The sequence below is a fragment of the Giraffa tippelskirchi genome, chromosome 10 (genome assembly GCF_054371585.1).
Source record: "Giraffa tippelskirchi isolate mGirTip1 chromosome 10, T2T-mGirTip1v1.2.pri, whole genome shotgun sequence".
NCBI lineage: Eukaryota > Metazoa > Chordata > Mammalia > Artiodactyla > Giraffidae > Giraffa > Giraffa tippelskirchi.
Window position 1 is genome coordinate 10760056 of NC_137284.1, and position 69917 is coordinate 10829972.

At 44.8% G+C, this 69917-nt stretch overlaps 3 protein-coding genes, 1 non-coding gene and 1 pseudogene across 9 annotated transcripts; 2 read left to right on the forward strand and 3 right to left on the reverse strand.

Annotated features, from left to right (window-relative positions):
- Positions 1–14964: 14964 nt before the first annotated feature.
- SDHAF2 (succinate dehydrogenase complex assembly factor 2) lies at positions 14965–24201 on the reverse strand. 2 transcript variants are annotated; one of them, XM_081536714.1, is made up of 5 exons: positions 24149–24201; positions 20249–20312; positions 19134–19357; positions 18944–19053; positions 14965–15705 (listed from the first exon to the last, which is right to left on the reverse strand). In XM_081536714.1, exons 2-5 carry the CDS (start codon positions 20300–20302, stop codon positions 15575–15577), a joined length of 519 nt encoding a protein of 172 aa, XP_081392840.1. In that variant the 5' UTR covers positions 20303–20312; positions 24149–24201; the 3' UTR covers positions 14965–15574. The 2 variants fall into 2 exon arrangements, with proteins under 2 accessions (XP_081392840.1, XP_081392842.1); XM_081536716.1 differs by lacking the exon at positions 20249–20312.
- Positions 24202–24331: 130 nt separating this feature from the next.
- Positions 24332–46585, forward strand: CPSF7 (cleavage and polyadenylation specific factor 7). Of its 4 annotated transcripts, none has more exons than XM_081536711.1 (10): positions 24332–24487; positions 25036–25144; positions 31243–31461; positions 32290–32393; positions 32765–32937; positions 35818–36232; positions 36748–36866; positions 39041–39209; positions 39850–40017; positions 44619–46585. In XM_081536711.1, exons 2-9 carry the CDS (start codon positions 25091–25093, stop codon positions 40010–40012), a joined length of 1416 nt encoding a protein of 471 aa, XP_081392837.1. In that variant the 5' UTR covers positions 24332–24487; positions 25036–25090; the 3' UTR covers positions 40013–40017; positions 44619–46585. The 4 variants fall into 4 exon arrangements, with proteins under 4 accessions (XP_081392837.1, XP_081392839.1, XP_081392836.1 ...); XM_081536713.1 differs by having other exon boundaries at positions 32765–32910; XM_081536710.1 differs by having other exon boundaries at positions 24332–24414.
- Positions 46586–47195: 610 nt separating this feature from the next.
- TRNAE-UUC (transfer RNA glutamic acid (anticodon UUC)) lies at positions 47196–47268 on the forward strand. Its single transcript has one exon. It is a non-coding gene; the product is annotated as a tRNA-Glu (tRNA).
- Positions 47269–50337: 3069 nt separating this feature from the next.
- Positions 50338–54743, reverse strand: TMEM216 (transmembrane protein 216). Of its 2 annotated transcripts, none has more exons than XM_081536717.1 (5): positions 54682–54743; positions 53875–53976; positions 53272–53364; positions 51213–51414; positions 50338–50920 (listed from the first exon to the last, which is right to left on the reverse strand). In XM_081536717.1, exons 1-5 carry the CDS (start codon positions 54716–54718, stop codon positions 50905–50907), a joined length of 450 nt encoding a protein of 149 aa, XP_081392843.1. In that variant the 5' UTR covers positions 54719–54743; the 3' UTR covers positions 50338–50904. The 2 variants fall into 2 exon arrangements, with proteins under 2 accessions (XP_081392843.1, XP_081392844.1); XM_081536718.1 differs by having other exon boundaries at positions 54668–54743.
- A 3171-nt stretch (positions 54744–57914) lies between these two features.
- Positions 57915–58238, reverse strand: LOC145522387 (protein Mdm4 pseudogene; annotated as a pseudogene).
- Positions 58239–69917: the final 11679 nt, after the last annotated feature.

Below are 69917 nucleotides of genomic sequence, written 5' to 3' on the forward strand. Positions count from 1 at the left end.
TCAATAAAGCTAGAAAAGGAGAAACAATAAATAAAATTTAAGATTTTATTTCAATTTTATGGGCAGGAAGTAGACTGAGAAATTCCTACAATCCTCAAAGAGGGTAGGTAGAGCCCAAAACCTCTGCTTCAGATGCAATTAGGAAAGATAATGGGAAAGAAAGAGGCTCCAGTGACCAAGCCAAGTGCCCCAGAGAGCCGGTGAAGGGGGCTCCTTATAGGAGAGCAGCCACGGGGTCTCCTCTGCCCCAGGGGAGGGAGATGCCATGGTGTCTGCCCAGCAGGCTTCCAGACCATGGCTGCTGGTGCCTGCCATCCTCCTCTTCCCAACAGCATCCTTTTTTAATCATTTGATTTATTGATTTATTAAATTTTTAATCGAAGGATAACTGCTTTACAGAATTTTGTGGTTTTCTGTCATACGTCAACAAGAATCAGCCACAGGTACACCATGTCCCCTCCTTCCCGAGCCTCCCTCCCGTCTCCCTCCCGCATCTTTTAAAAAATACTTTATTTATTTCCTTGTGGCATGAGGGATCTTCAGTTGTGGCATACAGGATCTAGTTCCCTGACAACCCGGACCCCCTGCATTGGGAGTACGGAGTCTTAGCCACTGCACCACCAGGGAAGTCTCCTCTCCCCAACGGCATCTTTACTGGGGTTATCCTGCCGCTGCTCCATGTTTGTATTCTGAGCATGCAGGGGGAGCAGGTAAATTGTCTTTTAAGTTCATGTATCTCTGGATCAAGAGGGGCCACATCTAGGCCCATAAAGAGACCTCAGGGCATCCAAGAGACCCTGGGCTAGAGGCAGGGATTGGGTTTTGTGTCTTGGAAAGGGGGTTCGTGCGTGTTGTGTGTAGGAAGAAGAGTGAATCAAATGCAGTATTTGGAGATCAGAAGGACAGACTGGGATAGACTTCTAGGGCTCAGCTGGATCTGATTCTCCTCCCAGCTCCCTGGGAGAACAACCCTTTCCAGGCTCTTTGCAGACAGCAGAGCCACATGACAATTTCCAGCCCACGGGCTGTGAGAAGTGACACGTGTCACTTCTGGGTTGAGAGGATGGGCGTCTTCCCCACTCTCTCAACTCCTTCAGTGGCAGCTGTGGAGACCACACACTGAGATGACAGAGCCTGGATGGCTGGGTCACCACACAAAGGAGCTGTGCTGAAGAGATGCCCAGTTCACATTGGACTTGGTACAAGGGAGGAGTAAACCTTGCTTTATGAAGCCACTGAGATGTGGGGGTTTTATTGCTTATCATTGTCTAGCCTAACCTGGCAAGTACATTTCTATTAGGAAAATCATAGCTGTAGCATGCCTAGACGGAGAAGGCAATGGCAACCCACTCCGGTATTCTTGCCTGGAGAATCCTAGGGACGGCGGAGCCTGGTGGGCTGCCGTCTATGGGGTCGCACAGAGTCGGACACGACTGCAGCGACTTAGCAGCAGCAGCAGCATGCCTAGAATTGTCTCTGTGTGTGTTCAGTCGCTCAGTCCTGTCCGACTCTTTTCGACCCCATGGACTGTAGCCCACCAGGCTCCTCTGTCCATGGAATTTTCCAGGCAAGAATACTAGAGCAGGTTGCCATTTCCTACTCCAGGGAATCTTCCCGATCCAGGGATCGAACCCATGACTCTTATGACTCCTGCATTGTCAGGCGGATTCTTTACCACTGGGATCTTGTTTGATCCCTGGTTGGGGAGCTAGATTCCACAGGCCGCAACTAAGACCCGGAGCAGCCAAATTAAATAAATCAATATTTAAGAGAACTTCATAAAACATTCAAACATTCTCCATTAACTTGTTGAGTCTCGTGAATGGGCTCCATCAGCCACACTCTTGAATGGTCTTGCATCCAGTAGAGAGAGCTCCACGAAGAGCCTCCACCTTCATTTATCTGAACATTAGTCATTAGTCATTCGATGAGCATTAATGAGCACCAGTGACTTGCCAGTCCTTGTGTTAAAATAGGGGAAAGAATGGAATGTGATATAGGGTCCCTTCCTCCACGGAACTTGTAGAAGGGGAGGGTTACACATAAACAATCTCTCCATGCTCGCTGGGGACCATGGAGGGTAGCAGAATGAGCAAGAGTATTGGAGGCTGACCTGGTTGGGTTCAAATCCCAGTTGAATCCATGTAATACACTTGCTTAGAACACTGCCTGGCAGGTGGCAAGTTCTACACACATACACACTCATGTACTTACCCCAGGCCTGGCTGACTGCAAAGCCTGCAAGCTAATCCACCTTAATTTATAATCTTTTTGGCTGCGCCACACGGCTTACAAAATCTTAGTACCCTAACCAGAGATTGAACCTGGGGCCACAGCAGTGAAAGCACCAAGTCCTAACCACTGGACCACCAGGGAATTCCCAAGCATTATGATTTTTAAACATGATTGTGTCATTTTATTTCAGAAATAAGCACACAAGTTTGATCATGACGTGAAAAATCGTCTATCCTCCCTTCCAAGTGTCATCTCTAACCCCTCCCACCATGTGCCCGCTGCTCCTGCCTCACAGGGGAAGCCACGTCAGGACTCTGCAAACGTGCCCTGCACTCTCGCCCTCCTTCTGCCTGGAAAGCCTTTCCCCTGGCTCCGTGCACAGATCTGAGTAAGTCTGTTCCCTGATTGTAGCTCTCTGATGGTTCTTGGAGGAAATGCCTCGAGGAAATCACTCTCAAGCTGAATCAGAGGGCTTGTTTTCACAGATGAAGGCCATTTTATTAAGTGGGATCTCGTGTTTTACCACAACTGGAAAGCGAGGCAGATAACTCAGGGCGGGGCTCGGTGCGTGGGGGGAGCAGAGTGCAGCGGCTGGGAGAGGAAGAGATGAGAGCACTGTGCCGCTGGGCCCGTGGCAGAGGCCTCCGGTGGCAGTGAGTAGGAGGATACAGGCAGAGAGCCCCAAAGAGCAGAAGGTTCCTGAAGCAGGCAGCCTCCCTGAAGTTTTACTGGGGGTGTAGACAAACAGTTTTTGTAAAGTATTTACTTATTCATTTGACTGTGCCAGGTCTTAGTTGCAGCCTTTGGGTATTTTAATTGCAGCATGAGGGATCTGAGGAGGGCATGGCAACCCAATCTAGGATTCTTGCCTGGAGAATCCCCATGGACAGAGGAGCCTGGCGGGCTACAGTCCATGGGGTCTCAAAGAGTCGGACACGAGTGAACGACTCAGCACAGCACAGCACAGGACACGTGGGATCTAGTTCTCTGACCAGGGATCGAACCCTGGGCCCCCTGCATTAGGAACATGGAGTCTTAGCCGTCGGACCACCTAGGAAGTCCCTAAACAAGTTTTTAAGAACTTATATCCTTAAGTGGCCGAGTCGTGGGAACAGCACACATAAGTGGCCCACCAAAGAAAGCCCTTTCTTGGTGTTTCCTTGATGGGTCAGATGGTAAAGACTCTGCCTGCAATGCATGAGACCCGGGTTTGATACCTGGGTTGGGAAGATCCCTTGGAGAAGGCAATGGCTACCCACTCCAGTATTCTTGCTTGGAGAATTCCATGGACAGGGAGGCCTGGTGTGCTGCAGTCCTCGGTCGCAAAGAGTCAGACACGACTGAGCAACTAACACCTTCATATTCACTAGGAACAGGCAACACCGCAGCAGGTGAGAGGGCAGCTGGAACCAAGCTGCCGGCTTCTGTCCCACCTTCCCACTCACCAGCTGACTGGCCAGTGGCACGACTCTTCTGCACCATTTCCCAGTTAAAGTGGGATGGCCAGAGTGCCTCTACCTTTCTTAATGAGAAATAAATGAGCTAAATTAGAAATTTGCTTCTCATGGTAAGCACGTCTATTATTAGTCTCAGGACAAAGCTAAAAGAAGTGTGGTCTGTCTTCCTGACACTGACCGGGACACCGACCACATGTCAGCTCGTTTCTCCTGCCACGTGGCCAATGCACAGTGTGGGTGGGGGGATCCCATGGCAAACGTTACTCTTGAACGTTGAAAACCACTTTTTTTTATGGGACAAACCAATAGAAAAGTATGTCAGAGAAGCCAGCTGAATTCTTTCAATCTCTCCACCTACACACATATGGCTGTTGGCATTCTCAGCACTGGATAATATCACAGCTTAAAAAGAAAACTGACTTAATGGAGAATTCGACCTCCATTTTATTTATTTATTTTGGCCACACCACGTGGCATGCAGGACCTAAGTTCCCCTGACCAGGAATCAAACCTGTGCTTCCTGCAATGGCAGTGTGGATTCTTAATCACTGGACCACCAGGGAAGTCCCTCATCTTCATTCTAGACCTGAATGGTATTAAATTAAGTATTCTTGGATGGCAGATGAGTCCTAACCAGTTCCATTTTTTCTTAGTGAGGAACTTATTTTTACATATGAACTTTTGTAACTCACTTAGACTACTTTTATTTGCACTTAATTTTCATTTAAACATTTTATTTAAAAAATTAAAATTTAATAAGATTGTTGTTGCTTTTTGTTTTTACAGTCACAGATGTGATTTTTGATGAAGATGCCAAAGCAATCCAATGGGAAATCTTTTTAATAAACGATGTTGGAACAACTGGAAGAAAAAGAAACTGAAACTTTATCTCAACCACATCTAAAAATTCATTCGAGATATAAAGATATGTTCATGACTTAGTGACAAGCAAAGACTTCTTAAACGAGCCACAGAAAGCAATAACCATAAAAGAAAAAGCTGATAAGCTGGACATCATCAAAGTTTAAAACTTTAACTCTTCAAAAGCCTCTCTTAAGAAAATGAACAGAGGAGCCAGACTTGGGTAAAAAGATTTGTAAACAAATATCTGGCAAAGGACCAGTATGCAGCACATACAAAGAACTCCTACAATTCAATAACAAAATGACAACAAAATTTAAAAATGAACTAAATCATTGAGCAGATACTCCACAAAAGAAGATAGATGAATATAGCCAATAAGCATGTGAAAAAAAAAAAATCAACATCATTCATTGTCAAGGAAATGCAAACTAAAACCACAGTGAGGCAACAGGACATACCTACCAGGATGGCTAGAATTTAAGGCACAGACAACACAAAATGCTGGCAAGCCTCTGGGACAGCTGCATGTCTCACATGTTTTTGGTGGGAGTGTAAAATAGTACATCTACTTTGGAAAGAGTCCTGGCAGTCACTTTTAAACTAGTTATACACCTTCCTATGACCTGGCAATTCTATTTCTAGATGTTCACCAAGAGAAATAAGAACATGTGTTCAGAGAAAGACTTGTGTATGGCATCTTCATTCATAATAGCCCCAAACTGGAAACAGCTTGGGTATTCATGTGCGTGCGTGCTCGGTCACGACTGACTCTGCAACCCCACGGACTGTAGCCCGCCAGGCTCCTTTGTCCATGGGATTCTCCAGGCAAGAATACTGCAGTAGGTTGCCATTTCCTACTCCAGGGATCTTCCTGACCCACAAACAGACTGCGGTTGAGTCAGATGATGGAATACAAATGGTCAATAATAAACAGAGACAAATACTGATGTATGTGATGACACGGACGAACCTCAAAAACATTGTGCTGAATGAAAGCAGGCAGGTGCAAGAGTCCATACTGTGTGATTCCATCTATATGAAATTCTACGGCAGACAGAACTAATCTATGGCAGAGGAAAAAGTCAGAGATATGGTTGCCTGGGCTGTGGGGAGGTGTGTTGTGGGGACTGACTGGGGTGCAGCATGAGGGAAATTTCTCGGGTGATGGTAATTTTTGCATCTTGATGGGAGGTTGTTGTAAGCATTTGTCAAAACTCAGCAAACGTACAATTAAGATTTGTGCATTTCATTGTATGTACATTTTACAGCAAAAGAAAAAAATGTAAATATAAAGTATCAAAGTCTAGTTAACAATATGCATTCTGAAGCATTTAAGGGAAATGTTCTGATGTGTATAATTTTCTTTGAAATGCATCAAAATCTGGATGGATTTTTAAAAATATTTATTTGGTTGTGCCAGGTCTTAGTTGTGGCATGCAAGATCTTTTTAGTTGCAGCACGTGGGATCTAGTTCCCTGACTAGGGATTGAACCCATGCCCCCTAAAGTAGAAGCATAGAGTCTTCGCCACTGGACCACCAGAGACATGCTCTAAAACGCTTTGGACATTGCTGTATGTTTGAAATTTTTAAAAAAATAATTGTTAGAAAAATTCAGTAACATCTCATTTTTTTTTTATAATTACCTTTTTAATTTTGGCAAGTGACACTATCGATGTGATTTTTTTCCACTTACAGTGATGATGTCGTTTCCTTTTAAAATTAATTTGTTTAAATAAAAAGGAACTCAAGAGAGATAAGTAAGGAGATATTAGTATAGATGGTACATCGACATAGACGGCAGAGCTCACGATGACAATGAGTGAACAAGGTAAGTCTAGGACAAAGGGGTGCTGGGAGATACGCAAGTTCCGGGGAGACCGCAACTTAAATCCTGTTTTGCTGCTTCCCAGCTCTGTGGCTGTGGGCAAGCCTCTCTGAGTTTGTTTCTTCACGTAGAAGTGGGATGACGCAATCTCCTCTGAAGGGAGGCTTGTTGTGAGATGACCCAGGGAAAGCCTGGCTTGGGAGACCACAGTAAGCGCCACTCCACTGCCTGCATCTGGGGAGGGTGGAGAACACTGCTACCTGGGGAAACAGTCTGAAGGATACAACTAAGGCCGGGAGTATACATGCTTGTTGGGGATGAGTGGTGGGGAGAGATTCTAAGAAAGTCCACCACACTGAACGAGGAGCAAGAAAGCAGAGTGAGGGACTTCACTGGTGGTCCAATGGTTAAGACTCTGTGCTTCCACTGCAGGGGGCACAGGTTCAGGGAACTAAGATTCTGCGTGCCAAGTGGCATGGTGAAAAAAAGAGAAGGAAAAAAAAGAAAGAGAGCCAGCGAATATGGAGCACTCACACAGACACGATTCCCAGGTACTTCTACTTCCTTAGGGGAAATCTGAGGCCCACCTTCAGCAGGGGAGGGTGGACCCCAGCGGCCTGGATTCCAGGGTCCTCTGGTGCATCTATTTCCTGGAGCATGTCTGGCTTTGGGAGTTTGCTTCTTTTAGCATCCCAGGTCCTCTAGAGAGGCCTGGGCAGAGAACCAAGAACTCTCTCTACTTTTCACAGTAAAGAGACAGATCTAATTCACTAAAACCCTTCTCCCCAGTCAGAGGGCATCCAGCCACCTGGAAGGAAGGGGACCCACCCTTCAAGCACACTGAACCATTGGATCTAGACAGCGGGGGAAATCTCAGGACAGCAGGAAGCTCATGAAACCTCTGACCGACTCCTGCACACCCACAGCTCTCACTGTTGGGAAAGTCTGCTTTGAGCTCTGCACTCAGATCGACACATCAGTTTTTACTCATTTCTTAGTTAGGAATACCTTCTACATGCCAAGTGATGTGCCAGGTACTACAGATCTCAGGTGAACAAAAAGAGATCTAGTCCTTGTCCTCATGGAATTTGAAGTCCAGCAGGGCTGTTGTTGTTCAGTCGCTCAGTCATGTCCAACTCCTTGTGACCCCACGGACTGCAGCATGTAAATTTCCTTGCCCATCACCAACTCCCGGAGCTTGCTCAAACTCATGTCCATTGAGTCGGTGATGCCATCCAACCATCTCATCCTCTGTCAGCCCCTTCTCCTCTTGCCTTCAATCTTTCCCAGCATCAGGCTCTTTTCCAGTGAGTCGACTCTTTGCATCAGGTGGCCAAAGTATTGGAGTTTCAGCTTCACTATCAGTCCTTCCAACGAATATTCAGGGTGATTTCCTTTAGGATTGACTGGTTTGATCTCCTTGCTGTCCAAGAGACTGTCGAGAGTCTTCTCCAGCACCACAGTTCAAAAGCATCAATTCTTTGGTGCTCGGCATTCTTTATGGTCCAACTCTCACATCCGTACAAGGCTACTGGGAAGACCATAGCTTTAACTATACAGACCTCTGTCCAGTGGGGAGATAGTCATTAATCAAAGAATGATGGATTTAAAATGGATAGGTCAGGGAGGGCTTCTCTGAGGGAGTGCCCCTGAGCAGAGATCTAAAAGAGGATAGGAGTGAAGAGGGAAAGGGAGGAAAGAGAATTCTGAGCAGAAGGAGCCACATGTACAAAGGCCCTGTGGTGGGAATGGTCATGGAGAGGATGAGAGGCTGAAGAAGCCTCGGAAGGGCCGGAGCAAAGAAACTGACAGCTGGGCCAAGACGAGGTTTAATATGTGGGCATCCCATACAGGACACTTACGGATCATGTTAAATATTTTCCTTAAAAATTTTTAAATTTATTTTTGGCTGCATTAGATCTTTGCTGTGCATGGGCTTTCTCTAGTTGTGGCAAGTGGGGGCTACTCTCTAGTTGCAGTGCATGGGCTTCTCACTGCAGTGGCTTCTCTTGTTTTCTGATCATGGCTTAGGGCAGTTGGGCTTCAGCAGCTGCAGCCTATGGGCTCAGTAGTTGTGGTGCATGGGCTTAGTTGCCCTGTGGTACATGAGATCTTCCCAGACCAGGGATTGAATCCATGTCCCCTGCATTGGCAGGTAGATTCCTAACCACTGGACCACCAGGGAAGTCCCAGAATTTTTTTTTTTTTTCCCTAGAAGGTTTGAATACCTTGTATTTTATCTATTTATTTATTTTTAAGGGTTTTTTTTTTTTTCACGTGAGCCTTTTTTTCCCAATTTTATCATTTTTGGCTGTGCTGGGTCTTTGTTGCTGCATGGGCTTTTCTCTAATTGCAGAGAGCAGGGCCTACTCTCTAGCTGTGGTGTGCAGGCTTCTCATTGTGGTAGCTTCTCTTGTTGCAGAACATGGGCTCTAGGGTGCATGGGCTTCAGTAGTTGCAGCTCCCGGGCTCTAGAGTACCAGCTTAATAGTTGCGGTGTACCAGCTTAGTTGCTCCAAGGCATGTGGGATCCTCCTGGATCAGGGATCAAGCTCACAGCTCCTGCACTGGCAGGTGGATTCTTTACCACTGAGCCACCAGGAAAGTGTCAGGATTTTCATTTTTATTTAAGAGCAATTGAAGGGTTTTCAGGAGGGGGGAAGCCATGGCTGGTACAGTGCATTGGAAGACACTGATTTCAGGGCTGCAGGTAGAGAACAGATCTGAAGGGGGTTCAGATGGCCATAGCCATTGTCCAGCTGAAGGATGCAAATGGCTTTGACCATGGTGATGATGCTGGAGACAGAAATAAAGTGGATGGTTTCAAGAGCTATTTTGGAGGTAAGTCCACCAGCCTTGGGATGTAATGGATGGAGAGGGAGGGGTTCAGCACAGTTCCTAGCTTGAACAACTGGATAGAGGCTGATGCCCTTCACTGAGAGACTACAGAGGAAGACTAGGGAGGTTTTGGGGGGTGGGTGAGGTAGGGGGAATAGCCTCGTTCCCTTTTGGATGTGCGGAGTTTGCAGGACCTTTGAGATACACTGGAGGAGCCAAGCTGGCAGTCAGATGTGCCGGCTGGAGCTCAAAGGAAAGTATGGTTTGAAACATAGATTTGAGAATTGTCCACATTCAGGCAGTAATGGGGGGGTTTCCCTGGTGGCTCAATGGTAACAACAACAAGGTGGTAATGATACCCTGGTGTGGGTGAGATCACAAGAGGGAGTACTGAGAGAAAAAGAACGACTCAGGACAGCATCGGTGGGGCTTCAAATTTAATGACTGCAGGGGAGGCGGCGGGTGGGGGGCGGCGATGTGCCTCCAAATAGGTAGAGGTGTGACTGGAAAGGCAGAAGGAAACTCAAGGAAATGTTGAATCATGAAAAGCAAGGGAGGTTTCTATCATTGGTCAGAGGGGACAGTAAAGCTTTGAATAATGATCACTGGATTTAGCAACTTCGAGGTCCTTGTGACCTTGGTGAGAGATGGTTTCATCATCTCTGAAATGAGGTGGGAAGCTAGAGACGTGAAGACAAGGAAAGGATGGGAGACAAGGAAGTGGAGATGAGTGTAGTCATCTCTTGGGAGAAGCTGACTTCTGAAAAGAAGGAAAAGGTTTCATGTGCCGGTAGCCACACTCACCCCATCTTTTCCTAGACCTAATTCTTGAGCCTAATTGTTTTGCTGGTTCCCCTCCATGCCTCTCCCTTTCTCCTCAACATCTATCTTGAAGCTATTTGGAACAATTAAGTAGGAGGCTTCCCTGGTGGCTCAGAATGTAAAGAATCTGCTTCCAATGCGGGAGATCCAGGCTCTGATCCCTGGGTCAGGAAGATCCCCTGGAGAAGGGTATGGCAACCCACTCCAGTACTCTTGCCTGGAGAATCCCATGGACAAGGGGGCCTGGCGGGCTACAGTCCATGGGGTCGCAAAGAGTCGGACATGACTGGGTGACCGACACACACACACACACAATTAGGAGGCACACCTTTAATCTGATCCTTCCTGAGACACTTAATCCAAGGGAAAGTTTTACTGGGCCTTTGTTGCCCAAAGCTTTGCCTACATCTTATCTTTGTCTTGTCTATTTAGAGTATAGATTTTTAACCCTGGAAGGCCCAAGATTTCTGGGCCTGGTGAATTTTTCCTTTCATACCTGGTGAATTTCAGACACCAGGTAGTTCTTTGCTGAGCTCATCTCTTCCTTATAAATCCTCACCAATTGTAGCCAATAGGTGACTACAACCAACAGGGGTGACTGGTTTTCTGCCTTCCAGCCTCTTCCTTGTGGGCTGTCAGCCTGGAAAACACAGGGGCTTCCTCCCAAGTCAGAGCAGGCAGTAGTTTTACCCACGTTTTGCTAGTGCAGAACACAGAACTCCTACGTTTCAAGGGTCCTACCTCAGTTTCTTTGATTGCTTCTGCTCAAGCGCTGAGCCAATGTCACCACAGGCAAGTAACACAATTCCTCTGGGCCTGTATCTTCATTAGCAAAATGAAGACAACAGTACAACCTACTTCATAGGGCTGCTACAGGAACTGAGTGAGTCAATGCAGGTACTGTGTTAGCTCAGTGTGTGAGCACTCAGTACATGCTGACTCTTCAGATGGTTGAGGAGGAATTACATGTGTTAGTATGAGACTGATACTATGCTTATAAGTCTGATATACTAAGCAGCCATCTTTTAAAAAGTACTAAAGTGAGACGGCCACCTGCTCAGGAGACAGGATACTCACTCATACAGGCCAGTCAGTGATTTTTCTTCTCTGTAAGCACATCTATATGTGGAGCCCAGTTACCATCTGTATCAGTTACCAACAGTTATAATAATGCTGCATCACAAATCACCCCAAAACTTGGTGGCTTAAAGTAATAAGCATTTATTTACCTTAAGGGCCTCTGGGTTTGCAATCTGGACTGGGCTTGGCTGGGTTAGGGTTGGGGCCACTTGCCTATCAGCTGACTTTGGCTGAAGGGACAAGTATAACTTGGACACATGTCTCTCACCCTCTGGAAAGTTCACCTGGGAAGGCTTCCAGGTGGTGGCGAAGCAGTGCAAGAGCTCAGGCAAGCCCAATCGTGCAAGTGCTTTTCAATACCCTGCTTACTTTGTAACGCAGGTAGCAGGTGGCTTTGGAGCACAGGCACAGGAGGCCCATTGTCCAGCTTACAAATCCAGCTGCCCCAACTTCTGGCCTGTGATTTGGGGCAAGCAGCTTAATCTCACCAGGCCTCACTTTCCTCACCTGGACAAAGGAAATGATAGTTGTGCCCACCTTGGATCCCTGTTGTGAGGCCTGAGTGACGTCACTGAGGAAAGCTGCGAAGAGTGCTGGGCACACCATCAGCCAACACCACTGGCTGTGATGACGTCACTCGGGTGCCAGGCACTGTGCCGAGCACTTCCCACGCGTGACTTCTTTAGTCTTTGCGCCCACACATGAGGTGGCTCTTTGACCTTTCCTTTTACAGATGAAACACAGAGTGTGGAAAAGGTTAAAGGGCATGCCCAAGGTCACCCAGCTGTCCAATGGGAGAGCCAGGATTCTACCTTAGGTCTGTCTCCCTAAACTGCTCTTCTCTATTTCTCCAACCCGTGTCCCAGGGCGTCACCAAATGTGAACATTCCACAATACAGAAACTAACTGAAACCCACTGGGAAACTATGTTCATCTTAACGTCATCATTTGCGTTTTAATGCTACACGCTGTGATGTGTAGTTATGCAAAGTGAGTTTACGTTGTCCTTTTAAAGAGAATAGTTTCATCCTTGGCAGGGATATCTGGATTCGGGTGAGACCTGGGACCCAGCCGAAGACTTTACCTCTCAGGCTACAAGGAGGCAGATCGCCTCCTTACAGATCTCCTCTTTGGATGCCTGATGTTATTTACCTTCGATAGCTTCAACTTTTCCACCGTCTGCCCTGAAATGTCTGGCACCTGACATGTTTTTTTTTTCTTCAGATATTTGCTTTTTAAAGGCAGAGGAGCACTCCTTGCCTCGGGCCACTGTCCCACGGATGCCATGTCGCCTGACGGGGGTGGGGGAGATCCTAATGCCGGTCCTCACTTCCAGAGGGTTCACCGGGAAACCAAACAAGGTGGCTTAACTGGGAGCTCATGAGCACTCTCGGCTTGACAGCTGCAGGATGGCAAGTCCTCTACCCTCAGATACAACCGGCTGTACTAACAACAAGTTACCAGACAAGTCTCCCAGCCCTGCTTGCTGTTTACGGCTGTGTGAGCTTCCCCATCACGGAAACTCCCTGTCTAGCAGATGGACGGAAAGATAAAAGTAAACTCTTAACTAGCCCAGTGGAATCTTTCCCTAGGGCTGTTTAAAAATATGAGTGAGGTTTGTGCCAGCTGCCGCCCTGGCTGGAGCTGAGGAGATGGGGCACGTGACCTCCAGACGACGGCCTGTGCTGGTCAGAGGTGGCTCTGTAATGACCCCAACAGATATGCCCCATCTAAGGTCCAGAGTTGGGCAAAGGGGATTTGGCTTATGGATTTTGAAGACTTAAAATGATTAAGAGAATAAACGCTGGGGAGAGGACAGCTTTTACTGCCCGCATTTGATGTCTGATGTGGGAGCCCGTGTGACAGGTCTCACAAGACCACTTCAGGTGGCGTGGGGCAGGGCCAGATGCCCGTCTGCACACGCGCTGAATGAGGTCAGCGAGCAGTGAGGTGTCAAACGGAGAGGAACGAGTCCAGATTCTGGTTCCTCACGGATCTTTGGGGGGCTGCTGGCCCTTGCCGTATGTTTATTAATTTTTAAAAAATGTCCCGTGGCTGGCCTAGTTTCACTTAATGCTTAATAAAGGGAAAAACTGTTTACATAGCACCCCTGGGTCTGACATTGAGCAGCTGAAGTTAGGAAGCTCCTTCACTTTCAGAGATGACACAGACCAGCAGCCTGGGAAGAAAACAGCTTCTTTAGAAGTATGCCCTCCCCAGGTGAAAGTGGCAGCTGAACCCTTATATTAAATAAGACAAAAATCAGGTGAGGAGAGATCAAACCCCTGGGGAAAAAAAAGCCCAAATTGCATACTTGGCTGCTGAGATTTGCTGTCTGGGAGTCCAGGATAGATGGGTCACTGCCCAACTGTCGAGTGCGCTTCTGACAGTCCAGACATGTCTCTACATTAACATTCTCCTCACGGTACATCAAACAAGGCCTGAGAGATTGGCCCGAGTCTGCAGTGAGCTCCCTGGGCCATCAAAATTGACTTCTGCCCTCCATCTCTCACTCCCATTCCTTGCTTAGATGATCATGCTACAAATTTTTCCTTCAAAGGCCTCGACACCAGGGTCTGTTTTCTCTCCAGTCTTCGCTGGCTGGTTAAGACACCCTGTGGTTCTTTAACAGGCCTGGCTTTCCTACCGGCAGAGGACTGGGCCCTGCATGAAGCTCTGGTGACCTTGCTGACGTGCCAGGCCTTTTGCGTTAAGATGCAAGTTCTCAGACTGAAGCCATGACCAAATGTTGACACCTAACATCTACCAAGAGCTTACTGTGTGATAAGGACGATGCAAGTCTGGCGACACGAGCTTTATCTCTTCATGTCTGGTCTTCACAAATAGTTAAGACATAGAAAGTCATCATCCCTGTTTTATAGGTGAGGAAATTGAGGCTCACCCCCATTCACTTACCCAGTAAGTAAGCAGTGGAGCCAGGATGTGACTTGTACCTACTGCCGGCCCTGCTTCTTCCCTTACAAGAACTACCTAGGATGACAGAGTGCTTATTTTGGGAAGCACGTGGCAGCTTCCTGATCCCTACATGACACACAGGTCATGGCTCAGAACTGTCAAGTCTCTTCACTAAAACTTCTTAAAGTGAAGATTTCTACAGTTTCCACCAGTAAGGCAGCGTGTTCTGGCAGAAAGTTCATGAGCTTTGGAGACAGACTGAACTAAGCAAGATTTTGGCTTTCTGACTAACTAGCGACTCGAACTGGGACAGACCACTCTTTCAGAGCCCACTTTCTCATCTGTAAAATAGGCCTGACAGCGCTTGTCTACAAGAGAGCTGGGAAGCTCTACTGAGACCCTGTAAGTAATGAAAGGCTGGTTCTCTCTTCTCCTCTTGTCAGCCAAGGACCCTGAAGGGCAGGCAGGACCACATAGAGGTTCCGTGGGAACCCCACAGCTCCACGATGCTGGAAACAGGTACTTCCTGCCTGTGTGTATCTCTGGTGTTCACCAATCACCTGCCTAGCAAGTCTGGCCTGTTTCCTCTGATTCACACCTGTGTCCTGGCCCAATCTGGGTGACATCTGTTCTGTCTGGATGACAGCTCCGAGGGCAAAATTCCTCCAGCGAAACAAAACCACCCTCCTAGCAACCAGAAGTCTTTTGGTTCTGGAGCCAAACACATTCTGCTAATTCATCCTAACATATTATTTCTTACACATTATCAGTTTATCAACTAAACCAATTGTGGAGACTGCAGAAATACAGAAAACGTTTGCTATAATTGGTACATGGAGATTGTGACCTTGTAAAACTCTATAAACATATGCCTGCATGAGAACACACAAAATTAAAATAATTGCGTGAGGGCTGAGGAGTTGTGATTTTCCTTTTTAAAATCTTCTTTAATATACACAATTATCATTCAGTTTATAAAATGAGCATTCTAGAGAAAATCTGCTGAGGATGCTGACTCTTAAGCAGCACGCCCACACCGTTCCTGCCCGCTGCCCTCATTCTGCCTGCTGGGCCTTTGAAGGGTTCCACTCAGGGGGCTTGGATCAGCTTCCCCTGGCAGAAAGAACCAACCCAGGCTGGAAGGGGGAATTTCACGGGGACAAAGCCCTGGCTCACCCAGGCAGCCTTCCACACAGCACAGGCAGCTGGCTGCCTCTTCACACTGAGCACACTTCTGGCTGAAGCAGCAAGCTGGCACAATGCTTCCTCCTATGGAGCCAGAGAGAGAGTCAGGCCCGAGCGACAATAACATGGACAAACTGCTTCTGAGGCTTAGACAGGAGCCAAAGGGTCTTAGCATGAGGCACACTGAACATATACATGTCCTTGGAGAGAGGCGGGTCCATCACTGCAGGCAGGACGAGAGGTCTGGGTGGGCTGAGCATCTAAGGAGAAGCAGGACATCAAGGCTAGTACCCATCCCAGGCAATGAGCATCCACGGAGCCCCTGAGGCCAGGCAGGTGGCAGCACGTAGCTCAATGTGGCTTTTCGAAGAGGTACTCAAGATCCGGGGCCCGCAGTCGCTGCTCTTTGTTTTTGTTCTTAGCAAAGTCTCTCAGCAGGGCCATGACTTCGTTTTCAAATACTTCTGGGGCTGGTTTTGCTTCTGTAAGGATGGGCAAAAAGAATTACGTTGGTCAGTCAACTGTCAGATATATAAGGATCTTTTTTTTTAAAAAAAATATTTATTTATTTATTTGACCGCACGGGGTCTTAGTTGCAGCACACAGGATCTCTGATCTTTGTTTCGGCAGGTGGGATCCAGTCCCCTGACGAGGGATCGAATCCATGAGCCCTGCATGGGGAGCACAGAGACTCAGTCACTGGACCACGAGGAAAATCCTGATGGTAAAGGACCTTAAAACTTGAAACTCTGGCTTGGCCTAAAACCACAGTGGGTACACAGAGCAGCTGCATTCTTTCTCTGGATATACACGCAGCCCGCACCACAGGCTGGCAACCTACAGCAGCCGGCATTTCTAAAGAGTGTTATTGGGACAGCTGCTCTCACTTGTTTACATATTGTCCGCGGCTGCTTTTGTGCTACGATGGCAGGGCTGAGCAGTTGCCACAGAGACCATATGGCCGCAAGATGACAGCATTTATTATCTGGCCCAGCATTTATTATTTGGACAAGCACAGCTGACCCCTGGCCTGTCCAGCCTTGGCTGTTCTGTTTTGGTTTGCATTCGGTACTTCAGTTGTTTTTGGAATACTGTTTTTCCTTCTAGTCTATTAATTTCCTGAGGCCAAAGTCCTTGGATGCCAAGTGACAGCAACTGATAACTCCAGTAAACTTAAAACATAAAAGAATTCACTGGAAGGCTTAACAGAGGCCCATAAAACTGACACGAACCTGGAGAACCAGATTTGGATGGAGAGGCAACAGAGGCACGGAGAGCAGAGAGGAGAGGATGCCAGCCTCAGGGCAGCAGGAGAGAGTCTGGCAGATGCTGCACACCTCCGACCTTTCTTTCCACCCCCGAGTCTCTCACTTAAGCAAAGCCTCCCAAACAAAGCCTCCCATTGGGAAAGCGTGGGTACTAAGCTTTGGAATTACCCTCCTAGCAACACTAAACACAACGTTAGGAGAGGGCATTCCTCAAAAGTCTGATTTTCCCTCATTTGGCATACAGCCTGGTGTCTGGCGGGCCTGGCGTCTGTTGTTTTGTGTGACAATCAGAGTAAGATCCAGGAGATTTCAGTTTCCCTCTAGAATGTTGAAAACTGGACAGAACACCCAACTCATCCCAACAAGAAAAAGTCAGATGAACTAGAAACATCGTAACTTTTTTGAAGTCATTAGAGAGCTGAGGTCACAGGTACCCAAAGAAAATAAAATCTAAGCAAGGAGAGGCCCTTCAAAGAAGAAAATGGACATGAACACACATGCTCACTTGAGACAGGGCACAGGAAGAAGGGACACTGGGCACCATACAGACAGGCAAGACTTTAGCTAAAATTGTTCATCAACTGCTGAAAGCCAAGTGTAGGTGAGCATGAGTATAAAATCTCTGGGAGCCACAGACACAGGGGGACTCTGCCCCAGTGGGCAGGCTCTTCTCAACAACCCCTCACTGAGTATGCTCACAATGAAGACAGGGTCCGGAGCAGAAGGCTGCAGAAAGCCTCCCTCAGTCATGGAGGCCAGGAGTAGGGGAGCAGAAAAACACTGCCCCCACCCCTCAAAGGCATAAACCCCAGCCTAGTCCTTCTTCTCTACAGAACAAAAGCTTCAAGGGTCTGGGAATAGGTCAGTGAGTCCTGTCTCCTACAAGGCACATGTGAGGACCTGCTTGGGCTACTGGAAGAATACACGGAAAAAATCCTCTACCCCTGTGGGACCAGCAGGATCACTGAAAAAGACCCTCCACCATGACTCACGGTCACAGAACCGGAAGCTGCACCGGGACAACAGAGAACACCCTCCCGATCTCCCGTCCCCAAACTAACAAGCACCATCTGGAAACCAATAGGTTTCTACTGCTGGGGGAGGGCAACAGCATGGACAGCCCTTTTGAGGCACAGAAATACAGGAAAGTGAACATGGTAACACGGGCTTCCCTGGTGGCTCAGTGGTAAAGAATCCATCTGCCAATGCAGAAGACGTGGGTTCAATACCTGGGTCAGAAAGATGCCTGGAGAAGGAAATGGCAACCTACTCCAGTATTCTTGCCTGGGAAATCTCATGGACAGAGGAGTCTGGTGGGTTACAGCCCACTAGGTCTCAAAGAGTCAGACATGACCGAACACACGTGTGTGCATATATACTGTAAACCCTAGGGCAATCACTAAAAAATTATAAAGAGATATAAGAAACCAATGGTGGAGATAAAATGAAATTTTAAATACTCAAAAGATCCACAGAAGTAGAAGGAGAAGAGAACAAAAAATAGACAGTAGAAATAAAAAACAACAACAAAAAAGATGGTAAGTTTTAATTCAATCACATTGGTAGTTATATGTAAATGGCCAAAACACACCAATGAAAAGACATACTATAAGATCAGATTAAAAAGAATGACAATATAAGCTATCTATAAGAAGCTCAACTTAAATATAAAGACAAAGATACATTAAAAGACTTCCAGGTTGGCCCCGAGTATTTCCCACTCCCCTGTGTACAAGCCCTGTGGAAACTAAGTGGAATTATGGTGTATAATTTCTTGAGAAGGATCCATAAAAAATGGAGTGTGCTCTCTTACTGTTTTTCCCTGGCTGAAATATCGACATGACAGATAGAGCCTCGGCAGCCATCTTGAGGTCATGAGGTAGCCAACTCGGGAGAGGGTGAAGGAACAACAAGTCAAGAAGAATCTGGCCTTAATGACTCTGAAACCCCTCTGTGTGCTCTGGAGGGCCTAACTCTGAACTTCTGTTATGAGAAAGAAAAACATAGTTCTGTCTTCCTTAAGCCATTGTTGTTCTGGGGTTCTTTTACTCACAGCCAAAGCTAACCCTAACTATACACAGTGAGAATTCATTCCTCACAAAACTGGTACCAGAGAGAGGCTCCCAAGGACTTCATGCCAGGCAGCCAGAGCTGTCTTGTTCCACTCCATTTCTGCCCTGGTTTTTCTTCAACTTTCCCTTAGATGCTAGGAGTTCCCCATACAATTTCACTAAATTCCCTTTTTGCTTAAGTTAGACGGAATCAGTTTCTATTGCTTGCAAACAAAGGACCTTAACTCATAAGACAAATTTTGCACATTTTGGAAAAATCTGAAGAGAGGTTGGGTTGAGCGTCTACAAAAGAAAAACAAATCGTCCATGATACCTTTCCAGACTCAGATCAGCCCACATCATCCTGTTTTTCACCTTATGCTGCTTATCATGCCCAGTACCTGTAGCCCAGTAGTAAATATCCCAGTCGTTACTGGGTTCATTAATCAGGCGATCGTAGAGGTTCAGCTGTTTCTCTGTCATGTGTTGCAGATGTTCCTTAGCGAAGAGGCTAGAGTCAAGAAAGAGAAAGAAGTTGACAAGGCTGTCTCTAGCCAGAGAGAAGCAACCCCCATTCTCCTCCTCCCCTACCTAAGTAGGATGCAGTTTTCCAGCATTCCCCTCTTTCTGCTCTCATAGAGCAGCCGGGCTCGTTTGGTTTCTATGGATTCATCAGTTCGCTCCTGCCATGGAGGCAAAGGGATTTCAATCATATCCTTCTGGGAATCTGTCGGGCTGTCACCTCTATAGCAGCGCCTGCATGATGTCACGCTGAGTGAAGGAGACACTAGGTGCCGCCTTGACAGAGCAAGCATCTGAAACAAAAAAGCCACAGACGTCTTTGTTTTCTCTTTCTGGCCAAGGCGTGCAGGATCTTAAGATCCCCAACTAGAGACTGAACCCAGGTCCGTCACCGTGAAAGCCCAAGTCTTAACCACTGGACTACCAAGGGACTGCCTCCCATAAGCACCTTTTTAACAAGGATGACCATTCTTGTCATTCACTCAGCACATAAACTAGGTACAAAATGCATCTGATCTCCTTTAGACCTTAAGAAGTTACGTTGATTTTATAATAACTATAGATGGAGTTTAATCTTTAAAAATTGTGAACTACTATGTTATACATCTGAAACTTATAAAATATTGTAAATCAACTACACCTCAATTAAAAAAAAAAAGAAATTATGCTGATACTGTCCCCACTTTACAGCTTAGGAAGCTGAGACTCAGGGAGGTTAAATGACTCACCAAGATTACCCAAATATTAAGAGTAATTCCTGAGGGTTGGAACCCAACTCTGACTGTAAACATGTTCTTAACCAGTGCCTTTCCAGAAAGTCTCCAATGGAAATATTTTCTTCTTCCCTTGCATTCCCTTAAAATTCTCACAATATGGTTTGCATTCTAATCACCTGCCTGTGTTAAATCTGAGTATACAGTGATGGCAGTGCCCCTAACTCCCCAAAGATTCCCAATCTGGAGAAGGGCAAAAACTATCAAGATGCAATGAGAAGGTGGTGACATCAGCAAGATGGTGTTAACAGGAAGTCTCACACTTTCCTTCTCCTGTGAAGACACCAACTCCCAACACAACGCATGGACCAGTTTCGTGAGAAATCCAGAAACCGGCTAAGAGGCTCCTGAACCCCAGGTGAGCACAAAAACAGCTGCATCACAGCTAGAAAATTCAAGGGCCTCATTCACCATAGTCCCTGCTCCTGGGTCAGCCCAGTGCAACTGGAGAAAATTCTCAGCCATCGGCGTCTCCCTGGGGACGGAAAGAAAAGACTGAAACATTAGTCCAACATGTGACCTTTCACGGGGAGGCCTGATTGACTAGTTTCTGTCTTGTTTGAACTGAAGTGTGACAGAAAAGGTGGCAGGTTGGGGCTGCTGAGAAATAGGTGAGGGTTTGGACTAGCACACCCTTACTTGCCATCATCCACGCCTGTGGCTCAGCACAAAACTAGCAGAAGAAAACCCCCAACTCCTGGCTTTTCCCTGGGGAGGAAGAGTTGGAATGTGTGTCCAGCGTTTCAGCTTTTTGGGTAGCTGCCTGAAAGAAAGCTTTCTTTTGCCTGTCTCAGAGCACTAACAGGACCCAGTATACTCTAGATATCTGGGGGTGTCTGAAAACAAAAAGAGCTGGGTGGCTTGCTGCTGCTCTGAGGACCCATGGTACAGCAGACAGAGGCCAACAGAAAGAAAAATGAGCATCCATCCCAAACTCCTGCTTTCCAAGGAGCTGTACAAGGGACTAATTTCCGTCCTGGCTAACATGCAGCACTCATGGGACCTGGGATACTCTAGAAGCCTGGAATGGGCTGAGAAGAAGAGCTGAGAGGCTTGCAGCAGCTCCAGAGAATCTGCAGTACCATAAATAGACACAAGAGGGAGCAAGAGATTATAAGCACCTGAAAAAAGAAACCGGCAAATCCCTCTGGTTGGGAATTTACATGCACAAGTCTAGAGAAGATATTTCTATACAAAAGGTTGAAGAGGCCCCCAGATTCTCTGGCAGGATTGATGGGAAAAGATCTTTCCTTGTACAAACAAAAGACTGGGAAGTGGTTATTTTTTCAAATGCATGGATCTAGCACAAAGTTCCAAGGTACATGAGAAATAGCAAAACAAGGCCTAATCAAAGACACAAAATAAACTTCCAGCAACCGACCCTGGAAACAGAGGTATATGAATTACCTGACAAATAATTCAAAAAAAGTTGTCATCAAGATGTTCAGTGAGTTGAGGAAAACAATGCATAACCAAAAGGAGAATACTGATGGAAAAATATTTTTTAAAAAACCTGGAACTAAGGAATAACAATTTTGAAAAATTCACCACAGAGGTTAAACAGCATACTTGATCAACCAGAAAAAAATCAGTGAACTCAAAGACAGTTTACTTAAGACCACCCATTCAGAGGAGGAAAATGAAAAACAAATGAGTGAGATAAGCTTAAGGGACTTGTGAGACATCACCAACTTGACCAATATAAATACTATGGGAGTCCCAGAAGGAGAAAGAGAAAGGGGCAGGAAGATTATTTGAAGGAAAAATGGCTCAAAACTTCCCAAATTTGGGGAAAGAAATGGACATCCAAAATGAAGAAGCAGATGACACCACCCTAATGACAAAAAGTGAAGAGGAACTAAAGAGCCTCTTGATGAGAGCGAAAGAGGAGAGTGAAAAAGCTGGTTTAAAGCTCAATATTCAAAAAACTAAGATCATGGCATCTGGTCCCAGCACTTCATAGCAAACAGATGAGGAAACAATGGAAACAGTGACAGACTTTTTTGGGGGCTCCAAAATCACTGCAGATGGTGACTGCAGCCATGAAATTAAAAGACACTTGCTCCTTAGAAGAAAAGCTATGACAAACCTAGACAGCATATTAAAAAGTAGAGACATTACTTTGCCAACAAAGGTCCGTATAATCAAAGCTATGGTTCTTCCAGTAGTCATGTATGAATGTGAGAGTTGGACCATAAAGAAAGCTGAGCGCCAAAGAATTGATGTTTTTGAACTGTGGTGATGGAGAAGACTCTTGACAGTCCCTTGGACAGCAAGGAAATCAAACCAGTCCATCATAAAGGAAATCAATCCTGAATACTCATGGAAGGACTGATGCTGAAGCCGAAGCTCATGTGATGTGAAGAACTGACTTATTAGAAAAGACCCCGATGCTGGGAAACTTTGAAGGCAGGAGAAGGGGCGACAGAGGGTGAGATGGTTGGATGGCATCACCAAGTCGATGGACATGACTTTGAGCAAGCTCCGGGAGTTGGCGATGGACAGGGAAGCCTGGCTTGCTGCAGTCCATGGGGTCGCAAAGAGATGGACACTGAGCAACTGAACAAACAAAAGGGAGCCAAAGGACAGTAGACAACAACACAAAAGCATATGAAAGCATAAAGCTCACTGGTAAAGGTACATTATGACAAACACAGGCTACTGTAACACTGTAATGATGGTAGGTAAATCACTTTTAATTCTGACTTAAAAGTTAAAAGATAAAGACATAAAAAAAAGCTATAAAATACATTAATGGATACACAATAAAATATGTCATTGTGATATCAGTAACATAAGGTGGGAGGAGTAAAAGAGAAGTTTTCGGATGAGACTGAAGTTATTATCAGCTTAAAATACATTATAAAATGCTTAATGCAAGCCCTATGGTAACCACAAAGGAAATATTTATAGAAATGTTTCTATTGTATAGAAATACAATAGAAAATGAAAAAGGAATCAAAGCTTGTCTATAGAAAAAAGTCAGCAAAACACAAAAGATGACAGCAAGAGAGGAAAAGGACACAAAGCTACAAGACAGAAAACAATCAACAGAATGGCAACTCTAAGTCCCTGTCTATCAGTAATATTTTAAATGTAAACAGATTAAACTCTCCAATCAAAAGACACAAAGAGACTGAAGGGATTTTTAAAAACCCACAAAATCTAACTCTGTGCCTTACAAGAAACTCATTTTAGATGTAAGGGAACATGTAAGCTGAAAGTATGAAACATATTCGACTGCAAATCGAAACCAAAAGAGCACAGATGGCCCTACTTTTATCAGACAAAATAAACTTTAAGTCAAAAACTATCAAGAGATTTTAAAAGGCCATGAAATAATAATGAAAGGGTCAACTCACCAAGAGAGTACAACAATTATGCATACAACCAACATCTGAACACCCAAATATATGAAGCAAATATTGACAGAACTGAATGGAGAAATCGCAACACAATAATAGTTGGGGATTTCAAAAGCCACTTTCAATATGCATAGTACATCCAGACAGAAGATCAATAAGGAAGTAAAGGACAGGAACAACATTGCAAGCCAAATGGGCCAAACATACATTCCACCCAACAGCAGCAGAATACACATTATTTTCAAGCACTCTAAGAACATTCTCCAGGACAGAGAGCATGTTAGGTTACAGAACGAGTTTTAACAAAAAAGATCGAAACCATACAAGGCATCTTTTCTGACCACAACAGAATAAAACTAGAAATCAAGAGCAGAAGGAAAACTGGAAAATTCACAAATAAGTGGAAATTGAACAACACTCTCACTCTTGAACTGGGTCAAAGGAGAAATCAAAAGGGAATTAGAAAATATCTGGAGACAAAAACACATCATAAAATCATGCAACTGGCAAAAAGCAGTACTAGGAGAAAATTTTACAGTGTTAACAGCCTATATGCAAAACGAAAAACGATCTTATGAAACGACGTGAAATCACGACAGACTCTCAGGAAGACTTAAAAAGAACAGAGAGGCTTAAGAACAGAGACAAAAGGCGCCCAAAGGCTGTCTGGCCAGTTCCACCAGGCAAATAGGTGAAATCTGAATTGGGTCTCTCACGAAGACTGATAGTTCAGCGATATTACGAGACAAGTACACTGCGGGCTCAAGCCAGGGTGGACGTAACCTGAATCTCCTAAGTTGCAAGATCAACCTCTCCTTGGGTCTGCCCTTGCCTGGGCTATATAAGACAGGTGGATGCTTCTCTCGGTCCCCACAACTTCAGAGGAAGACGAGACACACTTCCCACTGTGGCCTGCCCAGGAGTCTAGAACCCCCATTCTCCTCACCCGCGCAAGAGCTGGGAAGACAGCGACCATCGCCATTTTTCCCGACCCGCATCAAAGGCCTACAGCACGGGCCCTTCCGGATACTTCCGAACACCAGTGCCGCAGACCGCGGCGCCGAAGACTTGAGCAGGAAGATGCGTCCTAGCGTACGGCGGAAGTGGCTGTGCGTGTGACGCCGGCGGCGGGGGGGGCGGGACCTGGGGCCGAGAGCGGTTCGCGCGCTTCGGGCCTAGTCCAGACTCGCCGCCGCCGCCGCCATATTCCCGGTAACGGGGGCGCGCGGCCGGGGGCCGGCTGGGCCGGAAGAGGGCTCGGGGACGGCGCTGAGGCGGGGAGGGGGTCGGTTGAGTTTGGGGCAACTGCAGTTGGCGGGCGGCGGGAGGCGCGGGCCTTTGAGGGAGGGGGCCGAGGGCGTCGGGCCGGGTCTGTGGGGAGGGAGCGGGGCGGGCCTAGCCGGGGGCGAGGACTAGGCCTGGGTGGGGAGCGGAGGTGGCTGGAGCTCCGGGAGCCGCAGGGACTTCTAGCCCGGGCTGCTTGGGGCCTCGGCAGGTGCGGCGGGCTGGGCCTGCGGGCTTCGCCGCGGTCGTTCTTCGCAGCGCCATTCGAGGGCCCGTAGGAGCAGAGGCCTGGACTTTCTCGTCGCGCCACGGGCAGCTGCGGCGCAGCTCCGGTCGGGCCCGAGGGTGATGGGCAGCGAGCCCCGCGAGCCCCGGTGGCCTAGGAGAGCGAGGGGCGGCGCGAGGCCGGGGGCGGGGCGGAGCGGGTGGGGCCGAGCTCGGACTGACTGGATGCTGCGTCTCTGGAGACGGGAGGTTGGCAACCAGTGCCCTCCTTCCAGCCTGGGACCATTATGCCTTGTAACTCTTGCTTCTTTCCGGATACCGCAGTGGCATCTTTCTTGCCTTGTCCATTCTCCGGGCGCGAGATCTTCCTTCCGAAGCCATGTCAGAAGGAGTTGACTTGATTGATATATACGCTGACGAAGAATTCAATCAGGTGAGGAGTCCTCCGGAGCAGTGGGATTTTCCTGTATCAGCCGAGGAATCACTTGCAGCAAACTTGCAGGGGTCACAAGCTCTGTCAGTGGTTGAAGATTTGCTTGGCTTGAACACACGTCTGTCAGATCTGAAATCTTCCCTCTAGCACAGACTTCCAAGACTTCTGCCTATTCCGCTTTATGTCATCTAAAGCCTCCAGGCTTAATTTTAAAAGCTTTGATTTAACAGCAAATAAAAATTAGGTTTAATAGAGGGGTGTATCAACCTGTGGAACTTGCTCCTCCAGGAAGCCAAAGTTGAACGTCAGTCTCCTGGAAGACTAGCCACACTTAAAAATCAGAATTAGGTGTTCTGTAGCATTCACGAAGACAGTGTTGATACCTGTTCCTTTGAGAGTCTCTCAAATTGCAGCTGGAGAAATGTAGTACCTCTTCCCTTCATAAGGCAGTGCAAGTATGAAAGATAACTTTAACATTTAATGTCAGTTGTTTTCAGTCTTCCTTCTTTCAGAAGTCGCTTGACTCTGCTCTTGAGAAGTCCATAGGCTCTTTAATGTTAGTTTTTTAGTAATAAACTTTATTGATGATGTAATTGGTGGGAGGAGGTAAAGGTATTGGACAAACCAGTTCAGAAGCAAATAGAGACCCACTCATGTACTCTGAGTTCAGTTTCTTGATCTCTTTATGATATGTCAAGAAAACTACACAGTAATCTCCCTTGAAACAATTATCTCATATACAGGTCAGTTCTGAGCTCTTGAGATAAGATCTCAAGAATGTTCCAAAGTTTGTATTTAAAACTTAATATCCTGCCTGGATTATTTTCAGCACTATTCTACTTGAGTAAACTGGTTTTTCCCATTTTCATCTTTCAATGGCTGTATGTAAGGACCTATAAAGAGCATTTAAAAAACAAAACCAGGCTAGAGAAGGAAAGTGCTCTGATTGGACCCTGACTTTTTTTTTTAACTTTTTATTTTGTACTGGGGTATAGCCTATTAACAGTATTGTGATAGGGAAGGGACTCAGCCACACATGTATCTGTTCTCCGCCAAACTTCACTCATATTCAGGCTGCCATCAAACATTGAGCAGAGTCCATGCGCTATACAGGATGGACCCTGACTTTGATCTGAAGCAGCAGACAGGGTTTATATATGCCGTTATGTGCCGTTTCTTTCAGTTTGCAAAAGTTGATCATTTTCCTGTCTTCTCAGGCAAACTGCAGTTGTCTACATGTGGCTGCTGATTAACTTAAGTACATGAAAATCTTTCTTTAAGTTTCAAACAAGTCAATTATTTATGGATAAAAAGAAAGACTTAGTATATTTAGTTAACAAACCATTTGCTTTCCTGAATTTTTCATAATACTTTGAATCAAGACTTTTGCTACTTTTTATGTCATTCTTGTAAATATAAGATAGCAAGAAAAAAAGGCTCCATTAATTCTTTTCTATTATTAATTTTAAAAACCTCGTTTCCCCTTAATTTCATTATCTGTGGGTTGATGACAATGCTGCTGATGATTCACTCTGGGAAATGGGTAGAACAGGGTCCTTGACCACAGGTGTAGCCACATGTGGTCTGAGAAGTGAGATTTCATAATTTCTTAAGCAGTATAGCTTGTTGATCATAGACAAGACATAGGTCTCATCCACTGAGTTGTTAGTCTCAACAGTTTGGTCTCTGGTCTCTTCAATTAAACAGGACTTTTTTGTGTGAAATCAAGTAGATATTTCTACCAAAACGACAATTTGGTACTTGGTTAAGTTGAAGAAAGTATATATTTTAAATGTCTTATGTCCTGAAGAAGGTCAAGAAAGGGTGCTTTTTCCCCCCACAAATGAGTTAATTTTTAGCAAAGCTGGTTTTAGTAGAATTTGGAAGCTGCTGGAGAAGTGGTAAAAGCTCTGTTTGACTGGGATTGTTAGAAGTAAGCTTAGATTGAAGGCCGCCAGTACAGATTGTGTTTTAGAATGTTATAGGAATGTTACTAATTCACCCCAACTTACCCTGCACAAGAATCTTGTCATGTGTACTTTGCTCCCCAGGGGACATAAGCACTGTTCCTAGATGGAACCTGTGGTGCTGACTCCAGATCTGTTCCAGTATGTGCCGCAAAAGCCTCTTTTGCAGGGGGACCCTCGGAGTTCATAGGGGCTCTCTTGGGCTGAGGAGAACAACTCGAAAAGTGACTGAAAGCTGCCATCCCTGCTGAGTGTCTTGTCTCTTCTGTTTCTTGCGCTAAGACAGGCACTTTGCACAGTATGCTCAGTTTCCTCCTTACTTTCATCAGCAAATAGTTACTGAGCTACTTCTGTTTGCTAGGCATTGTATTAGAACTAGTGAGATAAAAGGGGGAAGATGGATTTGTGTGCTTAAAAGAGGTTCCGTTCCTGGTGATTGACAGCAGTGGACAGTGATGGGGAAGGAAAGGGAGGTGAGAATTATGGAAATAGTCATTACAAAGCCAAAAGTGTTGGGCTTTGGTTACAGTTATAAGAAAATTATGTCACTTAGGGTGCTTTGAGAAAAAGCTTTATTACTGTGTCTTCCCTGGTGGCTCAAACAGTAAAGAATCTGCCTGCAATGCAGGAGACCCGAGTTCAATCCCTGGGTCAGGAGATCCCCCGGAGAAGGGAATGGAAACCCACTCCAGTATTCTTGCCTGGAGAATCCCATGCACAGAGGCGCCTGGCAGGCTAGAGTTCATGGTGTCACGAAAGAGTCGGACACAACTCAGTGACTAACGCTTTAGATACCAGGAAAGTGCTGGCAAGTAGGAACATTGAGCATTCAGGTGGGGAAGTTCTTATTTAAATTCAAAATCATGCAAGTTCTCTTTTGTAAACCAAGAAGCTTCCTGAGACAATCATAGCTGTTCCTCTGCTATAAAATGCAAACTTCTCCCTGGTATTAATTCAGTATTAAACATCTTTTTTAATCTCCTTGAAATGAAATCATTGACATCAATGCCTGTAAAATGCTGTATTTTTCACTTAATTTGTAGAATTAGATTTTGCTTTAACTGCATAAATTATTAGTTCATTTGGTAATCAGAAAAACCTCAGGTCCTTACTTGTTTTCCTGTCTTAGTCCCTTGATGTTGCTAGCAGATTTAGATGCAAATACAACTTAATACATTATTTCTTCAACAAAATCTTCAGTAGAATCCTCAGTAGGTCTGCCTTATGCATCAGAACAGTTCCTACAAAATTCTTTAAACTGAGGTTCTATGGCCCAGAGAGACCATTTGAATCTTGTGACAATTTTGCATTCCTTGAATCCTTTTGTATTTCTTGAAGTGGTAAAATAATCCATATACCGAGACTGTCATATTCTCTAAGGAACCCTGAGAGAGTAGATTGTTCACTGAGGCTTATGGTATGGGAGATTTCCTCGTGATACCTTTGATCTCTGAGCTGCCCAAGTCTGCATGTTCACTACTCAGTTATCAGCAATAGTCTTTGTATTACAACGTTGCAACATGCATCTCTGAATCACAGATGCTTCATGGAAGGATTGCCAGTTTGGTTCCACTGACCATTCAGAATCATGAGTTTACTTATTTAAGTTCTGTTTCACAATCCTTGATCAATTAAGAAAAGTTACCCTGGTTTGAAGTCGTGTTGTTTCAGGATTAGAGCACTGAAGAGGATCAAGTGGTTTCTGAGTCTTCCCTCCGCCTTGACCCATAAGAGCGAATCACGTGTAGCGCGTGAATGCATGATTTGTCCAGAGTTAGGATTGTCTGAGACTTAGATTGTCAAATATTTTACACACAAAATATTGAGTTACTAGCTGTGACTTTCTTCACCTTTTAAATTTATTATCCACCCTGTACTCTCCAGTGTTAGCAGCTCTCCATCATACTCATCCTTTTTTATGCAAGATCCTTCTTTATAGATTTGACTACCTAAGATAGTCTTCTTGTGTTTATTTACCTCCCTGATTCTTTTTCATGCTTTTTAAGTTGTCTCTAAAAAGTGTACTCTCTTTTCTCTTCCTGAGATTTTTACAAGGTTCAAACTCTTTTCCTTTGGGCTTCTTAGAGTATTTGTAACATTTGAAGTTATTTACATTATCTTGCTGTGCATGTTCTTCCCTTTTACTTCAGATAAACTGAGAAACTGAAAGATTGTTTCCAAAAGTTTCTAATGGTATGTAGGTCTAAGAATGTATTTTGTAGTGAGTCCTCTAGTTGCACTCCAGAATCAGGAATTCTTGTGATGGGGTTGAAGGGAGAAAGTTAGTGGAGCTTCCGCACCTTAGGTACATTAGGGGAAATGATTCTCCTTCAGGGAACTGAGCAAGTTGCCAAATCAGGTTCTTTTTTATTCCCTTTGTATAAATCTTTCTTTATTCCCATTTTTAAAAGACAGCAATGACATGAATGAGCTCTAGTGTCCCTAAAACACTCCAAATGTCTCCTTGTATCTGTTTTTTGGCAGTTTCATCTTTAGCACTGTTTGGATGTTTTAGACTGTTACCTGGGGGAAAAAAAACAAAACTTGTCTGATCCTTAAAAAGATCCTCTCTAAGATAACAACACTGAAAACTCTGAAATATTAAGTTCCCTCAATAGTAGTTCTTATGATTTTAGGAGTTTTGATATGTGTTAGCTTGGTTTGCTATAACAAAATACTAAAAATGGGGTGACTTATAAACAACAAATTTATTTCTCACAGTTCTAGAGGCTAGAAGACAGAGATCAGGTTTGTGTTCTGGTGAGCAGCCTCTGCCAACTTGTATCCTCACAAGACGGAGAGCAGAGCAAGCAAGCTCAAATTCTTACAAGGGCACTAATATATTTCATAGGCTCCACCCTCAAGACCAATTACTTCTCAAAGGCCCCACCTCCTAATACCATCACATTGGGGAGCAGTGTTTCAATGCGAGTGTGCTCGGTTGTTTCTGACTCTTTGTGACCCTATGGACTCCTCTGTTCATGGGACTCTCTAGGCAAGAATACTGGAGTGGGTTGCCATGCCATCCTCCAGGGGATCTTCCCGACCCAGGGATTGAACCTGTCTGTGTCTCCTGCATTGGCAGGTAGATTCTTTACTACTGTGCTACCTGGGAAGCCCTTCAAGGAGGTGTTGGGGGGGCACATTCAGTCTATAACAGTAATGTATAACACAGACAAAAAGTGTATCTCACCTATCTTTCAGAATGCACGTTCATATTCTAAATGGTTAGTATAATACACCTTATGGGTGCTTGTTCTATTTCCTGAGCTTTATGTTTTAGAGAACTTTGACTGCTTTTGTATATCATTAGACATCTCTGGTATTGTTCAGAGATGTTTCTTATATAAATGTCACGGTAATGTGTTAGATCTGCACGTCATGCACTGAAACGTATAAAGGAAAATCCCCCAGTTATTCACTTCCTTTTTATTTTATTTATTTTTTGATGGTTAATAGAAAGATGGGATTATATACTGTGAGCTTTAGAGCATTATTAAGTAGAATAGTAAGTTTTGTGTAACTCTTGATTTTGGAAATAGTATAAGATGTTGAAAATTCCATCAGTGTCAATGTGGTCTTGAGAAGCTGGCTTCCTTGATAGTAATAGCAGATGTATTTCTGTGCATTCTTGCTGTGCTGTGCTCAGTCTCTCAGTTGTGCCTGACTCTTTCCAACCCCGTGGACTGCAGTCCACCAGGCTCTTCTGTCGTTGGGGATTCTCTAGGCAAGAATAGTGGAATGGGTTGCCACGCCCTCCTCCAGGGGATATTCCCAACCCAGGGATCGAACCCAGCTCTCCCATGTGTTGCAGGCGGATTCTTTACTGACTGAGCCACCAGGGAAGCCCTGTGCATTCTTAGTGTGCTTGTTTAATCATCATGTACATTTTGAGTCTCACAGTGGATTAAAGCTAGAAACACTACAGACTCCTAACAGGGTCTTAAGAGAAACACCTACATAAACAATTTTTAAAATTGTTTTACATGGGGAAGTTTTTTGAGTATGACAGGAAGTTTTTGTGTGTTTTACAAAGTATTTGACTGTGGATTGTAAGTAAATTAGAGTGAAATAGAATGAACAAAATGAAAGGTTTTCAAATCCACCTTTTGCCAATGCCTCGTCTCTTAGGACCCAGAGTTCAACAACACAGATCAGATTGACCTGTATGATGACGTGTTGACAGCCACTTCACAGCCCTCAGATGACAGAAGCAGCAGCACTGAGCCGCCGCCTCCTGTTCGCCAGGAGCCATCTCCCAAGCCCAATAACAAGACCCCTGCAATTCTGTACACCTACAGTGGCCTGCGCAATAGGCGAGCTGCTGTCTATGTGGGCAGTTTCTCCTGGGTGAGTGTGGGTAACCACAAAGGCTTGGGTGGGCCGGAGGGAGAGCACTGGGAGGTGATGGCATTTTCAGAATCCACTGTTGCACTGCTTTGTGCTCTGATGGGGTTGGATTTCTTTTTCCTGGGATCAGGTTGGATTGATCTCTGAAAGAGAACTATCCTGAGGACGTACTGGTGCCGAAGAAAGCAATGATTAAGTGGGTAGTTGCTTTTTCTGCCATCTTGTTACCGCCCCTGACCCTGGGGCTTTATGTCTACCAGGGTCATCTGTGGGATGAGATTTCAGAGTGAACACCTTGAACTCTTGGTGGTCATTAGATGGTCCTGTGATAATGATGGGTGAGAGGGAGCAAAGACCTTGATAGCTGTAGTACACTCGGGGTAGGTGGTGATTGTTGTTCTGCAACAGTTATTGTGTGACATGTTTTGGGGCTGGTGATGGGAGGTGGTTTTTTCCAAGTTAAGAATTGTATGTACCGAGGGGAAAGTTGTTGACAGTGATCAATTCTGGCCTGTCAGATCTCCAACTAAAAGCTGCTAGTAATCAGTGTTTGAACTGATGATCCACATGGCAGTCAGAGTTAAAATAGATTTTAATTTTCTTAGTCTCAGATACGGGGATTGGGGCAGAGGTGGGTGGTTTGCAGTTCTGTCTGGGTGAGGACAATATTAAAATCTGCTCTCATTGACATCCTGATGGCCTTCTGGGTTTCCTGTGGGGGGTCATGGTTATGACTAGACTCCTGGGTTTGGGGGAAGGGTTTGGGACATTCTGAGGGAGGGGGTATAGCTCTTGACATTTCTTCCTTTTCCATCTTGCCGGCCCCAGTGGACCACAGACCAGCAGCTGATCCAGGTTATTCGCTCTATAGGAGTCTATGATGTGGTGGAGTTGAAATTTGCAGAGAATCGAGCAAATGGCCAGTCCAAAGGGTGAGGTCTGGATTTGAGAAGCCCCTTTTAGTTTGTAACCATTGAGATAACAGATCTGTACTGTTATTTTGGCCCTATATCTTAATCCCTCCCACCCTGGCCCAGTTTACTGCCTTGTTTTTGATAAACCACCTTTAGAATGGGGACCTCACTGCGAGGTAGGAGAACATCCATCCTTTGAAGGGCAAAGAAAGCTGGTTTCTAATTTGAAATAAATAGGAAAATTTTAGGCTGACATTTTTTGTTGTTGATAGTTTTGTATATGTAATATAAGCAGGGTATCCTTTGCTTTACCAAAAGTGGAAGAGAATTTCTGTGTTTCTCTCGATTGTCTAATAGATCTCACACATTTAAAATTTTTCTTCCTCAAGGTATGCTGAGGTGGTGGTAGCCTCTGAAAACTCTGTCCACAAATTGTTGGAACTTCTGCCAGGAAAAGTTCTTAATGGAGAAAAAGTGGATGTGAGGCCGGCCACCCGGCAGAACCTGTCACAGTTTGAGGCACAGGCTCGGAAACGTGAGTGCGTCCGAGTCCCAAGAGGGGGTACGTGGAGACCATCTGTATGAAGGGGGGGTATTTTGTGGGTTTGTTTTCTGTGCTGTAGGCTTGGCCTACATTGTGGAGGAGTTTAGGGAGGGTGGTAGTGATTATGGGTGGCATCATGGCAGTAGGTGAGCTAAGAATGAGACTTACGTGCCAGGAGTCAGGTAGTCCAGGTTATACATTTCTGCTGCTAACTCATTATGTGACCTTGGGCAAGTCACTTTACTGTTTAAGGCCTACTTCCCCATTTGAACTGGACACAGTGTATAAAGTTCCTGTCACCTCTGAATTATGTGTTTCTATTTAAAAAATCAGTATATAGCAAATGGACTTACTTGTAAGACATATCTCTCTATCGAATACTAAGCAACCACAGTAAAATACAAATATGGTGCATAAATATGGCTGTAATCTTGTTATAAACATACATTGGAAGGGTACTCTTTAAGGAATCGACCAAAAGAAATGCTGGAGAGTAAAAATTTAACAATGTTTCTCCAGCATTGACCAGGGGGGTTGGGTACCCTTTTGATTACCTGCTATTTTAGTTTGCTTGGCAAGTGTTTCCTGTTAGTAGAGGATGTTGCATCATGCCACATTAGCCTGATGATGGTATGCCTTAAGCTCACTTTACTCCCTTTATTCTAACCCTGTTCTTACCAAGCCATCTTCTACTAATACTAATACTAATACTGATACTGATACTAATTTGGTTTCCCAGCTAGGGTCTCCTGCTGGGGAGAGAATGCACTGACCAGCTGACATGAGTATTCCAGTCTGCTTGGCAGTTGTATTTCTCATTGTAAATTTAAAAATTGGCATTCTGGTTTAAGAATCAGTCTCTTGTGAGTTTGAATAGTGTGAATCAATCTCCTAGGGTCCAATCACCCCTGGGCCACTGTTAAAACCAGTGTCTGAACCTGTGAAACCTGGGAACCAGCTTTGGATTGTCATGACTTCACAAGGTGCAGCTACCCTGCAAGGCCCTGCTTGAAACAGCCAACTGCCATTACTTGCCTTTTAACTACAGTGGGGGTGATGGCAAAGTTTTGTTACCTACTTTCTGTAACTGCGTAAGTCTTTCTCTCAAAATAGTGCCTTGTGTTGATTGAGTAGTCTACTGGGACCTTGGATAGATAGATTGAAGGTGGAAATATGGTCACTTAACTCTTGCATAGGAACAACTATGTTCTTATAACTAGATTGAGAGCCTAGATGAAAGTGTTGTGAGCTCCTGTTGATCTGTGTTAGAAGACACTACTTTTCTTCCTTGAAAATGTGAATTTTCAGAGTCCATTCTGTTTCAGAGTCTTTGTATGATTCAGCCCCCTTCTGACTTCCGTAAGATGTATAATTTTACATTTGTGTTGAACACCTAATTGTTTTAGTACCACTGGGCTGTTTACTCCTGGGTTTTACCTTTCTTTGCTGGAATGATGGTGGTGATGGAGTCTTGTTTTTCTGCTCTGTCATGTTGATATAGTTGGACCCTGTTAATTCACTCAGTACAGCTGGTTGACATAGTCTGCTTAAAAATGGTTGCTACTGTTGGGATTTGTAGCCATAGCTACAAAGAAAAAAAACTCTTGCTGTTGTGGGAACAGTACCTGGGAAGGTAGCTAACTTTCAGGGGATTACACTTGCTAGTATTCTTTCTTCAGTTTGAGAGAACTCAGGGAAGAAGCATGGTGCCATGTGTGTGAGACATGAAAAGCACGAGAATGCTGTGGTAGGCACTGGTGATATACTACTTAGAGAAACCAACGTGGTTGCCAAAGGGATTAATTCCACTTAATGCTTTCATCAGGAGTTAGGGTTTACTAACAAGTTTTTGTTTAAGGAGCACTCTTCTTTTCTGCTCTCCACACTTGTCTTCTGATGGCATCTTTTTACATCCAAGACTCCCAAGGCCATGTGATCACATTCTTCCGTTGGATTTCACATTAACCAGGCTTAGAGTGGACTATTAAATTGGAAAAAGGGAACAAGTTTAACCCAAGTGACTCGACGGTATCAGAGCCATGTTTCCAGCTGTATGCAGAAATGTTTTGAGTCCATTTTGCACAATAACATACCACTGAACCATGATCATGTTCCTAGAAGGCTGCCCTGTGGGGTAGAAGGTTTGGACTGTTGAAATATAGTGGAAGTTTCCCAGATTTCAGACATGTTTTATACCAAGCTTTTGCAAGGAGTCCTTGATGTCAGCTGTGTGCCATCTGCTCATTCTATGGGCTGATCTTTTCTTGGCTTATCTCCCACTTTCTCTCGTTTAACTTCCAGTCTTCCACTTTTTGTTCTGTGTCTCTTCCTCATCCCAGTTACCACTTTTGGTACTTGGATGGAAGAAGTGTTGTCCCTACCCTGCCTGTCCCTCCTTTTCTCCAAATTCACTGGCCAAAGTGCCAAGGTAAAGAGAAAATTTCAACTATATAGCAGGATAGAAAAGGTTAACTACTACAAGCCCAAGGAAAGAGTCCCTGAACTCCTTCCAGAGAAAATGAGATTTTTAATCTGCTTCAATCCAGCTGAACAGTAATGAACATATTTCAACACTGTCGTTTTTCTTGTGGGTTATTAAAAACTTTCTGCATTTAAAAATAGAAAACAAATTTAAGGATAATTTAAATGTGGAACACTGAGAGTTCTAGATAAAGAGAATTCTTTAGCACACAGAATTTAGGGTGGTACTGCTTTCTGGGTTTATGTCTGAACTAGGCTGCCTCTGACCTTTCTGAGGCAGTAGATGATTTTACCTTCTTCCCTAGCCACCTGTCACCTTCCTTGGTGTGGTATCAGATGACTCTTGCTGACGGATGAACTCATCCTGTGGTTATGTTTAAGGCTTGGGCAGTAACAGTAATTCTTTTTTCTTCGTAGGAATACCTCCACGGGCCCACTCCCGAGATTCTAGTGATTCTGCTGATGGACGGGCCACACCCTCTGAGAACCTTGTGCCCTCATCTGCCCGTGTGGATAAGCCCCCCAGTGTGCTGCCCTACTTTAATCGCCCTCCTTCAGCCCTTCCCCTGATGGGTCTGCCCCCACCCCCCATTCCACCCCCACCACCTCTCTCCTCAAGCTTTGGGGTCCCTCCTCCTCCTCCTGGCATCCACTACCAGCATCTCATGCCCCCTCCTCCTCGATTACCTCCTCATCTGGCTGTACCCCCCCCTGGGGCCATCCCACCTGCCCTTCACCTCAATCCAGCCTTCTTCCCCCCACCAAATGCCACAGTGGGGCCTCCACCAGATACTTACATGAAAGCCTCAGCACCCTATAACCACCATGGCAGGTAAGGACTATCTTCCTTTCAAATCTGAGCCAGGCATAGCAGGGTAGACAGTGTGTTAAGTTTATTTTGTTCTCCCCAAGGAAGTAAGTGAGCACTGAACTATTGTGTTTTTCCCTTGTGGAAATTCTGTTGTCATAGTATCGAGTCCTGGGAAATAGTTAACTACCTGTTAGAGAATGTTTTTATTTGGTATTTGTTTGCATCTTAACCTCTCACCCAAAGTGTGTCCTTTGTATCCCTTTTTCAGGTGGTCAATTAAATTGAGTGCTCTGAGTCACTGTTATGAGTGCTATGAGTGTCTAGCACTATGGGGTCATGCCAAAATTATAAAAGTATATCACATAAATCCTGTCTTTGAAGAGAACATGAACATAAAAAACATGTGAACAGGCTGAGAATCATTTAAGACAGCATACAGGAGAGTGTAATTAAATAGCATAGTACTCTAGAGTATGGTAAGATAACACTGGGTGTGGGCAGTCAGGAATGATGTTTCTCTGTATTTCTGTGTGCAGCCGAGATTCGGGCCCTCCGCCCTCTACAGTGAGTGAAGCAGAATTTGAAGACATCATGAAGCGGAACAGAGCAATTTCCAGCAGTGCCATTTCCAAAGCTGTATCTGGAGCCAGTGCAGGTAACTCATCCTTAGCTTTGCTGCCTTCTGCTTACTTTTAGTTTTGTCGTTTCCATTGGTAAGAAATTCAAGGTAAATTGGAGCACTGGTAGATTCTCAAGAGTGGCACATTTTGAAAATCAGTAATAACCTGGTTTTGGGCTTTGGGGGAGCTCCACTGGTACTGTTTATTTAGCCTGTATCTAGACGTGCCCCATGAAAACCAACTTAGTGCGTAGAATATAAATAACTAATACTGTCTCATTGTGGTGTTTCCTGCTTCCTGGAAATCTTGATCTCAGTGGTTGATCACTGGGTCTAGTGTCTGTGTTTTTAGAACTGGGTTTTTAGAACTGATGATGATTGATATGGAATCTGATTATATTTGAGGATCGAGGCAGAGCTGATGGCCTCCATGTAGCCTGTCCTAGAAAGAGACAAATCTGTTGGATGTCATCTTAAGGCATGATACACCCTTATAGCTAACTTTTGCCCTCCTTTCAGTATTAAGTGAGCAGAACCAGAAGCCATACTTTGGTTGAGGAAACAGAGAGAGAGAGCTGAGGAAACAGAATCTTTGGTTCCTAAGAGAAGAGAATATAGAGAGTTTCCCGGTTCTGATCCAAGTTTCACATTATAACACTAGTCATATTCACTTCTTCCTGTGAGTTTCCCATATGAATGTAGATATAGATTGTCATATCTAAGAAATAACTATTTTCATCCATTTTCCATAATTTCTCGTCTGTACTACGACATCTGTATGCAGAGTAAAGACAGAAAGCATGTATATATTCTCTCTTTTTTCCACTGGAAATCTTCATTGACATCTGAGTAAATCTCTTTAAGTTAAAAAGTTATGTATGCTCATTGTAGAAAGTCAGATACACAGAGTATAAAGGAAAACAGTCATTGTTCTTCTCCACCAATTCCTTCACATTGAGATGATCAGTAAGTGAACCTCTGTCTCCTCCCTTTCTTTTGTTCTCATTTCAGTCATTCAAACCACAGATATTTATTGACTGCCTACAAAACAGGCAAAAATTCCCTCCCCTGGTCGAGCCAAAATACCAGCATTCCTTGGCCTCCACAGAATTGCAGTTCCTCCACAGTCTGTTTTGTTCTTTACTACCCTGCACGAGAAAGCTGCTGGTCCTGTCACTGGGCCCCTGCCTGGTTTCATGCTTTCCCTGCATTATCTTGTCTTTAAGGCTCTTGCAGTTCACGAAAGCTTTAGTTAGGAAGTGTGCAGGTACCCACCCCGACCACTATCCGTGAGTCTGAGTATTGCTCAAATGGGTGAAGGAGCTAGTTCTTCATGGCAGCATAATTTAAAATGTGTGTGTGTGTATGCACACAACATAACGTGTTTTAACTATATGTTACCTCTGTGTATATACGTATTTGGTTATCGATTACAAATAATTCAGACAGAACTATGCAGTGTTAATAAATGAAAGACTTGTGTACAAGAACTGTCAGACTACCATGCACAATGTAGTTTCTGTCCTTCAGATTTTTTTTTCTTTGCATATAGCATCAAATATATATAATTTTGATTGTTTTTACAAAAATGGAATACTGTTTCATAGCTTTTTAACAATATTCTGATCATCTATTATATCAACTAAAATCTAACATTTATTGAGCCCTTACTGTGTGCCTGGCACTGTGCTTAAGTGCTTTACATGGATTGCTTTGTTTACATACAGATTTATTACCTCTTGCTTTTTAACAACTATGTAATATTCTGTAGAACCAGTGTTCCTTAATTTATATAGCCAGACCCTATTGAAGGAACTTTTAAGTTGTTTCTGATTCTTCAATACAACAAATGATGCTAAGATGAACATTGTTTAAATTATATACTTGTGAGCAGAAGTTGAAAATTTTTAGAATTGATAGGTCAAAAAGTGTGCACATTGTTTATTATAATGGGTGTTGTCAAATAGCCTGCGGACAATGACATGCCAGTTCATACATCCACTAGCAGTATCTAAGAGCATCTGTCTGATTCCAGACCATTGGAATATTGGTTCCATAGTTTTATACTTGCCGCTTCTGCCTCATCCACTATACTGTGGTTCTGTGGGACAGCTAGTTACTCTTGGTTTGTGTCCTCCTGAGTTCTCTTTTTCATCAGTTAGTTTACTGCCTCTGCTCATCCTTGGCCTTTCCCATCCATCCCCTGTCAGGGGATTACAGTGACGCGATTGAGACGCTGCTCACAGCCATTGCTGTTATCAAACAGTCCCGGGTCGCCAATGATGAGCGTTGCCGTGTCCTCATCTCCTCTCTTAAGGACTGTCTTCATGGCATTGAAGCCAAGTCTTACAGTGTGGGTGCCAGTGGGAGCTCGTCCAGGTGAGTTGATAATTGCTCCAGCGGCGGCTAGCCCTGAGCAGCATTTTTCCAGGGGTTGGCAGGGGGAGGAAAGGAACACAGGGTATCTGGCAAGGACCTGGCTGAATGAGCAGACCTAGCCCTCATGCCTTTAAGGGGAAGAAATTGATCAAATGTTTACATTAATAAATGTTGTAATGTCTGAAATCTGTGTTGGGTGAGGCAGTGGGCTTATTTAGGAAGAAAGACCAATGTAGTTAAGAATGTGGGCTTTGGAGCCATACATTCTTGGATTTGAATTCTGCTCCTAACTATCTGTGTGACCTTGAGTGTGAAAGTTACTTGACTTTTGAAGCCTTATTTTTCTCATTTTTAGAAAGAGGACAGTGATAGTACTTATCTTATAGATCTGTGGTAAAGATTAGGTGAAATAAAGCATGTGAAGCTCTTAGCACTGTGCCTGATACATTAGTAAGTCTCAACAAATTTCTTCTTACTTTTCTTTAAAAGACTAGTCCTTAAAGAGCTAACATCCTCAGACAGTGGGCCCATGATAGAGTAATAGAGGAGTGGTCTAACAGTAGGAAACACCAAAGCACCATGTTCTTGGAAAGAATGGGGTAGGTCTTCTGAGTGAGGCTGAAAACAATCTTTCTAATAGGAAAAGACATCGGTCCCGAGAGAGGTCACCAAGCCGGTCCCGGGAAAGCAGCAGGAGGCACCGGGACCTGCTTCATAATGAAGACCGGCATGATGATTACTTCCAAGAAAGGAACCGAGAGCACGAGAGACACCGGGATAGAGAACGGGACCGGCACCACTGAGAAAGGTGGGACAAAGCCCCGTCGCTGGCTTGTTGACGATCTCTTATGAAAGGAAAAACATTGATAGTAAAGGTTTCTCTCCCTCCTTTTAAAGCAGGTACAGGGGATGGGAGGGACTTCGATTTACGTAACCGGAAACTCAGGAGGGCAGATTTTCTGCTTGTTTGTGAGATGTCTCACCTTGAAATGGACCTGAGATTAAGCTATTTTTGCTTGATTTTTGACTGCTTTCACTTGACATGGTATAATGGCTAAGAACACAGTGTCTGCAGGTTACAAATCCCATCTCCTCCAGCCGTATTACTTTTTGTTCCTCAGTTTCCTCATTTGTAAGTGAAAATAATAAAAAACAACTGTCTCATTGGATTGCTGAGTATTCAGTGAGCTAATTCCATGTAGAGCTGTCATAGTATCTGTCACATAGTAAGTTCTCAATAAATGATAGCTTTTGTTACTGTTATTGTTATATTTTATTTTTTGCCCATGCCAGGTGTGGGATCTTAGTTCCCTGACCAGAGTTTGAACCTGTGCACCCTGCATTGGCAGTGCAAAGTGTTAACCACTGGACCACCAGGGAAGTCCCTCACTGTTGTATTTTAACCCCACCAAACTTTCAAATGAAAAAATCAGGGAAATTGGCCAAGACAGAAAAAAGAAAAGTAAGACCATTGCCTACTTGTAAGTTTTAAAGGTGCAATATTAATAATTTTTTAGAATTAATATCTATTTTAAAAGATTTTGAAAATCAGGATACTTTAGTTAGGAGAAAGCGGATCTGAAAAAAAATTATCTTTAAAGCTTTAGAGACCATGTGGAGGATACTTCAGTGGCAGGATATATTTTGGAAAAACTTATTGACAGCATTTTTTTTTTTTAAATCAAAGCAAAAGCCAGGAGGGTTGGGGGCAGGGAACTAAATATGTTAACTTAAGTAACTGAAAAGTTGAGGTAGGCTTGGCTGGATCAAGGGACCTTAGCTCATTATTTTCATTCTCAGACAGGCTCCAGGTTACATCCCACCAGCTTGGCAATCCCACCTGAAAACAAACTTCCAACAAAGATTGTTTCTGGTACATAAGCAAGCAGGAGCAGTTGTTGCCTCTTGTTTCTTTGGAGATCTTTAAAAGTAGTCTAGACTCTGGTGGGGATGGTCTGTTTGTGGTTCCTGAAGGCTGTTGCATGACCCAGGTGACTTTGCGGTCTCTTCTCAATTTTGTGGTTTCACATCAAGTACATTAGGAAAATGTTCTTGGTTTTGGCCAATTTGGTTGGTCTGAAGTCATGGTAATTGAGGAAAGTGAAGAGTTGGAGTAGTTCTGTTTCATGTCTTTGGGGTGGATACATGGGCGACTGGATGAAGAAGGGAAAAGAAGCCCTTCCTCCTGCTGTGAGTGCCTGTCGTTCACAAGCAGTGGCTGGACTACAAACTGTTGCCTAATGATAACCTGCCAAACTAATGTGAAAGGAGTCTTGTTATATTCAGCTACTGCCCTCTAGTTTGTTGTTTGACATTGTCTGCCATTAACTTAAGCAGAGGGACTTGTCTGGTCGTCCAGTGGCTGAGACTCTGTGCTCCCAACGCAGGGGTCCCAGGTTTCATCCCTGGTCAGGGACTTGGATCCCGCATGCTGCAACTGAGATCCGACACAGCCAAATAAATAAATGTTTGGTTTTTTTTTAAATTAAGCAGAGTTGTAGTTGGGAATTCTTTTTGTCTTTTTTTGTAGAGAGCAGATATATGGGGAAATGAAGTTAACTAACATTTTTTACCTGCCTCCCTTCTCTGTTCTCGTTTATTCCACAGTCTTGGAGTGCTTGATATTATAGAAATCTAAGATACCCCTCAGAAAATCAGTAGTTAAGCTGTGGGTTCTAGATACTTCTTTCTAGATTTTGCAGTAGGTTGAGTTTTGAGAAGTGCCCATATATCTTCCAGAAAAGCAGGCTTCAAGAGAGGTGGAGCCCACAGATAGCTTTGGCCTAATTCAGTCTCGGGGTGGGCGGGAGGGTGGATTGCATGGGTCTTTTGGTCGAGCTCTTCCCTTCCGTAGCAGTAGCAGCACGTCCCTGTCTTGTTGGAGCTCGCACAGTTGCTAGTGTTGCTTGTAGGTTCAGTGTCAGTCACCATCCTCCCCCATTCCTGCAGCCCACCGTGTGTGTCCTGTGCAGCTAGCTAGAATAAGAGTGACCAGGGGGGTGTTACTTGGTCTGTGCAAAGCATGGGGCCACACTCAGCTTCATAGTCAGAATGTGTAACTGCACGTCACTATTCTTGGCGGCTTTGCTCGTCTGACAGCCTTTGATAGAGAAATTGTGAGATCCACTGATCATTAGAATTTTGGGAATTGAACATCTGAGCCTGAGACTTTAAAAGCTGTCATCTTGCTTCATTTTATCCACCTGGAAGATGGGAGTTTTCTTCCATTATGGGATGGTTCAATTTGGATATCTCTGAAAAATCCTGTAACCCAGTAGTTCCCAGAAAACAGTCATTTGGCTGGTGCAGGCCTATGACAGATGAGGAAAATTAACTCTTGAGACAGGTTTTCTAGTTCCCCAGTTTTCCTGGTCATCCTTTAGAATGTTGGTTATTCCATCTGGATAATTAGTCTCATTTATCTCAAGAACTTACAAGCTCTGTGCACAATACCTTTTAGTTATAAAAAAAATAGTATTTATACTGTATGGACAGGTGTTCCTGAGACCAAAGGGTTTGTTCCATCTAGAGCAGCAAAAGACAGCAGCCTTTTTTTTGTTTGCCCTTCCTCAGGATGGCCTCGACCTCTGAGGCTTAAAGTCTGATTGACCCACTTTGGCCTCAGTCTATTCAAACTTTACCACCAAAATGGAGCCATAACCTCTAAGAAGTGGGTGCTATTCAATTGATCCTTGAGCAATGTAGGGGTTAGGGGAGCCAACCTCTGTGTGTTGAAAATTCGAGTATAAATTTACAATCAGCCCTCCCATTTCTATGGTTTCGCATCCACAGATTTCAGCCAACCTCAGATTATATAGTACTGTAGTATGAATTTATTGAAAAAATTCTCCATATATGTGGACCAGTGCAGTTCAAACCTGTATTTTTCAAGGGTCAACTGTAGTTTACTTCTGATGCACTAGTTATCCTCTGAGTCTTGTTTTGTAGGAGCAGTTCCCAAATCACATCTCTTGTGGTATGTGTGTGTATGCTTTGGAGTGTGAGGATAGTCTTAGGTAGTCTGTGGCGCTGACTTTTTGTAGTTGTTTTAAGACATTATTCCGCTTGATATATATTATTCTCACTTCATTGCTATCCTCCTGATCCAGTGAAAACTGAGCATTCTGTTCAATTTTGGTCTAATACAAAGGTTCGGAAACCCATATGATATGAAATTGAGAAGGCACTGAGGGCTTTCATTTTCTCGTATAGAAATTGAGAAAGATACCTGCATACATAGATGTTTAGAGAAACCAGAGGCCATGACACATTCTGAGGACCCCAAGCTGAAATAGTGCCATTTCAGAGTGTAGAAGCATCAGGCAGCTTATACGTGTAGTTTTTCTTTGGCTAGCTCCTCCATGTTCCATAAGTGCATACATTACGGTTGAGCCTTTGCGTATAGGCCATGTTGCCAGCTCGGGCACTAGTTGAAATCTTCAGCCCGAGTTTCATTCCCCCTTTTCCTTTTCACCATCAGTTCTCTCTCATATGGTAGGATTGCCAGGCTGCCCCCTGCAGATCGGTGTCACAACATTGGAACAAGGGCTGTGGACTGAGGAGCTGAAGTTTGGTCAGGATGTGCAAGTGATGTAACCGTGCTTTACGGTTGAGCAGAAGGTCTTAATTGTGCTCTTAGTTTTCTTGGATGGTGACTACTGATTGTTTTCTTTGATTTCCATGCTCTGCTTTCTGTTCTGGCCAGATCACTCCTGATTGGTGTTAGAATGCTTCTTGGTCCCTCCCCCACAGCTGTCATCTGAGGGAAGACTTAAAATCTCTTGAGTTTTAGTACAACGTAGAACATCTCTGGCTCTATGTGTATATCTGTGTGTATGCTTCTTTAAAAGAAGGAGAAAAGTTTAGTTTTTCCTGTATAAGTGCATGCTCCCTGCTAGGACCTCTTAGGTATTTGGGGGTTAATGGATTTGGTTATGTACACGCTTGTTTTCTTAACCACTGTACCTCCCATTTCCAGATTTTTCCCCTTTCCCTTAAGGTAAGCTATGACTTGCTCAGAATAGATTTAAACTCACCATGCTCCCTTACAGCAGCTTTTCTTGAAATGTAGTAGTTTCCATACTCTTCCAGCCAAAGTCCCCTTTCCAGTCAGACTGCTTTGATTCCTCATTTCGTTGTCAGTGTTCTTCCCTCTAACCTTAAAGTAAGATGTACTCCTTTTTCTTCTATTCTCCTCCAACCATGCCCTCACTACTCACAGTGCCAGACATTCCCAGACAATTCTCCTGTTTTTTACTTTCCCACGTATGCATTCTCTCTGTCTGCATCCCCTACTTCATACGTTTTAACTTTAGAAAATGCCACTATAATTTATTATGAGCCCTTGTTAATCAGAAAGTAACCTCTAACTTGTGCTTTCTTTCTTCCCTTCTGATGTTCTCATTACAGGAGTCTGGTTGGAAGCTAATGTTTTTTTAATGGACTTGCATCTCCTCACCTTGATCAGGACTAAAGGACGGAGGCCGCTCCACCCCTTCCCCTTCTCCAAGCCCCTAACCCCTCCAGACACCCAGGGAATACCCTCTACCCTACAGGATTGAAGATTGCCTGGCAGCCCTCCCAGTCCCACTCCTTTTTGCCAGGGTAAAGAACCTAAAGACTTCATGTGGTTGGGAGGGTGGAAGACAGGAAGAAACCATGTCCAGGTCCCTGGTCTCCATAGAGAATGGTGCTTTGTCCAAGGAAACGTATTGAGTTTCTGATTCTCCAGGAGCAGTTCAGTGGTGAGGTTGATGGGAAGAATCCTTCCCGAAGAAAATGGATCCTCCCTGTGGGATCTAGGAGAGTGACTGGGTGTGCCAAATATGCCCAGGGTCCTGCCCTCAGCACTAGGTTTGATGGGGCCAAGAGGGTCCAAACCCCTTGCTAACATACCACTTCTTTGTTTAACTCCTTTACCTTCCCAGCCCTTTGAGGAGGGACCATGGGAACAGAAACTACTTCCTGGAAAGCTCCTGTTCTTGCTTTTCCCTCTTACATATTGACGGTTTGTTTCCCTAACCTCCCGGAGGGCTCAAACCCTTTTAACTCCCTGCTGCCCAGCCTCCTCAGTGGACTTGCCCCTTCTAAGCAGAGAAGGCCCATGAGGTTGCTGTCTGCTGGGGCGTCTGGCGGAGCCCATTACCATCCTCTGCTGCTTCTTGCTTGGTTGCCTGTTGCAATTACCAGCTCCATCAACTAGATGTTCCCTTTCCCTGGGGCTTTTCCATTTCACATGTGGAGCCCTTCCCCCAAGAAGGCAGCTTCCTTGTTTTAGAGGAAGGTACTGCCATTGGGAGTTGGGGATGTCGGACCTCAGCAGTGAAGAACCCTCGTGAAGTACTAGGAATGGGGAAGGAGGCAAGTTGGGCAGGATATGGCCTACTTCCATAGGCTTTTCTTTTTTCAGGTTCGATGTGAGCATGGGCTTGCATCCTCCAGGTACATACTTTTACTTATTGTGGGATAACCTGGCACTAGTAAGTAAAGTCACAAAAATTTGGTATTTTTTCACCTTTTGACTTAATAGCTCCCCTCGCTCTGCCTGGAGGTACTTGCTGCCTCTGATAAGGAGCAAGGAAGAAGTGGAGCCTGACTTGAATGAGCTCAGCTCAGAATTCTAAGGACCACCACTCTGGGGGCCATTTTCTACACAGGCAAATGGAATTGCTTTTCCCATAACATCCAAATTGTGATGTGGTTGCTGCTGACAGAAGCAGCAGCAACAGGGTCCTGCAATACCCATGGGGCGACGGATGCTACTTCTACTTGCATCTATAAGGGCATGTGACATCTAACAGGAGACGTGGCATGTGAGATGTAGGGTCACTGGAGACCCTTCTGGCTCAGAGGGGAGAGACTGAGTTGGACCGAACCCTTCCTCTGTTCCCTGCACGTTTCTGAGACAGCCCTCAATCAGTCACTAAGGGAGTCCCCCCAGGGTTGGAGAGGCACATTCCCTTGGGACAGAGGCTACCGGTTGTAGCTTTTTATCCCCTGTCCCCCAACCCCATCCCCGCCTCCACTTCAGAATATGGCACCCCGCCCAGCCAGCCAAGTGTTAAGTGATGTGCTTATCCTCAAGAGCATCTCCGGGTGTCTTTTTAATGTAGAGAAAACCAAGTAAGGTGACAATTTACGGCGAAGAAAATATATATAGAATACCAGAAAAGCCGTTTACCCGGAGAATTTTTTTTTTCTCCCTATTTTTTGTTTTGTTTTTACTCGATGACACAATTTTTAGTTTTATTTCCTGATAGCAAAAGGAAAGAAACCCAACCCTCAAAAAGGCCATGGCCCCGTCCCCCTGTTGTTGGTGATTTGTTTGTCTTTCTGATAGGTTGAAAATTGTGTAATAAACTTGATGACACTGTCAATCTTTTATACTGCATTGTATTTTTTTTCCTTTTGTAACAAAATATTTTTAAATAATAAATGGGGTGTGCGCTGTTTCACGGATTCCGCATTGCATAGATTTGTTGAGGTGTCTGGGACATGGGTGCGGGCTGATGTAGAGGGAGGGGAGTGAATCCCAGAGTTCTCAGCTGGAACTGGACTGGACGGTGGGTGTGCAGTGCATGTGGTACACCTAGGAGACCTCGTGTAATACTTGGGAGGTGCCCCTTGAGGTTTAGCTTTTTTTCCTTAGCCATCTAAATAGCCTGATTCTAGGTCATCCTTTATCCTTCAAGATTCCTAAGATATATTCTCAGAATAAATGTCCTACCTTATACAGTTGAGTTCTGATGTCATCAAGTTCATAAAGGGAAGAATCCTCTGCTAGGAATTAGCAGATAAGCTGGCTAGTGCTTCCTTCCACTGTCTAAATCTATGACCATGGACAGGCAGCACAACTTCAGTCTCTCACCTGCAGGATGAAAATGATAGCCGTCCTGCCTTCCACACTGGGATGTTTTAAGCGTCAGCAATAACAAATGGGAACGTTTTATGTAGACTGAATTGCTGTCTAAATATAAGGAAGGGACTTCCCTTGTGGTCCAGTGGCTAGGACTCTGCACTTTCAATGCAGGGGACCTGGGTTCAATCCTTGGTAGGGGAACTAGATCCCACATCCTGCAACTAAGACCTGGTACAACAAATAAATAAAAATATATTAAAAAAAAATAAATATAAGGAGGTACAGGTTAGAAAGCAGTGTTGTGGGGTGATCCTTGGGATTCCAGAAAGCTGACTTTTTAAAAAGCCTAGTGAACGAAAAGAGTTAACTAAAAAGATGAACGAACAACCAGATGATACACAGTGTGTTACTAAGACCAGTAAAGGCAAAAGCAGTATAAAAACAAGTAACCTGTATATTATCATATGTGAAACAGAACACCATTCCATGTTCGATGCATGAGACAAGGGCTCAGGGCCGGGGCAATGGGATGACCCAGAGGGATGGGATGGGGAGGGAGGTGGGTGGGGGGTCCAGGAAGGGGAACACATGTAAACCCATGGCTGATTCATGTCAAGGTATGGCAAAAACTATTACAATATTGTAAAGTAATTAGCCCCCAACTAAAATAAATAAATTTATTAAAAAAAAAATAAACACCTTACATTCAAAAAAATGATACACATATTTAAAAAAAAAAAAAAAACAAGTAACCTGTAGTAGAAGAGAAATCTGAGGGTCTACGATGTTACCAAACTTAAAGGAAAAAATTATCGCAGTGCCTCTCAGAACTTAAACCAGTGTTCCCAAGTTGAGTTCCATGGTCACCTGCATCTCAGTTGTGTGGTCTCAGATGTGTGCCATGCTTGCTAAAGTGCCTTCCTGTGCTGCATCAACTCTCAAGTCTAGAAGTCTACTTTTTATGTTCCAGATGGCTTATGTAAATTAGAGTGTGAGGACTGTTAGACCAGAGAAGCAAATCCATTCTGCAGTTGCTCCTAGGGGCTACCGTGGGAGTATAGAAAGGGAAAGACTTGTGGGTCACCTCTGCCACTGCAGTCACCTGACCGTTCTAGGCATGAGTGAGTATCTGAGCAACCTCTGTCAGCTCTTGTGACTGCTCCAGTGCCTGCTCCTTTGTCCTTTTCTGTTGTCCCAGAATGTTAGCTCTTCAGGTGTGTGTGGCGTATGGCGGCTTCCCTTGACACCACGGTGAGTACAGCCTGACACATTAAACCCTGAGAGACTAGCTGTGCTCTTTCCATCATTCACTGCCTCCGTTCCTATTGTATGATGTTCTCTGATGACTGACTATCCACACGGCTGGCTCCGATAAGCAGCAAGAACAACATTTATGGGACTTCCCTGGCGGTCCAGTGGTTAAGGCTCCTAGCTTCCACTGCAGGGGGCACAGGTTTGGTCTGTGGTCAGGGAACCAAGATCATGTGTGTTGTGTGGTGCAGCCAAAAATAAAAACTAAATAAAAAGGAGGCGTATTTATGGAGCCATGCATGGGAAACGCAATGCTTCAAGGTATCCAAGGAGAAAATGTGAGGACTTCCTGTTTTAATCCTGTGCCCATTTTCAATCATTCATTCCCATTCTCATGTGGTACCCGTTGAGGACTGGGGTTGATCCAGACTGCCACGAGTAAGACAAAAGTTTCTAACAAGTTAGTAACCAGTTGATGCTTGGCTATGTTACTTCATCTCTAAACCTGCCAAGTCGGGGGTGAGATTAAATTGCTCTCTAAAGCCCCTGTGAATTTTAAGCTGCCTCTTATAACTGAACCTCCCATTCATTTTTTTTTTTTTTTTAAACCTCCCATTCATTTTTTGCATTGCTGGTTTAGTTGCTAAGTTGTGTCCTACTCTTGGCAGCCCCACGGACTGCAGCCTGCCAGACTCCTCTGTCCATGGAGTTCTTTAGGCAAGAATACTGGAGTGGGTTGCCATTTCCTTCTCCGGGGGATCTTCTGACCCAGGAATTGAACTCAGGTCTCCTGCATTGCAGGCAGATTCTTTAACCTTAACCAATGAAACTAAATGAAATAGGGAGGTCAAGGAGAATAAGTTCTCTAGTTTGACACCAGTGATTTCTTCAAAGCAGGGCTAGGCGGCAAAAAGACAGTGTGAGAAACAGCAGAAAATTGAATTCATGGGATATGCTATTGAAATGTCAGGGAAGTTCCTATTGGAGTTTTTGTTACTGTTTCATGCTGAATTAGACCTATCTAATGCAGTCTTTGGATAGACCCCAAAGGCAGCTCTTAGGCAAGGACACAGAGGGTTATGAAACAAGAGAAAGCTTGGACAGTGGGGACCTTTGTAGGATGAGAATGAGCCTGATGACGGGAAATAAGCAGTTAAAAACCAGCATGACATTCTTAAAGGCCAGTTACTTTTTACTCTGAGTAAGAGCAGATAGTCTAGGATTCACCTGATAGCAGAGGGGCCATATGGCTCAAGGTTTCCTAAAGTGGCTTCTTGTTACGGCTTCTTGGATCTAAAAAAATGGCTGCTATCATGTAAGATGAGAAACAGTTTTAAAGATGGTTACTTGGATAAGAGAATATACACTCATCTACGGTAACATTTCTCCAGCTTAAAAAATAAAAGTATATGTTCTTTTTATGTTCACTTGAAATTTTAAAACAAATGACCAAAAAACATTGGTAAGTTTAGAATATGTTTCTTCCAATTAACCATGCCTCATCCTGGAAAGATGATGATTGATTGTTTGTAAGTATAATGAGAGACAAGATGCTGGCTGTACAACTACTGATCCCGCGTGCTGCAACTACTGAAGCCTGTGTGTTCAGAGCCTGTGCTCCGCAACAAGAGAAGCCACTGCAGTGAGAAACCCGTGCAACACAACGAACAGTAGCACTCGCTCACCGAAACTAGAGAAAGCCTGAGTGCAGAAATGAAGACCCAGCACAACTCAAAGTAAATAATTTTTAAAAATATGCTGGCTTTGGGGCAGAGGTGAAGAATGTGAGTGGTCAGGATGACAGGTTTGAGGAGAAGACACAGAAGCTGGCAGGGCCTTTAGGGATTGAGACTGGAGCTGCGGGAAGAAATTCAGTAGGACACCTTCATTGCTGCCTCTGTGTCCACACGGGGTCACTAGACACAGCCAAGAACAAACCTTGAGGATAGTCTCTACCTTCTCTTGAAGCAGATGAAATTCTAGGGACAGGTGCCATAAGGAAAAAGCTACAACCCCCCACAATAGAAAATACATGTTTATTATAAAATAATGTTTGTTTCATGATGAGAGTAGAAAAATAACACTATGAGCTACTTAGAAAGTTCTGGAGCTCAGTTTCTGAGAAACGGGATGAGCGGCTTTTGCATCACTCTGGAAGCACACGCTCCTGAGGCACCCTGTGCTCTTGCAAGACATGTAGGGCACAGCACACACAGGGAGCGTGTGGCTCAGGTCCTTCTGGAAGCCCAGGGAGCCTGCAAGGTCCACACAAGATGCTCTGGCCACTATGATCAAAGAGGAAAACCTGAGGTCAGAAGGGATCTGGTTCCGAGAAGGGCCAGGAAGGCACCAGCCTTGCCCCTCCCTATGCTGGAATGTAGACGAGTCTCCTGGGCTGATGGTCCTGGTTGAGAAGATGGTGCCCAGTGGCCTTATGCTGGGTTTGTTCCCCAGATGTCTGTGCCAAGGAAAAGCTGCGACCTTTCCCAGGACAACTTGGCCTGCCATTTCTCACTGGTGTGGCTGAAGTACCAGAGGTATGTATGGTCTCAGCCTGTGAAGACTGCTGGCTGAAGTTTTTGTACTTCACATCCTGTCCATACTGATGGCAGAAAGAAAGAAAGAAAGAAAATGTTAAAAGGCCAGTGAACAAGAGCAGCTGGCCTGAACTGTTCTATAATCCAAGCCTCTTGGCCCCAGAAAGCAAGAATATCTTCCCTAAGTGTGTAACTTCAGGAAAGACATCTTTCTACCCTCAGTGGGAAAGACACCTTTCTCACCCTTAAACATCCTCTAGAGTCCAGACCCTTCAAGCTTTAGAAGAACAATGAATCCCTCCCTGGGATGGGAACCCAACCCTAAGGTGATGGGAAATGGCCCCTCAGCAGCAGTACCTGGAGAAAGTGGTCAGGGTGAGCACCTCAAGCAGGAGCTCTGAGCCACAGAAGAACAGCAAGATGCTGTTCATGATGGCTTCTAGGCGGAGCACGTAGGTCTGCAGCAGCAGGTAATAGGAGGCCATCATGGTGGACGGGAAGGTCAAGGCCACGCTAATACCAAGTGGCATCTTTCGCTGGCAGAGGTTTCCCTTTGTACCTGTCAGACACAGCCCATGGAGTCACCTCCAAGTGGCCTGCTTTCCTTGGCCTCAGAGGAAAAGGCGGGTGGGATGGGATGGACTGGCAAGCGGAGGCAAATGGTCTTGAATGGGGATGTGCAACTTTATTAACAGGGTCCCACTGTGTTAAAAACAAGAGGCTTTGGAGCAACTATGGGATTAGAGTCATTCACAGAAAGGTCCTGCTCCCAGTCAAGAAACAATGGGATCTTTATTTGAGGAAATATCTTTTTAATTATAAAAATAATATATAATCATTGAATACTTGTCAATTAACATAGAAAATATGGACTTCTCTGGCAGTCCAGTGGTTGCCTCTGTGCTTCCACTGCGGGGAGCATGGGTCCAACCCCTGGTTGGGGAACTAAGGGCCCACATGCCCCATGGGATGGCCAAAAAATAAAAGAAAAAAATATAGAAAATCATTTTAGAAAATACAGAAATTAAAAGACCCCATGATTCACCCTCTAGAGATAGCCATTATTACAGAATGAGGTATACTGTTTCAGACTTTTTTTATGTGTATAGTCACGTGTTATTATTTTCATTATTATAACAGTAGAATCATATTCTGCATACTGTTTGGCAACTTATTTAACCACTTAACATAGTTAGATGTCTTTCCACATGTAACTATCATAACTCTTTCCACACATAACTACCTTTTTTAATGGCTATGAACAATTCATTGAACCAATATCATAATTTAACTAATCCTGTATTGATAGGTGTTTAGGTTGTTTCTAATGTTTTGATGTCAAAAAATACGTGGCAATAACATCCTCATATAGATATATTTGTGTATCTGTAGAAGTGTGTTTTTTTCAACCAGTTTTAGAAGGAAAATTGTTAATGTCTAAGAATATGAATTTTACCTGGTAAAACCATTAACAAAAAAGGTTATACTAATTTATATTTCCAAGGGTGTGGGAATATAACTACTCACATGAGTGTGAGACCATACAGAACTGTTTATTGCAGTTATTTGAATACTGGGCATTTGGAAATCTTTTTAATCCAATGCGTGAAAATGTTGCCTTGTTTTTCCAGCTTGCTTTTTGTTAGTGAGTTTGGGCATTTTATCATTTTTCTGGTCCTTTGTAACTATTCTTATGTGAACTGCCCATTAGGGTCCCTTGCTAACTTTTTTTTTTTTTGCTGTGCAGCATGCAGAATCTTAGTTCCCCAACCATGGATCGAACCCCTACCCCCTGAGTTGGAAACTTGAAATCTTAACCACTGGACAGCCAGGGAATTCCCTCCCTTGCTAATTTTTAAAACTAGCTTTTTTTCTTAGCACTTTATGTGAGCTTTCTTTATCCCTTATGATATGTGCTGAAAGTTGTTTTTTTTTTTTCTTCAGTGTGTTTAAAGACCATTTTCAGGGATGACATATTCTAACTAATAATGGCTTGCTCTGTATTTCCAGGAATACAAAACTTGTCCTAGAGAAATCCTTGTTCAGAAAAATGAAGGGGATCTTAGTGCTGACGTGTGCAGGCATCTCCTGCCCCAGACATGGAGTTACAGCTGAATCTATTCTCCTAAGCAAACCAGTGAGAGGAACAAGGCACTCTTGTAACAGTTAGACAACTGGGAAGGAATTATCTAATATCATGTCACTGCCCACTTCTGGCCCTGTAGGGCAACAGACAGATACATCTTGACCCAAAATATGAAGCAGCTTGAAACTCCAGAGAGGGGGTAATGGGATATACCACCAGATCCAATCTCTTGATTGGTGAGCCTAGGTTATGTACTTTTCCTTGTTAATCAGGTTACGGATACCAGCTCATCTCAGAAAGAATGGAAATATTCTTTGGACAAACACTCACCAAAAAATAGTCGAATTACTTCAATTCCAAGATACAGGAAGAGCATCACCACATCCAGGACTAGATTGGCTGTTGGGTATGGGAGCAGGAGACCTGCCAACACAAAAGTCAGAGTTTGCAAACAACACAGAACAGTACACAAGAGAACTCTCACACACGAGTCTTATCAGCTTTCCATGAACTACTTAGTGAGATGTGGGCAGGGTCTATTAACCTGATGCAGGTGTTAACTCCTTGTTGTGGCTGCGTTTCCGTTAGAGGTAGGCATGTTGTTATGGGGTTTTACTCCTAACTCAGAGAGTCTATGATGACTCCACCCTCCACCATTATCAGCTGTACACGGGTACACAGACCACTGAATAGCTTCCGAGGGTCATCAACGGGCTGAAAGTGGAGTTCAGCAAGATGTGATGCGGGAGAGTTGGAAGGGAGAATCCCACATTTCCCAAACTCAAGAAATTCTTGCCCAGGAGCTTCCTACTAAATCATTCTCAAGAAGTCAAGGGAGAAAAGAATGAAAATAGGAAGGGTTTTGGTGGGAGTTGGCTCTGCGCTGAAGTGGGGAAGGGATGTGGGCGAGGGTAGTCAAACCCCAGGCATTACCTTTATACAGAAATATGAAGAGTTCCATCAGGAAATAGGTAGCATAATACCACCCATTCAGAAAGAACAGAATTTCCAGCGGGGTGGAGGATAACCGTTTACCTGAAAAAGTGAGCACAGAGAAAAAGAGATGGGCTGGAGGGCAGCCCAACCTCAGTTATTTCAATGGTTTTGTGTCTAACGTGAAGGAAACACGAGGTCGCAGCTAATGGAAAGGGCCACGTGGGGCACTTCTGATTGCTGATGAGGAGAGAGAAAGTGTGTGTGTGTGTGTGTGTGTGTGTGTGTGTGTGTGTGTGTGAGTGTGTGTGTGTGTGTGTGTGTGTGTGTGTGTGTGTGTGTGTGTGTGTGTGTGTGTGTGTGTGTGTGTGTGTGTGTGTGTGTGTGTGTGTGTGTGTGTGTGTGTAGGGTGTCCGTGTCTGTGTGTGTGTAGAGTGTCCGCTAAACTTGACTCTGGGCTTCGGGTGTGAAAGTCAAACCCCTTTTAGAAATAACCTCGTCACTATTTGGGAAGAGAAATTGGGGTGCAGAGGCCAGCACTGGCTTGTTTGAAGTCACGCTGCAAATCTGTAACTGAGCTGGCCTAGAACGGGCCCGGCCAAGAATTTGGGGGAATCTGAGACCCGCACCTCGAGACCTTCAGGAACCCTGGGAGGGTGAGGCTGCCAAACCCTGCTTTGGACAACTGAGGAGTGATGTCCATAACACCCGAGAATAGAGGATTTATAAAAGTCGAGCAGTGGGAGAGAAAGGGGTGGAGTATAGAAGCGATCAGGACCAGCGACTCACACACCTCCGTAATCTCACCTCGCGGCGCCATCTCCAGTCCCCATGGAAACTGCATACGCGGCTACCTCTACTCCTGGAGCAGAGAGGCGTTGCCGGAAGCGGGGGACGGAGCGGCCCGGGATTCTGGCCTCTCTGGCCTCCTGTCACACTCGATGGTTGCCTGGTGCGGAAGCCGTCTTGTTGCGTCCGCGCGTGCGCGCAAGTGGCCTTCGCTGGGGTTTTGACTGGCGACCTTCGACAGCACAGTGGCCGCCCACCCAGCTGGAGTCCGCAGACCCCCAGGGCCGGGAGCAGCTGTTGGGCTTCCCCACCCAAAGTTTTACAGTGAATCGGCAGAAGTAGCAAATAGTGGTAATGTGACCACAGAATTGGCAAATAGGCCTTAGCCCCACGATTCTCCTTGCTAACAACAGTCTGACAATGCACGAAAAAAGTGAAAGTGTAGTCGCTCAGACGTGTCCGACTCTTTGTGATCCTATCGACTGTATACAGCCGCCAGGCTCCTCAGTCCATCGGATTTTCCAGGCAAGAATACTGGAGTGGGTTGCCATTTCCTTCTCCAGGGGATCTTCCGGACCCAGGGATGGAACTCACGCCTCTTGCATTGCGGGCAGGCTCTTTACCGTCTGAGCCACGAGGGAATCCCAAACAACGGTCTGACAATGCACGAAAGTGCTCGGCAAATGCGAGTTGGGGTTTGAAGTTTTTTGTCTAGCAAGAGGTCTTTTGGGGGAGGGTAATGGATTTTGCAGGTCAGGAAGCAACAGTTAGAACTGGACATGGAACAACAGACTGGTTCCAAATAGGAAAAGGAGTCCGTCAAGGCTGTATATTGTCACCCTGCTTATTTAACTTATATGCAGAGTACATCATGAGAAACGCTGGGCTGGAAGAAACACAAGCTGGAATCAAGATTGCCAGGAGAAATATCAATAACCTCAGATATGCGGATGACACCACCCTTATGGCAGAAAGTGAAGAAGAACTAAAGAACCTCTTGATGAAGGTGAAAGAGGAGAGTGAAAAAGTTGGCTTAACGCTCAACGTTCAGAAAACTAAGAACATGGCATCTGGTCCCATCACTTCATGGGAAATAGATGGGGAAACAGTGGAAACAGTGTCAGACTTTATTTTGGGGGGCTCCAAAATCACTGCTGATGGTGATTGCAGCCATGCAATTAAAAGACGCTTACTCCTTGGAAGGAAGGTTATGGCCAACCTAGATGGCATATTTAAAAGCAGAGACATTACTTTGCCAACAAAAGTCCGTCTAGTCAAGGCTATGGTTTTTCCAGTGGTCATGTATGGATGTGAGAGTTGGACGGTGAAGAAAGCTGAGCGCCGCAGAATTGATGCTTTTGAACTGTGGTGTTGGAGAAGACTCTTGAGAGTCCCTCGGACTGCAAGGAGATCCAATCAATCCATCCTAAAAGAGATCAATCCTGGGTGTTCATTGGAAGGTCTGATGTTGAAGCTGAAACTCCAATACTTTGGCCACCTCATGCAAAGGGCTGACTCATTGGAAAAGACCCTAATGCTGGGTAGGATTGGGGGCGGGAGGAGAAGGGGACGACAGAGGATGAGATGGTTGGATGGCATCACCGACTCGATGGACATGGGTTTGGGTAGACTCCGGGAGTTGGTGATGGACAGAGAGGCCTGGCGTGCTGCAATTCATGGGGTCACAAAGAGTCGGACATGACTGAGCGACTGAACTGAACTGAATGGATTTTGTGCATCCAATTTATCAAACAGGTACTTAGAAGACACCAGAATTAATCAGAACTAGAGGCTCCTTTGGCAACCCACTCCAGTATTCTTGCCTGGGAAATCTCATGGACAGAGGAGTCTGGCGGGCTAGACAGCCCTGGGATCTCAAAGAGTCTGACTCCACCGAGCGACTGAGCAGGCAGGCAAAGGATCCTTTCAAGGAGCATAAATAAGACGGGGAAGATGAAGCATGATCACCACGTGACCCCTGACGTGCATGGGGGTTGGGAAGACAAAGTACTCTAGGTGGGAACTGAGAGAAGTTTTCAAGAGATGACTGGTGAACTGGGCTTATGGTTTGGAGCAGTTAGCATGTGTTACTGCCCCCAGGGAAGCAGAAAGAAGAGTTTTGATTGGACTCAGGTTGACTTGACTGTCAGCCACTGTCAGGGTAGGATAGAAAACATGGCACACTCAAACCAGGTAATGTGAGTAGAGTGACTTTTTTTTTTCAAGTGTACAGTTCAATGGCATTAATTATATTCACAATGTTGGTTAACCATCACCACCATTTTCAAAACTTTTTTCATTGCAATGGGAAACTCTGTAACCATTAAACAATAACTCCTGGTTCTCCCCGTCCCCCTAGGCCCTGCTAACCGTTAATCTACTTTTTATTTCTATGAATTTGCCTAGTCTTTATATTTTAAGTAAGTGGAATCATACAATACTTGTTCTTTTGTGTCTGGCATAATTCCATTTAGCATGTTTTTAAGGTTCATTCATGTTATAGCTTATATCAGAACTTCATTCCCTTTTATGGCTGAATAATATTCCTTGGTGTGTGTGTGTATGTGGAGAAGGCAATGGCAACCCACTCCAATACTCTTGCCTGGAAAATCCCATGGACGGAGGAGCCTGGTAGGCTGCAGTCCAAGGGGTCACTAAGAGTCGGACACGACTGGGCGTTCTTGCTTTCACTTTTCACTTTCATGCATTGGAGAAGGAAATGGCAACCCACTCCAGTGTTCTTGCCTGGAGAATCCCAGGGACGGGGGAGCCTGGTGGGCTGCCGTCTATGGGGTCGCACAGAGTCGGACACGACTGAAGTGACTTAGCAGCAGCAGCAGCAGCAGCAGCAGTGTGTGTGTGTGTGTGTGTGTGTGTGTGTGTGTGTGCCACATTTTGTTTATCCATCTGTTGACAGGTAGACATGAGTTTTCACCTTTGGGCTAGAAAAATGCTGCAGTGAACATTGGCATAGAAGTATCTGTGGAAGTATCTGTTTTCAGTTCCTTTAAATATACATGTAGGAGGGAATTACTGAGTTTTATGGTCATTCCATGTTTGACTTTTTTTTTTTAATGTTTTAAAGATTTAATGTTCAGATTTTTTTAAATGTGTTAAAAATTAATTGGGGCAAATTCTGTTACAAGTAGGGGTTAAAGAAACATCAGTGTGTGGCACAAAAGAAAGAGCAAGGACTGGACAGTCACAGATATCTGCTCTCTTATTAGTGGCATCTCATCTGGGCAAGTTACTCATGCTGTAGCAGCAGTAGCTAATGTGACCAGATTCTTCCTTAGCACATCATAGAGAGAGGGCTTGGATCTTTCACAGAAAAAGTCCGATGGCCCAGGAGTTCTCCCAAAAGATCTCCACCACAGTACAGCATATTGCTGCTCCTGCTGATCTACCTAGATAATGCATGACCTCTTTACCAGTGAACATTTCACCTGTGCACCTGATGCTTGCAAAATCTTCACAAGTGGCAGTTTTGGTCATACCTGATTGGTTTGCTCTGAAGAGATCCTGCAAGCACTGTCAGATGTTGAACACTGGGCCGAGGTGGAAAATGGTGTCATTTTGGCCGTGAAGTGTTGTGAAGTCTGCTGGTAAGTCTTAATGGTCACTCCAGGAGTCGCTTTCTGCCGAGCCCATGGCAGAGGGGGCGTCAGTCACTGGCCCTAGGGCCTTAGCAGCATTCTGAAACGGTGTGTAGTCCCATGTTTAACTTTTCAAGGAGCCATCAAACTGTTTTCCACAGTGTCCGTAAGCATTTTACAATGGTACAAGGATCCCGATTCCTCTGCATCCTTATCAAAACCTTTTATTTTCAGTTTTTAAAATTATTATCATCACTATCCAAGTAGGTGGGAAGTAATGTTTCAGTGTGGTTTGGGCCTGGAACCTTTTGATGGAGTGCTTGCACCTAGACAAACATCTCCTTGAGCAAGAGAATACAAAGATTCTTTTGGATTTTAATGTACATAATATCATATCGTCAGAAAAAAAAGATAGTTCTCCTTCCTTTTCAATCCCTGTACTTTCAGTTTTTCAAGTTACCTTATACTGGCTAAGACCTCCAGTATAATGTTAAAAAGAAGTGGTGATAATGGATATTCTTACCAAACATCAGGGGAAAGTATTATATTTCACAATTAATATGCTAATGGTAAATTTTTCTGTAGATACTCTATCGGTTTAAGAAAGTTCCTTCTTTTTCTAATTTGCTGAAATGTTTGTGATACATTTTATTGAATGCTGTCTCTGCATCTGTTGAGGCAATATGTTTTCCTCCATTTATTCTGCTAATGTTATGAATTACATTGATTTTTAAAGGTATAACCAAACTTGCCTTTCTGGAAAGAAACCAGTTTGGCTGTGATATTGTGCAGGAAGGAGCTGACATAGCAGGCCTGAGATTTGCTATCCTTACGAAGTCCTACTTGCAAGGTTGGCCTTTGGCTGGTGTCTGTGAACTTGTATTTCTGAAAGGTTTCCATCAATCCAAAATGTCTCACCGTGCCTCAATTGTTTGTGCAAACTGTGTGGTTTATGCTGAACACCTGCTTCCTTCTGGAAGTCTGGGATTTTGGTACATGCTAGCAATTCTAGGAGAAGGCAATGGCACCCCACTCCAGTACTCTTGCCTGGAAAATCCCATGGACGGAGGAGCCTGGTAGGCTACAGTCCATGGGGTCGCTAAGAGTCGGACATGACTGAGCGACTTCACTTTCACTTTTCCCTTTCATGCACTGGAGAAAGAAATGGCAACCCACTCCAGTATTCTTGCCTGGAGAATCCTAGGGATGGCGGAACCTGGTGAGCTGCCGTCTCTGGGGTCGCACAGAGTCGGACATGACTGAAGCGACTTAGCATAGCATAGCAATTCTTAGGGCTTCCCTAGTGGCTCAGTGGTAAAGAATCCGCCTGCCAGTGCAGGAGATGCAAGAGACTTGAGTTTGATCCCTGGGTCAGGAAAACCCCCTAGAGAAGGAAATGGCAACCCACTCCAGTATTCTTGCCTGGGAAATCCCATGGACAGAGGAGCCTGGTGGGCTACAGTCCATGGAGTCACAAAAGAGTCGGACATGACTTAGCGACTAAACAACAACAACGAGCTGTTCTTAGTTTGCAGATATTGTTTTATCACGAATGAATGTTATGAATTTTGTCACAGATACAACTGATTAATGATGAAATACTTTTCCCTCTTTATTCTGCTGACTTGGTGAATTTCACCCATTGATTTTTAAATATCAAACCAAACTTACATTCCTGGGATAAGCTCCACAATCTAGCTGAAGATTAATCAACTAACTTTTCAAAGAATTAACTTTTAGTTTCATGGTTTTTTATCTGTTATTTACACATGTTCTTTCTGGTCTTATGTTTAACATAGCCTTCTTTCTTCCTACTTTGGGCTCAATTTGCTCTTTTACTGATTTAAGGTGAAAAATTAGGCTCTTGGTTTCAGATCTTCTTTTCTGACAGAAGCTGCATCAGTTCAGTTCAGTTCAGTCGCTCAGTCGTGTCCGACTCTTTGCGACCCCATGAATTGCAGCACGCCAGGCCTCTCTGTCCATCACCAACTCCCGGAGTCTACCCAAACCCATGTCCATCGAGTCGGTGATGCCATCCAACCGTCTCATCCTCTGTCGTCCCCTTCTCCTCCCGCCCCCAATCCTACCCAGCATTAGGGTCTTTTCCAATGAGTCAGCCCTTTGCATGAGGTGGCCAAAGTATTGGAGTTTCAGCTTCAACATCAGACCTTCCAATGAACACCCAGGATTGATCTCTTTTAGGATGGATTGATTGGATCTCCTTGCAGTCCAAGGGACTCTCAAGAGTCTTCTCCAACACCACAGTTCAAAAGCATCAATTCTGCAGCGCTCAGCTTTCTTCACCGTCCAACTCTCACATCTATACATGACCACTGGAAAAACCATAGCCTTGACTAGACGGACTTTTGTTGGCAAAGTAATGTCTCTGCTTTTAAACATGCCATCTAGGTTGGCCATAACCTTCCTTCCAAGGAGTAAGCGTCTTTTAATTGCATGGCTGCAATCACCATCAGCAGTGATTTTGGAGCCCCCCAAAATAAAGTCTGACACTGTTTCCACTGTTTCCCCATCTATTTCCCATGAAGTGATGGGACCAGATGCCATGTTCTTAGTTTTCTGAACGTTGAGCGTTAAGCCAACTTTTTCACTCTCCTCTTTCACCTTTATCAAGAGGCTCTTTAGTTCTTCTTCACTTTCTGCCATAAGGGTGGTGTCATCCGCATATCTGAGGTTATTGATATTTCTCCTGGCAATCTTGATTCCAGCTTGTGTTTCTTCCAGCCCAGCGTTTCTCATGATGTACTCTGCATATAAGTTAAATAAGCAGGGTGACAATATACAGCCTTGACGGACTCCTTTTCCTATTTGGAACCAGTCTGTTGTTCCATGTCCAGTTCTAACTGTTGCTTCCTGACCTGCATACAGGTTTCTCAAGAGACAGGTCAGATGGTCTGGTATTCCCATCTCTTTCAGAATTTTCCACAGTTTATTGTGATCCACACAGTCAGAGGCTTTGGCATAGTCAATAAAGCAGAAATAGATGTTTTTCCGGAACTCTCTTGCTTTTTTGATGATCCAGCGGATATTGGCAATTTCATCTCTGGTTCCTCTGCCTTTTCTAAAACCAGCTTGAACATCTGGAAGTTCACGGTTCACGTATTGCTGAAGCCTGGCTTGGAGAATTTTGAGCATTACTTTACTAGCATGTGAGATGAGTGAAATTGTGCGGTAGTTTGAGCATTCTTTGGCATTGCCTTTCTTTGGGATTGGAATGAAAACTGACCTTTTCCAGTCCTGCAGCCACTGCTGAGTTTTCCAAATTTGCTGGCATATCGAGTGCAGCACTTGCACAGCATCACCTTTGAGGATTTGAAATAGCTCCACTGGAATTCCATCACCTCCACTAGCTTTGTTCGTAGTGATGCTTTCTAAGGCCCACTTGACTTCACATTCCAGGATGTCTGGCTCTAGGTGAGTGATCACACCATCGTGATTATCTGGGTCGTGAAGATCTTTTTTGTACAGTTTTTCTGTGTATTGCCACCTCTTCTTAATATCTTCTGCTTCTGTTAGGTCCATATCATTTCTGTCCTTTATCGAGCCTATCTTTGCATGAAATGTTCCTTTGGTATCTCTGATTTTCTTGAAGAGATCTCTAGTCTTTCCCAATCTGTTGTTTTCCTCTATTTCTTTGCATTGATCGCTGAGGAAGGCTTTCTTGTCTCTCCTTGCTATTCTTTAGAACTCTGCATTCAGATGGGAATATCTTTCCTTTTCTCCTTTGCTTTTCGCTTCTCTTCTCTTCCCAGCTATCTGTAAGGCCTCCTCAGACAGCCATTTTGCTTTTTTGCATCTCTTTTCCATGAGGATTGTCTTGATCCCTGTCTGCTGTACAATGTCACGAACCTCTGTCCATAGTTCATCAGGCACTCTATCAGGTCTAGTCCCTTAAATCTATTTGTCACTTCCACTGTATACTCATAAGGGATTTGATCTTGGTCATACCTGAATGGACTAGTGGTTTTCCCTACTTTCTTCAATTTAAGTCTGAATTTGGCAATAAGCAGTTCATGATCTGAGCCACAGTCTGCTCCCGGTCTTGTTTTTGCTGACTGTATAGAGCTTCTCCATCTTTGGCTGTGAAGCATTTTTAAAAAATATTTATTTACTTGGCTATGTCAAGTCTTTGTTGTAGCACATGGGATCTCTGTTGCATCATGAGGAATCTTTCATTGTGGCACATGGACTCTCTAGTTGTGGCAAGCAGGCTTAGTTGTTCTGCGGCATGTAGATCCCAACCAGGGATCAAACGCGCATCCCCTGCATTGCAAGGTGGATTCTTAACCACTGGACCACTAAGGAAGTCCCCATGATATGGATTTTAAATGTTGTATTTTCATTATGATGTAAAGTACTCTCTAATTTCTCTTTTGGTTTTTTCTTTGTGCTGTGCTATATGTACTTAGTTGCTCAGTCATGTCCAACTCTTCGCAACCCCATGGTCTGTAGCCCACCAGGCTCCTCTGTCCATGGGGATTTTCCAGGCCAGAGTACTGGAGTGGATTCCCATGACCTCCTCCAGGGGATCTTCCCAACCCAGGGATCGTACCCAGGTCTCCTGCATTGCAGGCAGATTCTCTACCATCTGAGCCACCGGGGAAGCCCGGTTTCTTCTCTGATCCATGATGATTTACAAGTATGATGTTTAACTTGTAAATATTTAGTGGTTTCTCAGTATGGCAGTTATCAACATATTGGTCCTCAGCTTCAGACAAACACTTCAGTACCTGTTCTGCAGTCATGGACTAGACTGAAAGCAGTCTCCCTTTCAGTGAGCACCATGTTAGGCTCCGTCAGTAGAGGGCACTGGATGGACACTGCAGGAAGAAAGGGGCTTTGCTTCCTGGTTCCAGCCTGCGATGTTTTGGTTTTTCTTGCTCCTTCTGCACAGAGGTGCATGTGTGGGGGGAGGACCTCCAGCGGTGCTCTGCCCCAGCTGCGTGCCGGTGGGGGATGGGGGGCTCATTGGTCTCTTAGCCCCAGCCCAGGCCTGGTGATCTTCACCTTGCCTCTGCCTCACACCTGCAGCAGCATCCTGATCCCCTGTGTCACCCTGCCCACCAGCCTTGGCTTCCTGCACCCCAGAGGGTTGTTTCCTAGGGCTCTTCCCATGTGGACCCCACACCCTCCAGACTCTGCCCCTGCAGGAGTGCCTCAATTCTTCTGCACACCCACTCATCAGCCTTGGCTCATTTCGTACAAGTGAAGGTTCCTCGGGTCCTCCCAACAGAGACATGATGTGTCCCTCATGGCATTCTACACAACATTGCACCTGATTGAGAAACTCATTTCACACCAAAGGAAGTGTGGCAATGGGCTCGTGCCTCTGGAAATAACTGGTCTTACCACACATACTTCGTTGCCTGGAAGAAGGTGGTGTAATTGAAAAGTAGAATGGTTCACGGTAGACTCAGTTATAGCGTCAGTAGGGAGACAACATCCTGAAAGGATGGGGGTTCTAATTCACAGAATGAAGTATGTCTTTGAATCAGAGACCATTATACGGTACTGGTATCCCCCCAGCCAGCACACATGGGTCCAGGATTCAATGAGTAGGAGTGGGAATGACTTCTCTCACTATTACACCTAATAAACCACCACCAGAGTTTTTGCCTTTTACACTGAAAAATTTGAGCCTGCTGATTTGGAGATCTTAGTTCTCAAGTGAGTCATGTTCCACAAGGAGACAGAACAATGTATTACTGAACTAGAGAATGAGATTGTCACCTGGTCAATCTGGGCTCCTTATGCTACTAAATCAAAGAACAAAAAGAGGGGGGGGTTATCCAACCTACTGGCTAGAATGATTGATTCTGAGTCTCAAGGGAAAATTGGGTTGCAGCTACACAAGGGAGACAAGAAAGACTATGTCTGGAACCCAGAGGATGCTCTGGGGCACCTACTAGTACACCCATGGCCCCCCCAAAAGTAGAACTCAGATCATTTAGGAATGAGGGTTTGGTTTACTCGAATAGTAAAGAGGGCTTCCCTGGTGGTTCAGTGGTAAAGAATCCACCTGCAATGCAGGAGCTGCTGCTGCTGCTGCTGCTAAGTCGCTTCAGTCGTGTCCGACTCTGTGCAACCCCATAGACGGCAGCCCACCAGGCTCCTCCGCCCCTGGGATTCTCCAGGCAAGAACACTGGAGTGGGTTGCCATTGCCTTCTCCAAAGCATGAAAGTGAAACGTGAAAGTGAAGTTGCTCAGTCATATCCGACTCTTCGAGACCCCATGGACTGTGGTCTACCAGGCTCCTCCGTCCATGGGATTTTCCAGGCAAGAGTACTGGAGTGGGTTGCCATTGCAATGCAGGAGACGCAGGTTCAATCCCTGGTCCAGGAAGATCCCCTGGAGAAGGAAATGACAACCCACTCCAGTATTCTTGTCTGAGAAATCCCATGGACAGAGGAGCCTGGTGGGCTATAATCCATGGGTCACAAAAGAGTCAGGCACAACTTAGTCACTGAACAACAACAGGTAAAGAACCCAGAGCAGCAGCAGAAGCTAGAACTGAGGGAAAGGGAATTATCAATATAGGAATTGAAGAAGGAAGCCGTGGTTATCAACTACAACTTTGTGACCAGTTACAAAACTGACCAATTACAAAAACGAGAGCTCTGGTAGTTTTTTGTGTTTCTTTGCTCCTTGCATGCCTGTGTTTTTGGGGCTTCCCTGGTGGCTCAGTGGTAAAGAATCCACCTGCAGTGCAGGAGCTGCAGGAGACACAGGTTCAATCCCTGGGTTGGGAAGATTCCTGGATGAGGGCATGGCAACCCACTGCAGTATTCTTGCCTGGAAAATCCCATGGACAGAGGAGCCTGGCAGACTCCAGTCCATAGGGATGAAAAGAATCACACATGACTGAAGTGACTTGACATGCATGCATGTGTTTATTTGTATATACTGACCATTTCCTCCCTTTTACCTTTCTATTGACTATTTGTTGGAGGTCAAACTTCATAATTTAATCTTTATATAATACAATATTTAGTGGGACCACGACAAATTTGTAGAGTCATTAATACAGTCAGCTATGGATATAGTGACTGTTGGGACTGTATGTCTTCTCATTTTAGGGGAAGAATGAGAACACCACTTTAAAAAAATACATTTATCTATTTGACTGCATCGGGTCTTGGTTGTGACACGCAGGTTAGATAAGGCTGTGAACTCTTAGTTGTGGGGTAACCCTAATCCTACCTCTAGTTCCCTGACCAGTAATCGAACCCAGGCCTCCTGCATTGGGTCCAGTGCACCACTAGGGAAGTCCCAAGAATGCTGCTTTTAAGAATAGATATATGTTGTCAGTAGGAATGCAACATGGAAGTTCAAATAAGTGTAGAATGGCGCATGAAAGCTGAGTAGCTGAAAAGATGGACATGAGCTTTGCATTCACCTTCAGAACCTGTCCTGTGATACCCTACTGGACTCGGCATTTCTCCCTTTCAGTGAGCACAATGGTAAGCCCTGTCTGTAGAGGGCGCTGGAGGGATATTGAAGGAAGGAATGGGCTTGTCTTTCTAGCTCCCATAAGCTCTGGTTTGCTTTTCCTGCTCCTGCGCTGTGGTCTCCGCGGTGCATGTGTGTGAGGACAGCTAGGATATCAGATGGTCCTCTCCAACCACATGCCAAGAGCGGGCACTCCCTTGGCAACCTTGCGAACCTGGTCCATGCCTGGTGACCACTTGGCTGTGGTCCTCCTGTCGAGGATACCGCATGCTCCAGGCCTTGGCACGCATGGCAGTTCCCTAACTCTGTGCACTTGCCCCCTCAGCCTTGTTTATCTCTGCCCAGGATCACTCTTCCCCAGGCCCTTAGGCATGGACAGTGTGTATCCACAGCGGGGCCCAACTCCACATGTCTGCTCACCAACCTTGGCTCTTCTCCCCAGAGGATTGATTCCCATGGCCCTCCATGCCGGGCATGGACATCATGCACTGCAGGCCTTGTGTACCTGGGCATTCCAACTCTTTGGGTGCACCTCCCCAACAGCCTTGGCTCATCTGTGCCCTAGAAGGCTGTTTCTTGGCTGGCAACTGTGAACCAGCTCTGCCTTGGCCAACCAATGAACTTGTCCACCACCCAGTGGGCTGCTGTGAGGTCTAAACCCCAGACTTGGGGGTGGGGGACCCTACAAAGTTTGTCCTCAGCCCTCAGGTACCCTTTTAGAATTCTCTTTACATTTTTATAGGGCTTTCCAGGTGGGTCAGTGGTAAAAAATCTGCCTGCCAGCGCAGGAGACACAGGAGATGCAGGTTCGATCCCTGGATCGGGAAGATCCCCTAGAGGAGAAAATGGCAACCCACTTCAGTATTCTTGCCTGGGAAATCCCATGGCCAGAGGAGCCTGGAGGGCTACAGTCCATGGGGCTGGGGGGGGGGGGGGAGCGGGGGGGGGGAGCGGGGGGCGGCGTGCATTGCAAGGAGTCAGACATGACTGACTAAACAACATTACATTTTTATAGTTCCCCTCTTATAATGTAAGGATTATATTAAACCTGCCATGTTTAAATTACTAGGTGGTTTCTGTCTTCTCATTGGACTTAGATTGGACCACCTAGTTATCTTAGTGTTACTGATTTCTAACTCAATTCCATTATTGTCAAAAAACATGCTCTTTCTCCTTTTAAATGTACTGATTATTGTTTTATGGTTCAGCACGTGGCTTGCACTGGTCATTACTCTGTACATGGAAAACACTGCATTTTATATTCGTATGTATTATAAATAACTTAATAAGAAAAACGTTTTAAAATAGTCTTTATATTTACTCAGATACTATTTCTGATGTACTCCATCCCTTTCAGAGGATCTGAGTTTCCATCTGTTATCATTCCTCTTCAAGCCAAATAACTCCTTTAGCATTTCTTTATAGCGCAGGGTTGCTGGCAACAAATTCTCTTAGTTTTATCTTATATCTGAAGTATATTTTTGGTAAATTTAGATTTCTGAGTTGACCTCTTTTTCTTGCAGCACTTTAGAGATGGTGTTACACTCTCTGCTGGCCTCTGATTTATGGTGAGTAGGCAGTTGCTAGTTGTTCTTCTGTATGTGGTTTATTTTTCTCTTGCTGCTTTCAAGATTTGCTCTTCATCTTTAGCTTTTGACTATGATGTTCCTAGATGTGGCCTTTCTGTGTTAATCAAGGTGGCTTTGTGGAATATCTAAAATATGTACATTTCTTTTCATCAAATTTGGGAAAATTTTGGCTATTTTTTTTTTTTCCTGCTCTCTTCCTTCTTTTTGCCTTCTAGGACTCTAATCATACATTTGTCAGACTGTTTGACATTATCTAACTGGCCTGGAAGACTTAAAAAAAAAACCACTTTTTGTCTCTGTTCTGCAGCGTGGGGAGTTTCTATCAGTCTACCTTCTAGTTCATTGGCCAGTTCTGTAATCTCTTTTGCTGTTAAATCTATCCATTTGATTAAAAGTGTTTCAGTTGTTGTAATTTTTATTTCCAGAGTTTCCAATTTTCAAAAGTCATTTGTTTCTTTGCTGAGGTTGCCTATCTTTTTTTTTTTTTTGACAGTTGGTAGCTTTATTGCGGCTTGGTTGCCTATCTTTTTATTCACTGAGAACATAATTTCACTGCTGCTTTATTATCCTTGTCTGTTAACTCTTAAGTATCTGGGTCACCTCAGTACTGGTGTCAGTTTTGAATGTTAAATTGTGGAGACTCTGGTTTGTATTATTTGTCTCCAAAGAGTAATGGTTCTTTTATCAGGCAGTTAGCTTGGGTGGATTGCTGCTGCTGTTGTTTAGTTCTTAAGTCCTGTCTGGCTCTTTTTTGACCCCATGGACTGTAGCCCTCCAGGCTCTTCTATCTGTGGGATTTCCCAGGCAAGAATACTAGAGTGGGTTGTCATTTCCTTCTCCAGGGGATCTTCCTCTCCCAGGGATTGAACCTGGGTCTCCTGCACTGGCAGGAAGATTCTTTACCACTGAGTCACCTGGGAAGCCCATTTTGGGTGGATACACAGGGCAAATCACACTTATGGGGCAGCAGCTCCAATCTCGGTTTAGATTTTCTGTCTTTAGCTGAGTTGCTTGAATCTGAACAACATGTTTGTGGTCCAGACCTTGGGCAGAGATGTGGGCAGACAGAACTTGGTGACTGCTGCCTCTTCCCTTCTTAGACTCCCATCTTTTCCTCCAGTGGCTTCACTTGCCCTGGCTCAGTACTTGTACTGTGACTGTCCACCAGCATAATGTACCTACTGCTTTGTCAGCTGCCAAGTTATAAGTGGCAAAAATAGGAAACTTTCTCTGCATAGTTTCCTGCTGAGTGTGAACTCCCCATCAAACTTTCTGTCTCCCTTCATTCTCTAGTAGTCTCTAAGTAGCTGTTTTTCATATCATGTTCAGGTTTTACAGTTATTTGTTGGAGAAGTCATTCTCAAGCATAGTACTCAGTCATTATTAGACATCCTTCAGTTCAGTTGCTCAGTCATGTCCGACTCTTTGCGACCCCATGAATCGCAGCATGCCAGGCCTCTCTGTCCATCACCAACTCCCAGAGTTTACCCAAACTCATGTCCATTGAGTCGGTGATGCCATCCAGCCATCTCATCCTCTGTTGTCCCCTTCTCCTCCTACCCCCAAATCCTTCCCAGCATCAGGGTCTTTTCTAATGAGTCAACTCTTTGCATGAGGTGGCCAAAGTATTGGAGTTTCAGCTTCAACATCAGTCCTTCCAATGAACACCCAGGACTGATCTACTTTAGGATGGACTGGTTAGATCTCCTTGCAGTCCAAGGGACTCTCAAGAGTCTTCTCCAACACCACAGTTCAAAAGTATCAATTCTTTGGCGCTCAGCTTTCTTCACAGTCCAACTCTCACATCCGTACATGACTACTGGAAAAACCATAGCCTTGACTAGACGGACCTTTGTTGGCAAAGTAATGTCTCTGCTTTTTAATATGTTATCTAGGTTGGTCATCGGAGAAGGCAATGGCACCCCACTCCAGTACTCTTGCCTGGAAAATCCCATGGATGGAGGAGCCTGGTAGGCTGCAGTCCATGGGGTTGTGAAGTCGGACACAACTGAGTGACTTCACTTTCACTTTTCACTTTCATGCATTGGAGAAGGAAATGGCAACCCACTCCAGTGTTCTTGCCTGGAGAATCCCAAGGATGGGGCAACCTGGTGGGCTGCCGTCTATGGGGTCACACAGTGTCGGACGTGATTGCAGTGACTTAGCATCAGCAGCAGCAGCAGGTGGGTCATAACTTTCCTTCCAAGGAGTAAGTGTCTTTTAATTTCATGGCTGCAATCACCATCTGCAGTGATTCTGGAGCCCCCCAAAATAAAGTCTGACACTGTTTCCACTGTTTCCCCATCTATTTGCCATGAAGTGATGGGACCAGATGCCATGATCTTAGTTTTCTGAATGTTGAGCTTTAAGCCAACTTTTTCACTCTCCTCTTTCACTTTCATCAAGAGGCTTTTTAGTTTCTCTTCACTTTCTGCCATAAGGGTGGTGTCATCTGCATATCTGAGGTTATTGATATTTCTCCCGGCAATCCTGATTCCAGCTTGTGCTTCCTCCAGCCCAGCGTTTCTCATGATGTACTCTGCATATAAGTTAAATAAGCAGGGTGACAATATACAGCCTTGACGTACTCCTTTTCCTATC

Bases quoted from the DNA above. Each gene is read 5' to 3' on its own strand.
- SDHAF2 (XM_081536714.1), bottom strand. From the start codon at position 20,302: ATGGCTGAGAATTTTCTCCAGTTGCACTGGGCTGACCCAGGAGCAGGG. The intron at 19,358-20,248 runs GTGAATGAGGCC...TTTTTGTTTCAG, and splicing joins ACCCAGGAGCAGGGACTATG to ATGCTTGCTCTGTCAAGGCG. The intron at 19,054-19,133 runs GTAGGGGAGGAG...TCTTGACTCTAG, and splicing joins GAAAACTGCATCCTACTTAG to CCTCTTCGCTAAGGAACATC.
- CPSF7 (XM_081536711.1), top strand. From the start codon at position 25,091: ATGTCAGAAGGAGTTGACTTGATTGATATATACGCTGACGAAGAATTC. The intron at 32,394-32,764 runs GTGAGGTCTGGA...TTCTTCCTCAAG, and splicing joins GCAAATGGCCAGTCCAAAGG to GTATGCTGAGGTGGTGGTAG. The intron at 32,938-35,817 runs GTACGTGGAGAC...TTTTCTTCGTAG, and splicing joins CGTCCGAGTCCCAAGAGGGG to GAATACCTCCACGGGCCCAC.
- TMEM216 (XM_081536717.1), bottom strand. From the start codon at position 54,718: ATGCAGTTTCCATGGGGACTGGAGATGGCGCCGCGAG. The intron at 53,365-53,874 runs GTAATGCCTGGG...TTGTGTTGGCAG, and splicing joins CTTCATATTTCTGTATAAAG to GTCTCCTGCTCCCATACCCA. The intron at 51,415-53,271 runs GTGAGTGTTTGT...TGTGTCTGACAG, and splicing joins AGTAATTCGACTATTTTTTG to GTACAAAGGGAAACCTCTGC.